The sequence below is a fragment of the Oryx dammah genome, unplaced genomic scaffold, assembly GCF_014754425.2.
Source record: "Oryx dammah isolate SB20612 unplaced genomic scaffold, SCBI_Odam_1.1 HiC_scaffold_8, whole genome shotgun sequence".
Classification (NCBI taxonomy): Eukaryota; Metazoa; Chordata; class Mammalia; order Artiodactyla; family Bovidae; genus Oryx; species Oryx dammah.
Window position 1 is genome coordinate 20,529,090 of NW_024070192.1, and position 64,115 is coordinate 20,593,204.

A 64,115-nucleotide genomic window follows, 5' to 3' on the forward strand; every position below is an offset into this window, starting at 1 on the left:
TTGGCCCAACTTGATTCGTGTCTCCAGGCCCGTTCCCTCTCTGGGCCTCAGTGGACTCCTTGGTCAAGGAGGCCATTGGGTTCCATTGTCCTTCAAGCCCCTGGAACTGTCTCACATCCATGCTGTGTTTGAACTGCCCAGAATGTTATTTTGCTATAATAGTTTCTACATTTAAAAGATGGGGAGGCCTTTCAGTCAGATCCTGAGTTCCAGCTTCCTAAGTGGGCAGATGTCTGGCTTCTTTGGGATTCTTTGTGCCAGCAGCAAAGCAGAGCAGCTGCTGCTGAGGGGCCTCCACTCCCTGGGGACCCAGCCCCCTGCACCGACCACACCCTGGATCCTAGCCCTGGGGCATCTGAATGAGGCTCCCCCTCCAGCCTAGGGGGTATCCCTGCCCAGGACCCTCTGCCTCCAGCTAGGTCAGCCCTGCGTGTATGTCCCCCCTCTCCCAGCAGCCCAGTGCCCAGCAGCTGGCACACTTGCACGAACAAGCCTCTTTTCTCTGTTTTGCAAACTTCAGGCTTTGGAGGGCAGGTCTGGATTAGAAGGGCATTAGCTCATGTGTTTATCCAAAGCAAAGGCCTAGGTTTTGGGATTTCCAGGGCAGGGGAGTGTCCAGAGCCTGGGTCAGGGCCCCCAGAAGGTGTCTGCTTGAGGGGACATGGGTCCCTCCCTCCTGAGGTCAGGTCCTTTCCCTCCCTCTGCGATGCCCCCCACTCTCAGTATCTCAGCCTGGGCACAAGCCCTTGGAAACCAGCTCCTCACCTGCCTGCTGGTCTCTTGGGCTCACTTTCACACCCTCACCTCCAAACTCATCGTGTTCTTTTTGGCACGGCTGTCTATCCACATCCTTAGGCCCCTTCCCCTCCCTCTCTGTCCTCAGCTTCTCCTCCCGCTTCCCCTGAAACTGGCCCCATGGGCTGTCCACGATGCCCATAGCCTCCTGTGCCAGGCTGTGGGGCCTCGGTCCAGCCTCCCAACCTCCAGCACAGAGCCAGGCACACAGTCATGCGCATCTGAGCATGTGTTTCAGGATTTCCAAAACTGTGTGTCGTTCCGCTGCCCCGGAAATCTGACGAGCACATAGTCAGTGCTCGCGTTCTAATGGTCGAAGCTGCCCTTTGTCTGCGGGGCAGGGGCTGGGGAGGAGTCACTGAAGGTCAGGGCAGGATTCTTTGGGCGGTTGCTTGGCCATTGCTGGGAGAGGGAGAAAGGGTAGCCCCGGCCCTTGGATTAGAGGCCAGGGAGGCCCCCTCCCCTCTGACACCACTCCTGAGCACAGCCCTGGGCTGCTGTCCTCAGCCACCCGCTGGCACTTGGGGGTGCCAGCCCTGGGCCAGGCAGTGGCCTAAGCAGTTGTACAGGGAACCCTTGGAAATAGGGCCTCCCAGCCAGCTGTGAGTCCCTTGCCCACAGCCCTGCTCCTGCACCCCTGGTTCAAGCTGGCTCAGCTCCTGGTGGGCAAACAGAACGAGGGAGCCTTCTCAGGGACCACCTAGGCCAGTTTCTGACAGATGAGGAAACTGAGGTCCAAGAGAGGTGGTGACTTGACCCAGAGTCCTGGGCCCTCTCCCAGGGCTGGCCTGAGTGCTGGATGGTTCAGAGTCAGTCCTGGGCATCAGGACATGCCAGTGTCTGCGCTGCTGGGGCCCCTGCCCCCAGCTGGCTCCACCTGGCTGGCGTGTCCCAGAGCCAGCAGAAAGCTAGGGCAGAGGCAAGTCTGAATTGGCCCAGGTGGCTGCAAGTCCCAGCGGGCCCTCCCTGCCCGCAGGCGCTGGGAGCAGGGCCTGAGCTCCGCACCCCAAATCCTCTGCCTTCCCTCCCCACCCACGCGTTCAGCCTGGGGCCCAAACAAGGCACGGAGCCAGCCCCAGCCTCCCTCCTTGGTAACCGAGGCACAACACCTGACAATAGAGACTCTTTGTCCTGCCAAGGCCGCACCCCACCCTGGGCCTGCATGCCTGGCTGGGGAGAAGCCTGTGGCGGGGAAGGTGGGAAGACAGGCAGGAGGAGGGGGCAGCAGGGCCCCTGAGCTTAGAGACCCTTCCCTCCCTCCTCAAGCTCAGGGGAGCCAGGGCTGTCGCCCAGCAGCCTTGGATAGTGTGGCCCCAGCCCCTTAGACTTGGTAGCAAGCAGAAGGTAGAGATGGGTCAGGTGGATCACAGGGAAGAGTGTTATTGTTCAGTCGCTAAGTCGTGTCTGACTCTTCGTGACCCCATGGACTGCAGCACTCCAGGCTTCCCATGTCCTTCACCGTCTCCCAGAGCTTGCTCAAATTCATGTCCATCGAGTCAGTGATGCCATCCAACTTTCTCATCCTCTGTTGTCCCCTTCTCCTCCCACCTTCAATCTTTCCCAGCATTAGGGTCTTTTCCAATGAATCAGTTCTTCCCATCAGGTGGCCAAAGTATTGGAGATTTCAGCTTCAACATTAGTCCTTCCAATGAATATTCAGGACTGAGTTCTTTTGGATTGACTGGTTTGATCTCCTTGCTGTCCAAGGGACTCTTAAGAGTGTGGGTCTGAGCAAGAAAGCCCTCCTGGGCCAGCTGGGCTGTGGGAAGGTTTCAGGGGGGTGGTTATGAGAAGACCCTTCTGTCCTGGTAGGGAGGAGGGCAGCAGGGCGTCTTTCTTGGCAGGGGATGAATGGGAAGTTCACCAGCCCCCAAGGCTGGGGCAGGGGGCCCTGGGAGGCTGTTCTAGCATCATGTTTGGGGGCGGCTTGGTGAGCAGAGGGGATCAGGACCTAGGAAGTTGGGTGGTACTGAAGAGGGAAGGACAGCTTTTCTGGACTTCACTGGCTTTAGGTTTCCATGGCCCAGGGCTTGGGACTGTGGGGTCATAGAGGCAGACAGGGTCTCCATCCCTGGGGAGCCCCCAGTCAGGGGAGAAACAAGGCCCCAGCCCTGGAGGGCGCCTGGTCTGAGACGGGGGGCCCAGCTTCTGTTCTGGGGAGTTTGGGAACATCCATATTGGGTGACAGAGAATGGATTGAGTCTCTCAACTTGAAGCATGGACCTCACAAGGCCTCCTTAGTGAATGCCTCTGACACTCAGGGAGCGATGGAATCTGGGGGTCTTCCTGCTTCTCCTCCCTGGGTTGGGGCACCTTCCCAGAGCTGGTGAGCCCTTCCCCTGGTTACCAGGCCTGGTCAAAGTTGTGCTTAATTGAAACTGCTTGTCCAATGCCTGCAGGTTGAGCAGAAGCTTCTCCCCCTACCTCTGCCCGGCCCTGTGGGAGAGGAACCAGCCCTGGCCCCCTTCTATGGATGAGGAGACTGAGGCTCAGTGACACGAGGGTGCCATGCTTGGGGCTTGGGTCCTACGGGCCAGACCGTTGTTTTTCTGGGGGGAATCTGGTGTGGGCAGACCATGGGGAGAGCCGGGAGGGGGAAGTCCCACGGTGTCCCTGCTGTCCCCCTAGTCCCGAGGCCTGGTGGGTGCTGTCCTGGCTCTCCGCCTCTCTCTCAGGCCCTGTCCCTTGCTTCAGTCCCTGGTGGGCCGGGGGAGGGAAGGGTGGGGCTGGAGAGCCTGGTTCCTGCTGAGACTGTATCTTCCCGGCCCACGGCCCACCCAGGCTGAGTCAGGGCCGGGCGGGAGCCAGGGGGGTGGCAGGTTTCCCAGGGCCAGCCCGGGCGGCGTCCACATTCCTCACAAGCAGGGTGTGTTGGGGTTTGGCCAAGCCAGGTGTTTTGGGCCCCGCCCCGGCCCCCGCCCGCCAGCTCAGCACTGCGGCCTTGGCCTTGTATGGACCCTGCCTGGCAGCCGCCTAGAATGGGGCGTGGGAACTGCTTGCCTTGCACATCCCTGCTGGGAGGGGTGCAGGCTGGCTCTGGGGGAGCCTGCTGGAGCCCCAGCCCCCACCATGGCCTGGGCAGCTGGGGGGCCCATTGCTCGCTCCTCTTCACGCCCTCCTTGGCCTCTGCGCTTGGAGAGCTGGAGGCTGAGGCTTACATCAGTGTGTGGTTTGGGCCTTGGCCTCTCTCGTGGCTCAGCAAGCACTGGAGGGAAGAGCAAAGGGTGTTCTGACAGCTGGGGAGGTGGTGAGGGCCTGCAAGGCCAGGAGGCAGTGGGTGGGGGGCACTTCCTGTTTGTAGCCCCCCAGTCTCTGGAGGAGGCCTTTGTCCTCACCAGCTTGGAGACCTAGGTGCCAAGTGGGGCCTGGGGCAGAGGCTCATAGTGGGGTCCTGTGCCCATGGGGGCTGCAGCTCTGGGGCCTGCCAACAGCTTGCCACCTTCCCTGTTTCCTCCACAGCCCAGCCGGGCTCTCTGCATGGCAGGGGGGCTGAGAGGGATTCATGCGGGGTGGGTCAAGGTCAGTCCCCACCACTCCCCTGCGAGACGCTCCCACAATCCATCTCCTCTCTCTGGCTTCTCCTGTCACAGGAAGACAGAGCCCCCTATTCTATCGAGGCCCCTGGGCTCTTGGGCGAAATGTGACCTTGAGACTGAGACCCAAGATAGGCTGTCCCGGGACCCTATCCCTTCCACGTGGAGGACCCTCCCCCCAGCTCTGCAGCTTCCCTATCAGCCTCTGTGGGTCAGGCCTGGCTCCTGGCTGGGGCTGGCGGAGATAACCTTAAGTCTGGGATCTGGGGACCCTGATCGTAGTTGCCCTGTCTCCTCTGAGGGCGGCTGGTAGAGCTAGAGTTTCATTTCACTCCGGCGAATGGCGGCCGGGCACCCCTTGCCTGCCCGTCACCCAGTTCTGCAGCCTCAGCAGTTCTGAGCCCAGCCCGTGGGGCCTGGGCTGGCGCCCTCCGTCATGTCCCTGCAGCAAGCAGGCCTGGGCTGTTTCCCGGGCAGGCCTGGCGTAGCTTGGGCTGCAGAAACCACTTCCCAGGCCTTGGTGGGAACCAACGGCCCTGGCCCTGGGCCCAAGGTGGGTGTGGGAATTTTGTCCTGCATGAAAGGTTGGGGAGGGTGACACCAGGGCTGCGGGAGGAGAGGCAGGGGACAAGCTGAGATGTCAACCGTGCCCCCAAAGAGGCAGCAGGCTGAGTGCCAGGCAACCAGGGGGCTGGGCCATGGGAGGGGTAGCAGGTGGGCGCATGCAGCCCGCTCCCTAGCTAGCCCATCGCCGAGCACCAATCAGGCCTCCCCTTTCCAGCTGCCTTCAGCTGAGCCCTAGGGCTGGCTTTCTGGGTGCCCTCGTTCCTGGGGACCCTCTAGGGACTTCAGCTGCTTTTCTTCCTCCTCTGCCCAGGGCCTTGTGGCTGGAGGGCAGCACTTTGCCCCAGGGTAAGAGTGGGGTGCTGTTTGCAGTGGAAGGAAGTACCTCAGCTCCTGGAAGCCACTCTGAGTCCTGGTGTCTTTGAGCTAAGGATGGCTCAGTGTATGAGTGTGTGCACACGTGTGTGTACACGTGTGTGTGCATATGTTTGTATCAGGGGGAGGCAGTTGTCCCAGTGGAGGTGGACTTGTGCCCATTCTGACCAGGGTCCCTCTAGTTGGATTCTGATCCCTGAAGGATTCTGGGAGTTGGCATTGAGAAGTGGGCCCCAGTGCAGCCTGGGAAATCATGGGAACAGGTGAGAACAGGCTGGGAGGGTGCGGCAGCAGCTGGAATGTGCGGCCTGGAGTAGCTCCACCCTCCCTCATGCAGGAATGGGCATGAGCTGGGGAGCCAGGACCCATGCCCTCCCCGTGCTGTCCCCAGCTCTGCTCTGCTGGCCCTCCAGCCTCTGTTCCCCCTGTGGGGTGCTCCCACACCCCCCCACTCCTTGCTGGTCTACAGCCTGTGGCCCTGCTGTGCCAGGCTGCTTAGGAGAAGCTGGCAACTGCTCCTGAAGGTTCCTGGGTTTTTGGTTGGCGGGTTTGTTTCTGACCCTCTGCACGGACAGACTCTGTCACTCACAGGGGACGTGTTCTGTTGACTTAGAAAAGCACAGTCTACCTGTGGAGGCTTCCCTGAGCCAGTGGATCGAGTTACTTTTTCAAAAACTGTTTTGGCTGGGCCATAAGGCATGTGGGATCTTGGTTCCCTGACCAGGGATTACACCCTCGCCCCCTGCATTGGAAGCTTGGAGTCTTAGCCACTGGGCCACCAGGGAAGTCCCTGGATGGGGTTTTCACGTCGGCTCTGCTCCTGGGATGGGGGCTGAGGGCACCAGCCCCTCCGGGAGCTTCTGGACACACTGTCAGCCTCTGCAGAGCGGCTTTGTCCTCGCCTGTCCTGCACAGTTGATCAGGATACCCCGTGGCCATGCTCCCCAGCAGGGCACATCGGCCCGTCCCCTGTGGGCCCTTGCCAGCATCTCCAAGCTCAGCTCCCATATCTGCCTCCCCAGCTGACTCCCTCCATCTAGGACATCTCACTTCCCTGAGGGTATGAGGCCCCGGTGTGTCCTGGCCTTTGCATGTGGCAGTCACCTCCTGGGAAGGCCAGTGTCTACCTATGACCCTCATGTAGACAAGTCCCTGCTCAGACCCGTCCCCCGGCTGTCCTGCCTCTTGGGCTGATGGGAGGCGCCTCTAAGGTGCTTCCACAGCCCCAGCTGCTCAGCCAGCTTGTGATGTCCCGTGTCTCCCTCGGAGACAGAATTCCCCGATTCCAGGGCCCACTGTCACGGGTGTCTCCTGGCATGTCCTCTCTCACAGAGGTGAGGGGGTGAGAGAGTGAATAGTGAAGGGTGCAGGCAGCTTGGGGAAGTCCTCTGAGGCCCGAGGACTTGCAAAGGGCTGTCACCAAGCCCTGCTTCTGCTCCCTCCAGTCTGAGGGGAAACATCCCTCAGTCTCCCGACTGGGAGGATTCCAGAAATCTCTCTTGAGATCAAGGCGCAAGCTCCTGACCCCACCCAGGGCGGGGACTCAAGGTTAATGGGCCAGTGTGCCCGCCAATGACTGCTTTATTTGAGTGAGTGAATACAGTACAAGCAGAGAGAGGCTGTGTGAGTGTGCACAAGTGTGAAAGTGTGCATGAGTGTGTCCACAAGTGGGTAAAAATGTGAGCATGAGTAGTGAATGTGAATCAGTGTGTGAGGCTGGGAGAATGTATGCATGTGTGAGAGTGTGGATGTGAGTGAGTGTGCATGGGTGTGTTGGCATGAGGGTGTGTAAGTCTGTGAGTGTGAATGCATGTGAGTCTGTGAATGTGCATGTGAGCTGATTATGAGTGTGGGGTCTGTGAATGTGTATATATTGGGTATGGATCTATGAGTGTGTGAGTTCGTGTGCATCTGTGGATTATGAATGTGTGGGTCTAGAAGTGTGAGTGTGACTATGTGAAAGCTGTGGGTAATGTGTAAAGGTGGGAGCCTGGGTGTGTGTCTGTGGATGTGCCTGAGTGTGTAAGAGTTTACGAACATGTGTGAGTGTGTGACTCTGTGGTGTGAAGTTGTGTGAGTGGGAGAGTGAATATGTGGGAGAGTGTAAATGTGTGAGTGCATGAGCTTGTGACTATGTTGGTCTATCTGTGTCAGTCTGAGCATGTGATATGGGTGTGTGAATGTGTGTGTGAACCGTGTGTGAGCGTGCGGTTTATCTCGGAGGATGGTGTCAGGGGACCTAGAGTGGTAGGTAAGAGAAGCTTGGCTCCTCTTCCCCAGGGTGGAGGTCAACCCCAGGGAACCCTCCCAAGAGTCTGGGGAGACCCGGAGAGCTGCCTGGCTCAAGTTTGCCCCAGAAGTTGACTCAGAGGGGCAGGGTGTCTTCCCCTCTTCTAGAAAGAGCTCAGAGACCAATCTTTACTAAAAAGAAAAAAACATACTACCAAATATATTCAAAATACTCTTGCCTGGAAAATCCCATGGACGGAGGAGCCTGGTGGGCTGCAGTCCATGGGGTCGCTAAGAGTCAGACACGACTGAGCAACTTCACTTTCACTTTTCATTTTCATGCACTGGAGAAGGAAATGGCAACCCACTCCAGTGTTCTTGCCTGGAGAATCCCAGGGAAGGGGGAATGTGGTGGGCTGCCGTCTATGGGGTCACGCGGAGTCGGACACGACTGAAGTGACTTAGCAGCAGCAGCAGATTCAAAATATGATCTACAAGACATAGGTAGGATTTAAAAATCAAGGCAAAAAAAAGAAAAAAGAATTAAGGCAATAAACACCTGTGAACCCACCACCTGAGTTTAGAAACAGTGACAGTAGTCTCTTCCGGCCCACCCCGACCCGCACCGTGGATTTTGGGTTGTTATTCCTTCGCTGGAGACAGGCCTCTGGCGGGGCCAGAGCGGCTCAGTGCTGCCCCCTGGCGGCGAGGGACATCGGCCTCCTCCAGCTCGGCGCCCAGTTTGGAGTCCCAGCCAGGCCACCCTGCAGACCCCACGGAGGTGCACACACTCGCTGTGTACGCACGCGCAGGACCTGTCCGGGCACAGATGCACACACCAGGCACTCAAAGCTTTGCACGAGGTCAACCTATTGTGAACGGAGCAGGTGCCATACTCTGTGTGGGGCACTTCAGCAGGAGCCAGCCCACAGCAGCTGCTGTCCCCAGGGAGCTGGAGGCACGACAGGGGTAGTCCCCACGGAGGGGACAGTGCCCTACCTCAGGGACCCTCTCAGTCTCGGCTGGGGGAGTCTGGGCAGGAAGTAACTTTGGGTGAGCCATTTAATAGAACGACCTAAGGTGGAGGGAAGAGAGGAGAGCTTTGTGCCTGAGGCAGAGAAGGGATTTTTGGAGATGGAGAACTCAGGGACAGGCAGAGTGAAATGGACAGTTCAGCTTCAGCGAGGAATTTCGTGTCCACTGGCCTGGAAGGGACACAATGACCCAGCCTGGGACCCCGGTGCTATGGGGTTCGTGGGACTAGAGGAGGAGGAGCTGAAGATGGTAAGGAGGGGCCAGGTCCCTGGAGAAGGCGCCGGGTGTGAAGCGCAGGTAGAGGATGTCGAGTTTCATGGTCTTTTCTGCAATCTCAGGCAGCAAGCACCTTTCGGGACTGCACGGCAGAGACGCGCGACCCAGGGTAGCCAGCAGAGGGCGCTCCTGCTATAGATTTGAGGCTCCAGGGGCCGGGCTATTGAGCCTCGGGTTTAACCAAGATCAGATCATTCTGGGAAAGCCCCGGGGTCTGCAGTCCTAACCGAAGCATTCTGGCTTCCCTCTTAGGGGTACGGAGCAGAGGGGTGAGAAGAGACAACCACGTGAGGTGGGAGCCCCACAAGTCCCCCGCTCCCTGGCCAGGTGCTGTCTCGTCAGTGTTTACATCTCTTGTCTCCAGGTGGCGACCTTGGAATCAATCCAGAAAGGCAACTTGGTCTCCCAACCTGCCCTGGAAGTCTTCCTTCAGGCCCGCCAGCTTTTCTAGAAGGTTCTCCAGGGAGCTAGTCCCAGGGCTCCGCCTCTGGAGTGTCCGCGCTTCCCTGGCTTGCCTCTAGATGCAAGACTTCTGTGCCTGGTGCCCAACAGGCTCCCCCAGCGGCCACATCCAGCAAACCTGTGGATGCTAAAATTCTCAGAACCAAATGCAGCCCTTATCTTCTGCCACAAAGTGTGGCAGGCTTCTGTGTGGCTGGTGAGTGGACACAGCCAGGTCCGGCTGGCTCAGACGAGGGGGCAACCCATCAGTCCCTTGGTGGTGGTGGCGCCTCCTTTCACCCCCTGGCATGTCCACTCAGGCAGAGGCACCTCGAGCTCAGGTCATTCACATATTCATTCATTTCTGCAGTTATCAAGCATCATTTGCTACGTTCGTTTTTGGGGACAGAGAGGAGGAGACAAGGGCCCTGCCTGAGTCTAGAGGAGGAGACAGGAAATAGGTGTGACCATCCAGGGTGGTATGTACTTCGAGGAGAATTGTTTTCTTCTTCTGAACTCTACTTTTCTGTCTGGCTTCTCTGATAGAGTCAGTGGCATCATTACCACCCATCTGCTCAACCCGAAAATGCAGTGTCAAATCCATGCCTCCCTGACTCAGCCCTATCTCCCTTTCAGCCACTGTGTCCCATCCCGCCCTCATCATCTCTCTCCCAGGCCATCCTTTCAGCCTGGGGGCCGGCCTTTGGCCCCCTTCCAGCTTTCATATCGCCACCAAAGTGAGCCCTTCTTCAAAATCCCTGATGCCCAGACTCATACGAGAAAAATTTTAGCGAATGTGACCTAAGGGAAATCATTTGTTTGGGGAAAAAACACTGTAAACAAGGTTGGAAGAACAATGGTCAACTGAGAAAAGACATTTGTAACTCATGTAGGAAAGGCCTTCTTCCACGTTGAACAAAGCTCACACCAGTCAGCAAGGACAAGATCCCACAGGGGGGAAAAAGGTAAAGAGCAGGAACATCTGGCTCATAAAAAACAGGAAGGGAGCTCTCTTTGGCAGTGCATATACTAAAACTGGAATAATATGGAGAAGATCCGCAGGGCTCCTGTGTGAGGATGCATGCAAATTCGTGAAGTGTTACATATTTTTTAAAAAAATTATACAAATGAACTTATTTAGAAAACAGACTCACAAACTTGGTAAACAAACTTACAGTTGCCAAAGGGAAAATATGGTGATAGGGGGAATAAAATAGGAATGTGGAATGAACGTATACGTACTACTATATATATGATAGATCATCAACAAGGACCTACTGTATAGGACTGGAAACTCTACTCAGTGTTCTGTAACAACCTATATGGGAAAAGAATCTGAAAAAGAATGAATATGTGTATATGGATAAATGGATCACTCTGCTGTACGCCTGAAACTAACACAACATTGTAAATCAACTATAGTCCAGTATGAAATAAAAATTAAATTAAAAAAACAAGAAAGAATAAAAAAATTTAGGGAAGGATGTTCAGTCTCACTCAAGATTAAAGAAATAGAAATTGAAGCAACAGAGAGGACTTTTTCAACCATTGAAAGGACAAAACTTGAAAAATAGCAACAGACAAACTTCAAAGTTCGATGAGCCCTGGTGCCAACGGGTATGTTGAGGGAAATATTTGCATTCATGGTTGGTGGGAGTGAAAATGTGTAGGACTTTTTAGGAAGACTTGGAGGTGAAGATCCATGATGTACAGGGTCCTGGGCCTGCCTGGAGCCTTTTTTTTTTTTTAATTGCAAATTCAAATTTCAATTTCAAATATACATGAAAGTAGAGAGGATGGCAGAACAAACTCCCATATACCCATCAGTTCTGTTCAGTTGCTCAGTCATGTCTGACTCTTTGCGGCCCCATGGACTACAGCACGTGAGGCTTCCCTGTCCATCACCAACTCCCTGAGCTTGTTCAAACTCATATGAGTCCATCGAGTCGGTGATGCCATCCAACCATCTCATCCTCTGTCGTCCCCTTTTCCTCCCATCTTCAATCTTTCCCAGCATCAGGGTCTTTTCCAGTGAGTCAGTTCTTCCCATCAGGTGGCCAAAGCATTCGAGCTTTCAGCTTAAGCATCAGTCCTTCCAGTGAATTTTAAGGAGTGAATATTCATATTCATAATATGCCCATCACTCAGCTTCAGTAATCGTCAACTTGCTGCCATTCCTTTTCTCTTTTTTCAATATTTAAAAATTGAAATATTATTGATTTCTAATGTTGTGTTCATTTTTGCAGTACAGCAAAGGATTCAGTTATACATGTATATACATTCTTTTTAAAATACTCTTTTCCATTATGGTTTATCATAGGATTTTTGTTTTTTTTTTGGCTGAGCTGGGTCTTCCTTGCGGTTCATGGGTTTCTGTAGCTGCAGCACCCAGGCTTAGTTGCCCTGTGACATGTAGAATGTAGGTTCCCGGATCAGGGATTGAACCCATGATCCCTACGTTGGAAGGAGGATTCTTAACCACTGGCCTGCCAGGGAAGTCCCTATCATAGAGTATTGAATATAGTTCTCTCTGTTATATAGTAGGACTTTGTTTATCCAGTCTGTATATAAAAGCTTACATCTGTGAACCCCAACCTCCTTCTTCATCCCTTCCCTAACCCACTCCTGCTTGGCAACCACCAGTCTATTTTCTGTGTCCACGAACATGCTGCCATTCTCGTTCCTTCTCTCTCCTCCACCACCTTTTATTGGGGAGATTGGGGTACTTTAAAGCAAAGATATAATTTCATTCCCCTTGAATGAAAATTTCGCAATAGCCATCAAAAGAAAAACATGGATTTATCCTTTCATCCAGTAATCCCACTGTTAAAATTCCCTTAAGGATATACTGGTAAAAGTTCACCAGGCTAGATGTTCAGGCAGGTTTATTATATCATTGTTCGTGAGAAGGAAAAAAATTCCTGGATGCCTGAGCGGAGGTTGGGAGGGACAGGCGTGAATGAATTATAGCTCACGATGGATTAAAGAGAGTGAGATGGCTCTCCAGGAGATATTATTAACTGAAAGATTGTGGTATTATTAACTGGGAAATGGAGGCATTGAAGAGATTGATCATATCCCTTTGTATGATTAAAATCTCTATAAATAGACAAAAACAAAACGAAACATGCTTGGATGACTCTGTTGCTACAGAATCAAGTCCAAACTCTTCAGCACACCTTTCATGGTGGTCTCTCTTTCCAACCTTCGTTCTAGCCATTTCTCCCTCTAATAAGCCCTATGAGTTGGTCCACAGATTCCCATAATGGGTTCCAAGGAGCCCTACCTTCACCTGCTCCTCCTGGAAGGGGCTTCATGGGTGATTAAGTTTGGGAAATGCTATCTTCTCCTTGGAGAGTCACAGCGCACATTAGCTTGTTGAAGGCTCTGGGAAGTTCACAGTCAAACAAACGAAAACTGCTTGACCAGGATGTACATGCCTTGCTCTGGTCCCCCCAGACTCTGGAGCACGGTTCTCAGCCCTGGCTTTCATCAGCGCTTCCCTGGCGGCTCAGCTGGTAAAAGAATCTGCCTGCAATGCGGGAGACCTGGGTTTGATCCCTGGATTAGGAAGATCCCCTGGAGAAGGGAATGGCTACCCAGTCCAGTATTCTGGCCTGGAGATTTCCGTGGACAGAGGAGCCTGGAGGGCTACAGTCCTTGGGGTTGCAAAGAGTCAGACATGACTGAGCGATTTCACTTCACTTTACTTCGCCAGCTCTGTGAGTAAAGGAGGAGAACCACTACCCTGTCGGGGCTCCTGCCCTTTTCTGAGCTTACATAGTCTCACCTCTCCTCTGCTAACCACCCCCACCCCCCAGCCATGCTAGCTCTTCTAGTTCCATAGGAAAGGAGCATCTTAGTTCAGCCCCAGGGCCTGTCCACTAGCTGTTACGTTGGCCTGGAACGCCTTTCCCTGCGTGTGCTGGCTCCTTCCTTAATTCAGTTTCCCCTTAAATGTCACCTGGGAGAGGCCTTCCTGCCCTGGCCCCCGGAAGCACTGTTTCCCTTTGCATGCTTCCACGGAGAACATCTCATTCTCTGGTTTGATTATCTTCCATCTTTCCCACTAGAGTGTCTGCTCCATGAAAGCAAAGACGTCTTTTGTGTTCATCATCATATCCCCAGAGCCTAGGGATAGCTCAGCACACAGTAGATGCTCAACTAACAGTAGCCAATCAAATGTGTTTCCTCCGAGGTCTGCTTTCCTTGGCATTCCTTTTGCTTCCAGTGAATAGTGATCCAGCTGCGAGTCTCCTGGTCCCCACCCACCTCTGCTGGGATGTGTTCTCACCTCATCTCCTCTGCTTGGCAAAGCCCTGCCCTGGCTTCGAAACCCGGCTTTGTGGTCCCTCCCCGTGAAACCATCAGCAGCAGCCTGGTCTGAATGAGTCGCTCCCTCCTGCTCCTCCCAGGTGCCTGAACATACACACCTTCATCACCGCACAATAACTTGGCCCCGGGATGGACCGCGTGTCCATTTCTTGCTCACTTGCCTGTGCTCATTAAGGGCAGGGCTCAGCTGACTCAGTGCTGAGTTCTTGGCACCCTGCTTAGTGATGACCCACCATGGATGCGATGAATGGTTGCTAAGGAAAAGCCCAGCATCGGGCAGTTACTGTCTGCATCCAGCAAGCCAGCATCGATTGGGCACTTCCTGTGCCTAAAGTGCCAAGTTAGACCCTAGAGTGGGTTCAGGGATGAACAGAAAGCTGTCTTTTGGCTGTGCGTGCACGCTCAGTCGCTTCAGCTGTGTCTGACTCTTTGCGACCCTATGGACGGTAGCCTGCCAGGCTCCTCTGTCCATGGGATTCTCCAAGCGGGAATACTGGAGTGGGTTACCATGTTCTTCTCAGGGGATCTTCTCCACTCAGGGATCGAACCCGAGTCTTCTGCGTCTTCTGCATTGCAGGCAGATTCTTTCACTGCCGAGCCACCGGGAAGCCCTCATTTGGCTGTAAAGGATTGTAATTCTAGAAGGGGAGCAGATCCACCTCCAAATAATAATTCTAACATGAGTGACAGCGACTAGCACTCTGGCGCTAGAATAGGTGAGGGAGAGTGTATTAGTTTCCTATTGCTATTGGAAAAAAATGACAGCTTCATTTTTTAAATGATTATTTATTTATTTTATTTTCATCTGCACTGGTCTTGGCTGCCACGCCCGGGTTTTCTCTAGCTGTGGCAAGGAGGGGCTACTCTTCATTGAGGTGCCTGGGCTTCTCCTTGTGGTACCTTCTCTTGTGAAACACGGGCTCTAGGGTGCTTGGGCTTCAGTGGTCATGGCGCATGCACTTAGTTGCCCTGCGACATGTAGAATCCTCCTGGATCAGGGATCGAACCTGTGTCCCCTGCATTGGCAGGCAGATTCTCAATTGCTGGACCACCAGGGAAATCCCAAATGACAGCATTAGGGGCTTAAAGCAACACTCACGTTATCTGACAATTCTGGAAGTCTGAGGTCTGAAGTGCATCTTGCAAGGTTAAATCAAGCTGTCAGCAGGGCTGAGCCCCTTCTGGAAGCACTCGGGGAGAACTGTTCTTGCCTCTTCTGCTCCTAGAGTCTGCTTCCATTCCTTCGCTCATGGTTTCTTCACTCTGACCTCTGCTTCTGTTGTCACACCTCCTTCTCTGATTCTGAGCTTTCTCCCCGCCCCCACCCCTATTTAAGGACTCTTCCCAGGAGGTGCTAGTGGTAAAGAACCCACCTGCCAGTGCAGGAGATGTAAGACATGTGGGTTCGATCCCTGGGTCAGCGAAGACACCCTGAGGTAGGAAATGGTAACCCACTCTGGTATTCTTGCCTGGGAAATCCCATGGACAGAAGAGCCTGGTGGGCTATGGTCCATGGGATCACAAAGAGCTGGACATGACTGAAGTAACTTAGCACTCAGGCATGTGGTTATATTGGGCTCAACCAGGAAATCCAGAAAATTCCAGTTAAGGAATGCAAATTCCTTAACTTAATCACACTGGCAAAGTCTCTTTTGCTATATAAGGTACACAGTTCTGGAGGTTAGGACGGGGACATCTGCCTAGCAGAGGGAAGCGTTACCTCTTACCCTGGGAGCCTTCACCCAGCCAGCTTGGGAGTCGCTGATCCTTCCAAATCCCTAGTGTGCACAAGGCCTGAGGCCAGCCGCTGCCTCATGTCAGCCTCACGAAGAGTTTGTCATGGAAACCAAGTAGCCTCATTTTGCAGGTGAGGCTGAGAGAAGGGTTGTGACTTGTCCACAGCAGAGTCTGCATCGATCCAGGCTCCTGGAGTTGGCTTCCCTAGTGAGCTCTTTCCATAAGGGGTGGAATAGTGATCATTCCACTATTGAGAAGATTAGGGGCTGTGATTCCTCTCCAGCAAAACCTTACTGGAGAAAATGAATCACACCTGAAATGTTGAACAATAAGCCCAGGGCCTGGGTTTTGAGGCAGAGGCAGGACCAGGGGGCTGTGAAGCTGCCAGCTTGGGGCAGGTTTTAATGGGGAAGAGCAGCTGGGGGCCTCGTGTGGAACAGAGTAGTCCATGGGGCCCAGGCCTCTGCACAGCTGTGCTCCTCCCCTTTCTTGTTGGTAAGTCACGTGCATCGTCTTGTGGTGGCCTGGGTGATCAGAGGAGGCCCAGTGGTAAAGAATCTGCCAAGGAACTAGAGGCAGGAGACCCGAGTTCGATCCCTGGGTTGGGAAGATCCCCTGGAGGTGGGGAGGAGGAAATGGCAACTTACTTCAGTATTCTTGCTTGGAGAATCCCATGAACAGAGGAGCCTGGTGGGCTGTAGTTCATGGGGTTGCAAAGAATTGGATATGGCTGAGCGACTGAGGGTGCATGCGGTGTAGGTGATTGAAGAACCAAGAGACCCTCCTCCCGCCAGTGGTGTTAGCTGGGAGGAAGGAGACACCAAGCTCAGAGCATCACGCGGGGGAGACCCAGTACCCACCCTGAGCGAGTGCCCAGTCTGAGTCGGGAGACAGAACGTTTACCCTAGGAAGCATCCACTCTGATGGGGGAGATGAAGCCTCTTTCTCAGGGAGCCTGGACCACACATCCCCTGGAGGAAATCACTTAAGAGTGTTGAAGAGCAGGGACCAGTGAGGGTGGATTAATCCAGGAGGAACCAGTCTTGCAGGGCATGGAGAGTCGAGTGGGCAGGTGGGGCAGGGCCTGGGGGCCTGGGAGGCTGCGGTCTTGAGGATGGGCAGTCTGGAGTTCCTTTGGGATTTCTGAGTTGGTTCCCGCAGGTCCTCAGGTCCCCTTCAGCCTTCAGGGCAAAGGGGAGTAGGGACGAGCCCTGGGCCTGAAAGGGGACCTCCCTGACCTGTTGCCTTCTCATCCTCCCCCGTAGCTACCTCAGGCCAAAGAAGGGGAGGGGTGGATAGGGGAAAGAAAGGGAGGGCAGAGGGGAGAAGCTGGTCCTCCCAAGTTGGACTCTTCCAGCCCTGGAAGCAGCAAGGGTTCCCACCTGTGCCCCCCTCTGGCTCCCCTTACCGGACCTCCCCCCCATCCATTCCTGTTGGTTTGGGGCCTCCCTTGCCCTCTCCTCCTGTTCTGGGCACTGAGGCCTGTGGCCCTCGCTGGGACAGGGCTCTGGACAGCTGATGTGGCTTTGCCTGGAAAGACGCGGAGTCCCAGGTGGCTGAGTCCCAACTTGGGTCTACCCTGGGGGCATGTTCCCTGGAAACCAGTTATGGGGGAAGGGAGCACCTGGGGACCTCTGGTATGTGTGGGGGCACTGGAGGAACCCCCTGCCTCTGACTCTCCTAATTGGATGCCTCCTGAGGGCCCAGATTGTTCGCGTCTCTCGTGGCCGCCGGGGAGGCGGAGGGTGGGGCCTTCTTTGGAGCCAGACACAAATCATTAGCGGGTGGATCTGGGCAGGGCGGCCCTGGGGCCTCAGGAGAGAGGCTGAGGAAACAGAATAGAAGAGGATTCCACCTGAGGGCAAGCACAGCGGGCGAGGGTGCACTTCCTGGCCAGGGGTGGGGGTGCTGGGGGGGAGAGGTAAGGGGTAGGGCCTCCTTGGTTACCCTGGGTAGCCCATCCTGGGTGAGGTCCCCGCAGCTGAGAGGGGCTCACGGTCTGTGAGGAAGCAAGCTGACAGGCCCTGGTGGCCGGGCTCTGGGTGTAGGGTCTTTGAGAACCCTCAAGGATTTGGGGTGTTCTCTTCATCAGTCAAGCCAAGGTCCCAGCTGGGAGCCCACCCCCACATCCTGGGCCTCTCACTTCCCCAACCTCACCCGATATGGACTCTTTCCTTGGAGGGAGGGTAGGTGGCCATGTAGTCCCTTCCTGGGTCCCTGTCTTCCACCCTCGCCATGGTCTAGGGTCCTCACTCCTAACAACTCAGCGAACACTTACAGAGCACCTGCTGCATACATGCTGTGTTCTGGGTTCTGGGTGGGGTGGGCACTGTCCTAGGAGGGTGACAGTTAATGCTTGGGGGGCCTGTAGGAGCCAAGGTCAGGTGGGCTGATGTGGCAAGATGCTTGTCACCATCAATATGCATAGATTTTTTGAATAAAAATATATGTATTTTTAACATTTATTCTTGGCTGTGCTGGGTCTTCATTGCTGTGCTCAGGCTTTCTCTAGTTGTGGCGAGTGCGGGCTACTCTCTAGTTGCGATGCGTGGGTTTTTCATTGCGGTGGCTTCTCTTGTCACAGAGCGCAGGCTCTAGAGCTCGAGCTCAGTAGCTGTGTCGTGCTGGCTTAGTTGCCCCGTGGCATGGAGTTGGACACAACTTAGCAACTGAACAGCAACATCAGTGTGGGATCTTAGTTCCCAGACCAGGGATCGAACCTGCGTCCCCTGCATTGGCAGTGAAGTCCTGATATGCATCTATTAAACATCAACTGCATACGGGGCCCCCAGATCACCTTGCACCTTCCACCAACACCATAGGGTGGGTGTAGGCCCAGGGACCCTCCCCGCATACCCTAGTCCTGCTCGAGTCTGAGACAGGTCTGTGCTACTCATGCTGAGATCGCATGGGCTCTTCAGCAACCTCTGGAGAGGAGACCCAGGGCCTGTAGGTTTGGTCAAGCCCGGGGCTGGCGTGGGGACCCTGGGGGATTCAGCCATCTCCCCGGGGTCTCTTCCTGCTGTCCCCTCTCTGCTGTTCTGGACTCCCAGCGGCCTCTGGGGCTGGATTGCCTCCTCCCTTTCCTCTCCTCTTCCTCCTCTGGGCCAAGCTGCTGACACCTGCAGGGGGTGTGGGCCTGGCGCTGCCCCTCCGGCTGCCAGGGGCCTCTCCCTGCTGGGGGTGGAGGACAGGCCCGGGCAGGAGGAGTCACGGCCGAGAGGACCTCGGCTCCTGCCAGGCCTTCCTTCCTTCCCTGGCACGGGGAGTGGGCACTGCTCGGGCCTTGGCTTCAGGCCTTGCCTACTGCCTGCCGGCTGCTCAGAAACTCTGGGCCTCGGCTTCCTCACGGCGTCGTTGGGGAGATCCAGCAAGGGCTGTCCGGAGCCTTGGAGGAAGCATGTCTGGGTCTTCTTAGGTCTTCCAAGGATGGCCACACTCTCCAGAGAGCCAGGAAGACCTTCCTGGGGTCTGTCTCTGCCCCTCCACCTGGGGAGAAGGGCTGAGCTGGGCCTGTCCTTCTGCAAGTGAGGCCTTTCTGGGCTGAGGTGGGCACAGAAGTGGAGGGGGGTTCCAATAGTGGCAGAGTCTCCAAAGGCCAGAGGCACAGGGCCTGGGAGTCACTGATGTGGGGAAACGTAAGTCCTGCCCTTGGCGCACAGCCTGATGTCAGCAGGGGAAAGGGTAGAGTGACGGGGTGATTGTGGGGCCTTGGTGATTTTCGAGAAAAGAAGGTTAGGAAACTCTCTGTCCCTTCAAACTGGGCTTCAAGACTAACGTCTGAGTACTTTGGAGGTGGGATGCAGGCTCTGGAGAGGCAGAGGGTGGGTGGCGGGTGCCCTGTGGCCTGGCCCCCTCTCCAGGCTGCTAGCTCTGCTTCATATTCACTTCTCTGAACTTAGGGAGGCCTGTCTGGACAGAGGAGGGCAGTCAGCTGCTGGGGGAGAGGGGTTCCTGGGAGGGTGGCTCCAGCAGGGAGGGGAAGGTCTTTCTCTGTGGGGGTGAGTGGCTGGTGCAAGGCTGGCCTCTGAGCCACTTAGGTGACCCCAGGTTCTGTTTGTTTTCTTCCCCAGCCTGTCTTGGAGTAGCAGAAAGTCCTCCCAGATATCGTGGAAGAGACCTGGTATTCTGACCTTGCCCCCTATTGACCTTGAGACCCTGCTCCCTACTCCCAGGAATGCTGGGAACCCCCAGACTTTACAGTCAGGGTGAGAGCAGAATAAACTCTGGTTGTCTCCTCTCGGCAGCCTGTGCAGTCCCCACTCTCCAACAAGGAGATACCCTTGCGTGCGAGGCCACCCACTTTCTAGCCAGGAAGTCCTTCCAGCAGTCTGACCTCAGCACACCATCTCTGATCTAAATGGAACCCGGACTCCCTCCCTGTCCCCGTGTGTGTGGGCCCAGAGCCCAGGCCACCCACGTGCCTCCCTCCACCCCTGGAAGCTTCTCATTCAGACAGGCCCCTTGCAGACACAGACGCCAGGGTCCTGGCAGCGCCTAAATCATTAGCACCGCCGAGATTAGGCCACTAATCTCCTGGCTGGGAACGGGCGGGTGCCAGCCGCCAGGATATGGGCTTGTGCTTTTTCCTTGCAGGGGCCGCCCTTCCCCAGGGTGCGGCCGCCCGGCAGGTCCTGCCTCTCCTGCGCTCAGCACCTCCTCTGGGGGCCCTTTGGGGGCATCTTTCCCCAGGTACTGGTAGGGTGAGCAGGGGCGGTCACCCTAACCAGCTCTCTGATTCCCTCTCTCCCTCGGCCTCCACTTGACTCATTCCCACAAAGACCCTGGGAGGCAGGAGTTACCCTATTTTGCAAATGAGGCAACCGTGGCAGTGAACTGACTTCCTGAAAGGCTTGGATCCAGGGTTCCCTCAGGTCAGCAGCTGTGACTGTTCCTCTCAGACAGGACAGCCCCCTGGTGAGGGACTGAGTCTCCTGCACAGGCTGGAAGTAATCCCAGGAGAGCTGGGGGCTCCCCTAGGTCAGAGGCTGACTTGCTCCCACTGTAAGGGGTGGGGGAGGGTGTCCCCCTGGATCTCTCCCTTTCCCTGGGATCCAAGAATGCTGGGTGGGGGGCCAGAGCAGCCCCAGGCTCCGGGCCTGTGGAGCCTTGTCCCAGGCCCTTTCTGGCTCCCAGGGTTGGGTTCTCCGGACTCCCCGAAGAATGAGCTCAGCTGCCTAATTGCGGTTGAGGATGGAAGATCACCCTACCCCCGGGGCTGCGGCTCCAACACTACCTTTGTTTCTAACAGACAATGGCGGCTAAGAGGCCATCGTGCCCAGGCCAGGCTTGGGCAGGGGAGGGGGCCGGGGGAGGCACTCGGGTGTCCAGCCTGAGCCCCAGGCCCTGGGCGGCTTGTACAGAAGGAAATTACACGGCTGGGGTTTTGGCTCCGACTTCAAGGGCCAGGGGCCCAGCCCCACTTTAGCCCGGCTATAAAGGGCTGCCCGGGGTCTCTGTCCAGACCAGACCCTGCGCTCAACTTGTGGACGTCATGGCTGCCACCACCACCAGCATCCGCCAGATTTCCACCTCCGGCTCTGTCAAGGGCCTGTGTATGCCCAGTGGGGGCTTCTCTCGGATGTCTTCCATCCGTGTTGGGGGTGCTTGCCGGGCCCCCAGCCTCCTGGGAGTCGGCAGCTCTGGCAATATGTCCATGTCCTCGTCCCGCTTCTCCATGGGCTTGGGGGGCGGCTATGGCGGGGGCTACACCTGCAACCTGGGTGGGGGCTTCGGCTCCAGCTTTGGCATGGCCGACAACTTGCTGGGAGGCAGTGAGAAGGAGACCATGCAGAACCTCAACGACCGCCTGGCCTCCTACCTGGAGAAGGTGCGTGCCCTGGAGGAGGCCAACGCAGACCTGGAGGTGAAGATCCATGACTGGTACAAGAAGCAGGGACCCGGGCCCGCCCGAGACTACAGCCACTACTTCAAGACCATCGAGGAGCTTCGGAGCAAGGTGGGCACTCCCTGCCCTCTGTCCTCAGTATCTACTTCCGACTCATGCATCCCAACTTTGCACCTTTGCCAACATCTCTCCTCCAGCCTAGGTTTCCATCATTCATTCATTCATTCATTCACTCACTCTCTCACTCACTCACTCACCCACTCCCTGGAACCCAGCTCTGGTCCCCAGGCCTGGAGGGCATTCCGTGAAGGGAGGCTGTGTGGAGTTCCTTCTTCCTGGGGGAGGGTATTTGGTGTGGGTGATGTAGGCATGGTCAGGGAAGTCTTCAGAACCTTGAGGGCAGCAGAAGACGTTCCAGGTATAGAGATCAGTGTGGACAAAAGCACAGAAGTGGGAACGAGTTTGGTGTGGCTGCTGGGAGTTGAGGCTGGAAGTCTCCTTCTCCCTAGTCCATTCTCCTCTGAGTTTGCTCCCCTGCTACCTGCCTCATCTCCTCCAAGCAGTCTTCCTGGATGGATGGCACTTGACTTTTGTTTTCAGACCTTGGGGTCCTTTCTATACGTTGAGGTTCAGTCTATACTGTGTTCATTGTGCTGATTTCACTGAGTTTGACATATTCTCACAGCTGTTTTTGCTCTGGGTCTTCCTCACTCCTTCCAGGATGGTCACTCTGGGGTTTCCTAAGGGCAGATGCTGTCTCTCCTTGCAGAGTTTGCGGAGGAGGGTGGGGTGGTCCCTGAAAAAAGGAGCTGTGTCTTCCCACTCAGACTGGAAGTTCCCAAGGGAAGAAATTTCTCTAACTTAGTCTGATGGAAGAGGCCACACACACACACACACACACACTATGATCTCTATGAACTCATGACCTTGGCATTCTGTGAATGTCGCACCTGGATCTTTTGCACAAACCTTCTGGCTGGAAGGACCTAAAGGGCTGCAGTTTCCAGAGGCAGTAGAGAGGTCAAAGAGGTTCAAGAGCCAGGCTTGGGGAGAGCTAGGCTGGGGGCTGGTTGGCCTGGGCTCAGCCCGCTCAATTTCCTGGTGGAGAACCAGGCCTGTGGCCCTGTGAGGGGCTTTGCCTGCTCCTGCCAAGGACCCAGGCCAGAAAGGGAACTCCTGCAGTTGCCCCCTGGAAGCTGCACCGATGGGAGTGCCAGATCAGATACCGGCCTTGGTCTGGGCAGCAGGGAACCCAGGGGAGCCCTGGTGAGTCAGTGTTCCCGAGCTCCGGGGTCAGCCAGCTCCTCACCCCAGACCCCAGCGCGCTGCGCACCAGGCCGCTGAGTCACTGCCCCTCGGCGGTTTGCACCACCACCCCTTCCCTGGGCCCCATCAGCCTCCTGAGCGGGAGGTGGGAGGTGGGGCAGGTCTGCAGGCTGCAGACCGGCCCACTGAGGCCCTGGGGTGAGTTCAAACCGGCTCTTGGGTTCAGTCTGGAAACCGAGCCTGACCCAGGGAGCCTTTTCAGAACTTAGGGCCTCGAGTGGGCTCTGAGGTCCAGCCTGAGTTTCCTGGGGCTGCCCCCTCTTACAGCTTGTACACTTCAACCCTCAGTCTTAAAAATCTCCAAAGTCTACCCAGCTCATCTGCCAAGACTTCCTCTCTGCTTCCTCTGGGCAACGTGCAGGGGCCTCGCCCTCCCCCTCCCCCATGGCCCTTGACGGGAGCCTCTCTCCTGTGTTTCTCACAACAATAATGACAGCTCTGCTCCTTCCAGAGCCTCCCCCTTTCCCTGTGGTCATTTGAACCTCCCAGATAACCCTGTGGGAAAAGAAAACCTTGTCCTAAGGTTTGATGTGGGACCCATCATAGCTTTATTAACTATTTCATTAATTGTTTAATTAAATTAATGTTTCCTGGGGGCTGATTCTGGGCCGGGCACTGTACCCAGGGCTGGGGATTCCAAACAGAATGAGACAGGCGTGAGACAAGGCGATGTTCCTCTGGAGCACAGAGACCAGTGGGAGAGAAGAAAAATACACATAAAAAAGTTATGGAAAAAAATTGCACTTGTGAGAAGTACTGCGTAAGAGAGATGGGCCGAGGGGAGGAATAATGGGGAGGAAGGACTCAGGGAATGGAAGAGGGCTTCCTGGAGGAGGTGGCAACGGAGCCCAGAGGTGAGTTTAGTTGGGGAAGATGGAGTGAGGTCCAGGCAGCTTGGGCAGTGACTCCCATGGTTGGAGAGGATCGCATATGGGTCTTTCTAATGGCATCATGGTATCCATGCCTGGGTATCATGCTTTCTCTCCTTTTGAGGAGACCATAGGGGCCCTCACCTCCCTCATTCCAGCCCACTATCCAGAGGGTTGTCAGAGGGGTGTTGCAAGGCCTTCCCAGGGCTGCCGAACATGCTTGCTCACCAGCCCCACCATGTCCCCCAGATCCTGGCGGCCACCATTGACAACGCCAACTTGGTGCTGCAGATCGATAATGCCCGCCTGGCAGCCGATGACTTCCGCACCAAGTGAGTCGGGGCCTCCTGGGAGGCTCAGGGGGCTGGTGTGGTCCGGCTCTGCACCCCACAGAGCTTTCTGTGCATATGAGTGTCCTCGCGGCACTCCATGGCTCATGCTTCCCCTCGCTCCAGGTATGAGACAGAACTGAACCTGCGCATGAGCGTGGAGGCCGACATCAACGGCCTGCGCAGGGTGCTGGACGAGCTGACCCTGGCCAGAGCCGACCTGGAGATGCAGATCGAGAACCTCAAGGAGGAGCTGGCCTACCTCCGGAAGAACCACGAGGAGGTGAGGCTGGCTCGGGGATGCAGGAAAGACTTGCCTGGGAACAGGCAAGGCTGGGCTCCCCACATCTTCCTGGGCCAAGGCCACGTTCTCTGTCCAATTTCTGTCTCTGATGTGTTCCTGGCTCTGACCCTGGGAGACCCTCAGAGGGCCCTGGTTGAGGCCTGGAGGGCCCTCTCCCCGGAAAGATACTTCCCTATCCCTCGAGGCACAGCCTGCTATGTGGTGGCAGTTAACCATCTAATAGGCCAATGGGTCTAAGAACATGCCGGCTAATTATTATGATTAATTGTAATAGTGATAGTCATAACAGCAAGGAACATCTGCCCAGCGCGTTCCAAATGATTCACAGCAATTATCTCAGCTGATACCGACAGCGTTGCTGCGAGAAAGGAACGAGTTCCTCCCTTTACCAGCGAGGAGACTGAGGCTCAGAGAGGTTAAGGAATTTATCCAAGGCTGCACAGGGGCGGGTCTTCCCTCAGGTCTGCCTGAGCCATTTCTGCACCAGCTCTGATGCCACCACCCTGCCACTTCTCCCACCTCCTAGGGACCCCAAAGCTTACCCCAAGGGTAGGGATCTAAGACCCTGCAGGAGGACTGATGAGCCCTGCGGCTTCCTTCTCACCAGAGCTCTGGGGTGGCCTGAGTTGAGAGAGCTGAATGCCCGAACAGCAGGAGTTCAAGTGGTTCTGCTTGATTTTGAGGCTGGCTTTGGGGATGCATCCCTGAGCAGATTCACATTTCTTAATGAGGTCTAAGTCCCCTAGGACCAGCAAGGGGCTGCTTTCCCTGTGCTTGTGCTGTGTGGTTGGTGGTAGGGGCCCGAAGTGAAGGGTCAGGGCAGGGAGTGAGGTTGTCCTTGCTCATCCCCCAGCATAACCAGGAGTTGCCTTCTCTCCTGCCCCAGCACGCACTGGGGCTGGGCGAAGTCCACCGTCCAAGTGTGTGTTGGGGGAGATTGTTGACATCCACAGCCATGTGAGTTTGAGACACGACAACATCTATCTCCACCTTCAGGGTGAGGAGCTGTTGGCTTGTCTGTGTCTGTCCTCTGCAATCATCTCTCCCAGAATGAGAAGGCAGCCCCAGGGACTCTCCCCAGGATGGCCCTGAGTGAGCTCCTGTACTCCTCTCTGCCCAGGAGATGAATGCCCTGCGAGGCCAGGTGGGAGGGGACGTCAACGTGGAGATGGACGCCGCCCCCGGCGTGGACCTGAGCCGCATCCTGAACGAGATGCGCGACCAGTACGAGAAGATGGCAGAGAAGAACCGCAAGGATGCCGAGGACTGGTTCTTCAGCAAGGTGGGTGGCCCCCGCGTGAGCAGGTGTGCACACGTGTATATGCTTGTGCTTTGTGCTCAGCACTGACTGGAAAATTTGCAGATGTGGATTCCCAGCTGGAAGGACCTTTGGAAACCAGCTGGGACCAAACCATCACGTTCAGGGGGAGACTATGAGGCTCAGAGAGGCCTCAAGCTCACATAGCCCTTCACGGGGGCAGGGGGAGCAGAGCCAGATCTCCTGACTCCACCAGACACTCCCCCAACCCCGGGAATTCGTAGGCAGGTGTGTATTTGGATGCAGACTCCTATGCCCCCAGTAAGAACAACATACTGAGCAGTGGCAGCACCCAGACTGTGATGGGCACACAGAGAGCAAAGGCCAGGGCCTGCCCTTACGTGTGCCTGCAACCCAGTAAGGAAGAAGCAAAGGACCGCAGGACAAGATGAATCCTGCAAGCGCCAGTGTGTACCAGTGGGCCTGAGGCCCTCTAGGGCGGGGGAAGGGCCAGTCTGGGAGGTCAGGGCTCGGGTGTGGCCCCTGCCCTCTGCCTCACCTCTGCCAGCCTCCTCAAGGCCCAGGGGCCCCATCCTGCCTTCCAGACGGAGGAGCTGAACCGTGAGGTGGCCACCAACACTGAGGCCCTGCAGAGCAGCCGGACGGAGATCACGGAGCTGCGCCGCACGGTCCAGAACCTGGAGATTGAGCTGCAGTCCCAGCTCAGCATGGTAGGGCCGCTGTCCCCTCCCTGCCCTGTGCCCACCGCTCCAGGGTGGGCCCCGCCTCCTGGACCCCCGCTGGGAGAACCAGAGGCTCCCTGCCCTGCCCTGCCTCTTCACACTCTGCCCCACCTCCCACCCTGCCATGCTGGCAGCACCCACAGGCCGGCACCACCTGGGGACCCACTTCTGGGGGCTCCATTGTGGGGAAGGGCCCCAGCTCGGTTTCCCTAGTTACCTACACCTTGACCCCCCAGAAAGCGTCGCTGGAGGGCAGCCTGGCGGAGACCGAGGCACGCTATGGAGCCCAGCTGGCCCAGCTGCAGGGGCTCATCAGCAGCATTGAGGCCCAGCTGAGCGAGCTCCGCTGTGACATGGAGCGGCAGAACCACGAATACCAAGTGCTGCTGGACGTGAAGACCCGGCTGGAGCAGGAGATCGCCACCTACCGCCGCCTGCTGGAGGGCGAGGACGCCCAGTGAGTGGAGGGCAGCCAGCGTGTGCTTGCTGGGCCGGGGTGGCTTCACCCAGGGAGGGATAGCACCAGCTGAGGCAGGAGGAGGTGTGGAGGCTTGCAGGAGATGAAGCAGAGAACACTGGCTGGGGTCCCACTAGATGGTATAGGCTCTGGGGAGCCAACAGGGCGCTTTTGTGTAGAGAGAAGTATGGTTGTCAAGACACCTTAGAACAGTCACTTGGGCTACAGAGAGAGAAATGTGTCTGAGGGGACAGGGTGAGGTGAGGGAGACCTGTCAGGAGGCTGAAGCAGGGAGTAAGGCCAGGGAAAGTGTTAGTCGCTCAGTCATGTCCAGACTCTTTGTGACTCCATGGACTATAGCCCTCCAGGCTCCTCTGGCCATGGCATTCTCCAGGCAAAAATCCTGGAGTGGTGGCCATGCCCTCCTCAAGGGGATCCTCCTGACCCAGGGATTGAACCCAGGTTTCCTGCATTGCAGGCAGATTCTTTACCGTCTGAGTCACCGGGAAGGAAGACCTGCTGTAAGGCAGGTGGAGGACGGGGGAGGGGAGATCGTGCACCCATAGGATGTGTTAGCTAAAAACAGCAGGGCTGGATGCCTGAAAGCGGGGCTGAGCGTGCCTTGTAGGTGGAACTCAATAAATGTTTGAGTAAGTGCATGAAGGAATGGGTAACAATGGCACTGGGTTTCTGGTTCCAGTGACTGGTTGGTGATCCCACTGTCCAGGATGGGTGGCGCTCTGGTTTGGAGTTGGGAGGGTGCTCAGGCCCTGGTGTAAAGGGGCCATGGATATCCTGGAGGCTCCATGCTTAGTCACTCATTCCAGCATTTTGCTCTGTGATGAGGGCCAGGTCCATCTGTAGTCTAACCGCAGTCTCTCCTGTTTTAATGAAGTTTATTTGTTGGGCCCTTCAGGATATGAAAAAAAAAAAAAACCACTTGCTCAGCTTCTCCTTGTGAATCCCTGGTTGGCAGCAAAGTGCCTCTGGGCCTCCTGTTGGGGTATCCCCTTTCCTTATTCCTGCCCACTGGGCATGTCCCTCTGACCCTGTGTTTGCCATTCTCTGCCGTGTACCCCCGCTGTGATTTCTCTCCAATTTCCTGGGACTTCGCTCCCCTCGGCCTAGCCAGCTGCTCCTCCTCCCAGGGGGCTGGACTCCCCACTGGCACCCCTGGGCTGACAGCTCCCCTCTTCCTGCAGCCTGTCCACCCAGTACTCCTCGACCCTGGCCTCGCAGCCCACCCGGGAAGGTAAGAGCCTGCCCCATCCTGCCCAGGGCGGGTGGGGAGAGGCTGAGGCCCCTTCTGTGCGGAGGGCTCAGGGAGGGCCTCCAGCCTGAGGTTCTGTGTGTATCCCTCCCCCTCTGCCCGCAGGCACGGTGACCACCCGCCAGGTGCGGACCATCATGGAGGAAGTCCAGGACGGCAAGGTGGTCTCCTCCCGCGAGCAGGTCCATCGCTCCACCCACTGAGGCCCCTTTCCACCTGCAACAGCCCAGCCTCCAGGGCCCAGGGGCAGCCATCGCCTCCAGCTCCCAGCACGCTATTGCCGCGCCCCGAGAGCCCGTCTGGGCCACCACCCAAGAGCTGTTGTGTTTCTGTCTGCTTCCTGCCTCCCCTCGCTGAGGGGAGCCTCCTGACTTTGCCCCAGTGACTGCAATTAAAGCTTTGCTTGAAGTTCAGTGTCTCCTGTGATTCGGTCTGGTCATTGGTTTGGGCAGTGTGGGCTAGCGATGGAGGGGTGATGAGAGTTTGTTAAATGTTTGGGGCTGCTTGTCACCTGCCAATCTGTTCTCCCACCCCATCTGGGCCTGGGGCCCAAAGGAGGGAGGCAGGATGCTTGAGGATGGAGGGATGGGACAGTCCACCAGGTTGGGGAAGTTTTTGAGAATCAGTCCCCGGGTCCCGCATTATTGGTGGCTGGCCCCCGGGAGGGCCCCATAGACTTTCCAGGAGCCACACCTGTTATAGAGAGAGCCCTGACTCAGCCTGGGGCGGGTACAAGGTCAAGATCAGAGGGAGAGGGGCCAGGCAGGGGGTTTCCTGGAGAAGTGGTCCAGGGCACTGAAGGGTGTGAGTGTGGCAAGGGTATGGCCAGACCAGGGAACCAGACAGGCTCTGTTGGGCTTGGGGGTGTATGGGGCGGGGTGGCCGCTCTGCGTGTGAGCGTGGGGGGGCGTCCTGTTTGCTTTGGTGGCTTGGCAGCTGCTGGGCTATTGGGGAATCTCTCTCAGCTGCTGGTGGGGGCTGTCTGGGCCTGTCTGGGAAGTGGAAGCCATCAGCAGTCTGAGACACGACCACATTCCGCCCAGCAGGCCTGCCGGGACCCTGGGACTGAGGGTGGTGGGCAGGGCAGGGTGGGGCTGTGGGGCGGGCACCCGGCCCATCCTGAGGGGCTAGTTCAGAGGATGGGGTGGGCCCTCTGGGGGTGGCTGCAGGGGACCTCTCCCAACTGGCGGGGGTTGAGGGTTCCCAGGAAGACCGTCTTCTTGGGCAGTGTCCTTTAGATTTCCAGCCAGCTGGGATCTGAAGCCACATACCCCCCATGCAAGGGGTTCTTGGGGCACAGGAGGGGTAGGGAGGCTGGAAGGGGCAGTTCTTCCTGTTCCCCTTATCTTGATGCCCCCTCCCAAACTGCTGCTTCCCCAGCCTGCAGCTAAGCTCCTCTTTGTCCGCTCCAGCCCAGAACTCCCCACCTGAGAAAGAGAAAATGGGGAAAGGTCAAGAAAGGATGCTAGGGTCCCAGGGGGTTCCAGGGTGAGAGATAGGAGCAGAAAACTAGCCAGATGGAATCATAGCCTCTACATGCTCCCCTGGCATCAGGGCTCTGCAGAAGGGGGGGCCAATGTGTCAGGGGCCCCCGGGGAGGCAGAAGGGTGCTGTGGCTGAGTGCAGTGAAGGATGAAGGATGAAAGCCTGCCAGCCAGGTTCTGAGTCAGGTCGGGCAGAGGGACACCCTCCCCGTATAAGCCCCAGTTTCCTTTTCTGTAAATGGGGTGGTAATCAACCTTGACCCAGCTGCTGCCTGCTGAGCCCAGTGGGTTTGGGTCCAAGGCAAGACGGGGTCTCAGCGCTCGCTGCCCCGCCCCTGCCGCCCAGAGGGAGCACCAGCTGTGGCATGGTGTATGGCTGGGAGCAGCCTGGGTTCCAAGCCCATTTGCCCACCAGACACAGGGTCCAAGCAGGTGTGGCTGGGGTGGCAGCTGCCTGGGAGGGCCCGTGACAGTGACGTCCTTCTTCCTCGTCTCCGTATTAGGTCATGGGAAAGCGTAGCTGGAGGGCCCGCCTGAATCACAGGTGACGGGCCTGAGACCAGAGACACACACGCAGACGCCCAGCGTGAGGGTTCAGAGAAATGATGCAAAGACCTGACGGTGGGAGGGGAGGGGGCCCACAGCCACCTGGGAGCTGGCGGGCAGCCAGCAGTGATGAAAGCCCAGGGGAATGGAAACAGAGGAGTGAGCCTGTTGTAATCGCTACGCCCACTTGTCAGGGCCTATAAAGGAGGCTGGTGAGCCCTGGCAGTAACAGCATCTTGGGCTTCTCTCCTCTCCAGCCTTCTCGCTCCGTGTCTGCCCGCCACCTGCTGCCACCACCATGACCACCACCATCCGCCACTTCTCCTCTGGCTCCATCAAGGGCTCCTCCGGCCTGGGGGGCAGCTCGTCCCGCTCCTGCCGCGTGTCTGGCAGCCTGGGTGGTGGCTCCTGCAGGCTGGGGTCTGCCGGTGGCCTGGGCAGTGGCCTTGGAGGCAGCAGCTACTCTAGCTGCTACAGCTTTGGCTCTGGTGGTGGCTATGGCAGTGGTGGGTTTGTCAGCGGTGGCTTTGGAGGTGGCTTTGGAGGTGTCGACGGGCTGCTGGTGGGAGGCGAGAAAGCCACCATGCAGAACCTCAATGACCGCCTGGCCTCCTACCTGGACAAGGTGCGTGCCCTGGAGGAGGCCAACACGGAGCTGGAGCTGAAGATTCGTGATTGGTACCAGAAGCAGGCCCCGGGGCCGGCTCCTGACTACAGCTCCTACTTCAAGACCATCGAGGACCTGCGGAACAAGGTAGGAGCTGTGATGGGAGGGGTCCTGAATGGGGCACAGCTTTTCCTCCCCTACCATCTGCCCTTGATCAAGGCCTGGAGCCCAGCCTGGGGGCTGCCACAGGGTCTCGGGGAGCTGAGGACAGCTTGGCTCCAGCTTGGCCCCTGGGAGCCCACCTTGGGGCCACTATGTGGCTTACGAGTTCTTTTTCAGGACAGTAGCCTGGGCTAGGGACAAGTAGGTCTTGTGGGGCTCCCTGGAGCCTGTTTCCCATCATGGAACTTTTTACCACCTTGTGTGGTTGTAGGATAAGAAGGATGGAGGCAGGAGGAGGGCTGGGCTCCTGGGGCTGCCGGATACTCAGACACGGCTTTCCTTGGAACAAGATGGGGATTTAGGGCTAAGGTGGTGTCAGGGGTCTGGTAATCTCCTGCTGGCACCTGCTGGGAGGAGGAGGCAGGAGAGAGTGGGTGGGACCTCAGGAGGCCACTTCTATGCCTTATTTGGGGATTTTTCTGGCTTCTCCATCTCTCCTGCTGTGCCCTCAAGATGGGCTCAGCAAACTTGGAGCAGGGCTGCCTCCTGGAGCCTGGGGTCAGGGCTTAGCAGGGGTCATGACTTCTGATTTGGAAGTACATTTCGGTGAGGGCTCCTTTAGTTTTCCTTTTGCGGGAAGCCTCTCAGGGGCACTGTGTCCCGAACTGTAATAGGAGGGAGTTTCTCACATCCATCCTCTTTCCAGGATTAGGGAAGAGCTTCTGCCTGGGGCATCCTCCTATTCTTTTCTGGCCCTCCTGCATTCCGAGCCTGGCACTCCCAGCTGGCTGTCTGCTTTGGTTTAAGGCAGAGTCTGGCAAGGGGGTTCTGTGTGGGGAGGAGGGGAGTATCAGCCATCAGACTCCTGCTGGCCCCGCCTCTGTCACCAACTGTAGAGCAGTAAAGCGGGGAGACAGGGTGGGACGGGAGCCTTCCTGGAGAAGGTAGCCACATCCTGGCCCCCAGACGGAGAGTCTCATCTCAGAATCTTGGTCTGGGTTGAGTTACTCCAACCCAGGGACCTGATCACTCTCCCATCTTCCCAGATCCTCACGGCCACCGTGGACAATGCCAACATCCTGCTTCAGATCGACAATGCCCGCCTGGCTGCTGATGACTTCCGCACCAAGTGAGCCCTAGCCAGGGTCTAGGGAGAAACTGGGGGCAGCCCTCCCTACTGAGGAGCCCAGGCCTCCTCAGTTGCTGATGGCAAGGTCCAGAATCTGGGGGTTAAGGAGTTCACCTCTTAGCCCAGGATGCTGCAAAAGCAGCAAATTCTGAAGATCACTGGGCTTAGTCAGATGATGGAAGAGAGAGGGGAGGCAGGAGGCAGAGAGGAGAGGAGTCAGGAAGCCAGGTGGGGTGGGGCCTTGCCCTGCATTCCCAGGGCCCCAGGGCTGGGAATGGCTTCCACTCCACCCTGTCATTGGAAGAGACTCTGATGCTGGGAAAGATTTGAGGGCTGGAGAAGAAGGGGGCGACTGAGGATGAGATGGTTGGAAGGTGTCACTGACTCAATGGACATGAGTTTGAGGAAACTCTGGGAGATGGTGAAGGACATGGAAGCCTGGCATGCTGCAGTCCATGGGGTGGCAAAGAGTTGGACATGACTTAGCAACTGAACAAACACCCCCTCATCATTCAAGGGAAGGGTGCTGGCCAGAACCTGCACCGGCCAGTCCAAGCATCTTGACAGAACTCTCTGGTTCCCTTTGCAGGTTTGAGACAGAGCAGGCCCTGCGTGTGAGCGTGGAGGCCGACACCAACGGCTTGCGCAGGGTGCTGGATGAGCTGACCCTGGCCAGAGCGGATCTGGAGATGCAGATCGAGAACCTCAAGGAGGAGCTGGCCTACCTCCGCAAGAATCACGAGGAGGTGAGGCAGCCGGGGCAGTAGGTCAAAGAGATGTGAGGGGGTGGCAGGGCTCCATTGCTGTGCCAAGGCTGTGCCATTGCTGTGACTGGGACGAGCACTCCTACTGTGCAGCAGATTCTGAAGGTCCCTGGGCTTAGTTAGGGGAGGCAGGAGGCAGAGAGGAGAGGAGTCAGGAAGATGGGCAGGGGTGGGGCCTTGCCCTTCGTGTCTCAGGGCCCCAGGACTGGGCTTGGCTTTCACTCCACCCCGCTCATCATCTGAAGGCAGGGTGCTGCCTAGGTGTCCAGGCTGCTTGGCTTAGAGTGTTGCCCTGTCTGCAGAGCCCAGTTCCCCATGCAGGGCAGGCTTCTCCATGTACCACCTACTTCCCTGCATCTGGGGAGTCTCCCAGGGGCCCACAGAAGCCTCTTATGCCCATCCTGGCCTCCCTCACCAGACAGGAGATAATTGAGGAGGATTCCCAGCTCAAACCCTCCAATATGGACCCTAGGTAGAAGTTTGGAAGTTAGATGGGAGGTTTTGGGGGCTCACGCCTAAGAATTAAGATTTTATTTTCAGAGAGTCTTCAGTCTAGTGAGGGAGCACAGAATCTATCCTGGGGAACCCCTAGTCTGATACTGGAGGCAAAGCCCACATAGACCAGGTGAACAAAAGTCGTTTGGAGGGTCAGAGGGTAGAGGGTGAGCAGAACAAAGGGGACATTGTGGGAGGGGTCTGGAGAGCTCGTCTGGGAAGGTTGGGAGTGAGAGGTTAGAGCGGGGGATACCCACACCCACCACCCCCTCCTCCACAGGAGATGAAAGCCCTTCGAGGACAGGTGGGTGGCGAGATCAACGTGGAGATGGATGCCGCCCCCGGCGTGGACCTGAGCCGCATCCTGAACGAGATGCGTGACCAGTATGAGAAGATGGCAGAGAAGAACCGCAAGGATGCTGAGGACTGGTTCTTTAGCAAGGTGAGGGCTGCTGCAGACCAGAGGCCTCTCCCAGGGCGTGGGGTGCAGGGCCTGAGTTCCCACCGTAAGCCCAGAACCTGGCACCTTGGGTGCCTTAACCCCGGTGAGCTGCACGGACCCTTGGCGTCAGGGTTGCCTGTTGCACTCACAGGCCTTCAGCTTGCCTGAAACTGGGATCTGAAGGGGTCAGGGGGAGTCCCTCTCAGGAATAAAGCCAGAGAATCAAGACCCCAGGAGCTTCCATCTGTCCCTCAAGAAGTTAGGAACCAGTACCATGGGTCTGGCTACTGTCCTGGCTGGTTCTCAAATTTCTTACTCTTGTACCTTCTTCTTGAAGGCATTAGAGGTAAAATTTAACAGCCTCTCAAAGTCTTCTGGGTTTGGGGAGGTGGGAGGCTAATGAGAAGGCATTGCTCCCGCAGTCAGGTTTGGAAGGAGGCCTGAGAGGCCTAGGCAGGTCAGGAAGGCAGCCATGGTGAGGGGAGTTGGGGGGAGTGTGTGCTCTAGCTGTCTGTCTGGGTCCAGAGTGGGCCCTGGGCTGAGCATATGGAGACCATGGGGGTTGCCTTGGAAAAGGGAAGCCAGGCTCATGCTGCCCTGTCCTGTGTCCTGTCTGCAGACAGAGGAACTGAACCGCGAGGTGGCCACCAACAGCGAGCTGGTACAGAGTGGCAAGAGCGAGATCTCGGAGCTCCGGCGCACCTTGCAGGCCCTGGAGATTGAGCTGCAGTCCCAGCTCAGCATGGTAGGGGTGCTGCCGGGACTGGTGGGGAGGTGCCCAGGGCTCTGGAGGGGCCCCCCGCATACCCTCGCCGATCTGGCCTCTCCTGCTCCCCGCAGAAAGCGTCCCTGGAGGGTAGCCTGGCCGAGACAGAGAACCGCTACTGCGTGCAGCTGGCCCAGATCCAGGGGCTGATTGGCAGCGTGGAGGAGCAGCTGGCCCAGCTGCGCTGTGAGATGGAGCAGCAGAACCAGGAGTACAAGATCCTGCTGGACGTGAAGACACGGCTGGAGCAGGAGATCGCCACCTACCGCCGCCTGCTGGAGGGCGAGGACGCCCAGTGAGTGGGGGAGCCAGGCCAGGGCTGGGGGCCTGGGGCAGAGCTGAGTCTCAGACCCACATCTAATCTTTGTTGTTTTTTTTTGTTTGCAGCCTGACCCAGTACAAGACCAAAGAACGTAAGCATTTTGGTAACTGAGGGTAGGGCTTCACAGGGCAGGCGACCCACCTGCACTTTACTGGGGGAGTGTCCCCAGGAGCTCCAGGAAATGATGGCTGATCCTCAGCAGGGGTGGGGGAAGAGACCTGGTAGGGCTCGGGGTCCTAATTAGATGAGGGAGACACTGTCTGGTCCCATGGGGGTGGGGCAGGAAAAGGCCCTTACCTTGGAGATCCTAGGCTGAGAAAAGAGATGTGGTCCCAGCTCTGAGACTCTCATTGATAGGCACATGGTCTCACTCTCTTTGCTCTTGGGACCTTACGGATGAGTAAAAGCAGTCTCATGTCTGGAGTCTTTTGTCTGGTGGCAGAAAGGGACTTGATCCTTGTTCTCCAGATCCCAGTCTGATGAGGAAGATAAGGTCCCAGCCCTGGGGTCTCTAGTCTAAGAGAGGTGATGGGGACCAGGGTCTTGTCTTGGAGATCCTTGTCTGAAGGGGGCAAAATCCATGTCCTGGAGACTGCAGAGAAATGGAATCAGACTCCATTTCAGACTAGCATCTGATCTGCGCAGTCTTCCTCTTACAGAGGGTCAGAATCAAACCATTTATTTGGGAGGCAGGACCCACCCAGGGGGCACCAGCAAGGAACAGGGTGGGAAGGAGGGAGGGATAGGGTCAGAGGGGGCACGTGTGGGGGTGTGATGTTGAGGGGCTAACAGAGGCGTGGACACAGGTGGCCATGGTGGGAAGAGCTGGCTCTGCTCAGGGGGCTGGGGCTGGGCCCCCACTCACCCCGGGTGTCTGTCTCCTGCAGCCGTGACCACCCGCCAGGTGCGCACCATTGTGGAGGAGGTGCAGGACGGCAGGGTCATCTCCAGCCGCGAGCAGGTTCACCAGACCACCCACTGAGGACTCTCCCCCACCAGCCCCCGGGGCTCCCCATTGGCTGTGCAGCCTCCAGCCTCCCCAGCCTCAGCCCCCCAGCTTCAGTCCCTTTCCTGTCCTCACTCCCTGACCAATAAAGCTTGTTGACTGAAACACAGGATGCTTCCTATTTGTGACCCTGGTGAGGAAGGGGTGAAGGGTATGGGGGCAATGGGGGCTGGGGTAGCTGTCCGTGGATACCCACTGTTGTCGACTTGGAGGACAAGGGTCATCTTAGAACAGGGGTGAAGACTAGGTCTGGGCAGAGCTTGGGGGGGGGTGGTGTTGCTTTGTGCCTCCTAAGTGCTGATGATCCCAGGGAGGGTGGTCCAGGCAGCGCCAGACCCAGAGTGAGGTCAGCGTGTCAGGAGGATGTCTTAGGTGTCCTCTTCTTGCCCCATAAGGGGGTCCATGACCTTGGGCAGTGCCTTCCCCTCATGGAGCCTCATTTTCTCCTCCCTAAATGGACAAGAAGATCTCAGGAGCCAGAGGCCCAAGGGGTAACATGTCCAGCCAGTTGCTCCTCATGGTCCTGTGGGCTGTGTCCTCCTCTTAGAGGGTACGAGGTGGCGGGGAAGGTTGGGGAAGAGAGGCAGGCCAGGACAGGAATCAGGATCCTCCTGAGAGAGGCACCAGGACTGAAGGTGGGTGGGTGGAACCGGATGCTTTCGTTGCCTCAACTCCAGGAATCTGAGACCTGCACTTCCAGAAAAGGCAGGTGTAGGAGAGAGGGCGGGGCCTCTTCCAGGAATGTCTCCTCAAACGGTCAGCTGAGGATGGGGCGTTCAGGGGAGGTGGTACCCTAGGAGCAGCACCGCCCTCCCTAGCCCTTTGTCCCCTCCTGGTTCCAGCAGCTTGGAGGTCAGGGGAAGCTGCCTCCTGGGGAAAGGGGAGGGGCCGTCCTGCCCATCCGCTCTAACACCCTCCAGCCCAGCCCTTCTCGCTCAGCCAGCAGGGGAGGAGCCCCGGAAGTCTTCCTTTGAGTAAATCTGAAAACCACTGGGCCGGGTGGGTCTGATTTCCCGGTATTCTTAAGAAGTCGGTATTCTTAAGAAGTCGGGGTGGGTGGAAGGATTAATGAGAGGAAGTATACCCCCATCCTAGTTCACAGACAGGCCTGGACTCTCTGCTGCTGCAGAGTCACACAGACCCCTCCAAACACCTGCTCTCCCGGATGCCTGGAGACTGAGGCAGGGAGGGGGCAGGAGCAGCCAGAGCCCCCAATGGTGGGGGTTTGGGACCAGAGGGAGAGGGGGCGGGAGGAGCAGGCGGGGCAGTGGCACGGGAGCCATCTATGAAGTGGGCAGCGGGGTGTGAGGACTTGGAGCAGATCCCAGGCACTCTCTGGATCTCAGAAGTAGCAGTGAAGAAGGGGCTAGATGAGCCCCCGGCCCGCGGCCCTTCCCGTCCTGACCCCACGGACACGGAGGACAGTGAGTTCCCTTCCACGGGCTGGTGTCCAGGGCACGCGTCTGCAGAGGCAACCGCAGGACTCCAGTAGGCTCGGAGTGTGGGCTGGCGTCTGTCCGTTGCCTGGGCAGCAGTCCGGGTAGGGACGGAGGGCGGGAGGGAGGAGGCGCTGAACCCACCTGGCCCCCAACCATACATCCGGCCGCAACCAGAAGAACCAGCCCTGGGCCGCGGATGGCTCATCGCCAGGCGATCTCATTTACCTGAACAACAGTCTCAGGAAGCGCGAAGAGGCGCCCCATTGAGTGGATGGGGACACTGAGGTTCTGAGGAGCAGTGACTCAGCCCTGTCCGGAGCCTGGTGTGTCAGGGGCGGAGCGGGGCGCAGGAGAGGCGGGGCTGTGCTGGGAAGGGCGGCCAGAGCCCCACCCCCTGCCCATCCCCAGGCTCTTGGGCGGGGCCCCTGTCTCCCCGCAGACTCTGGAGGTCCACTCTTACTGATGGGCGGAGTGAGGAGGAGTCAGAGTGTGAGGCGGGTCAGAGTGTGGGGCTGGCCAGAGGCAGGCCCCGACTTCACCCTTCTGCGGGGGAAGAAGCCCTGCCCACACAGGGAGTGGGTGGGTGGGTGGTCGGGAGGCCACAGTGGGGGAACGGCCAAATGTTCCCGGCTGCCCCAGGAAGGCAGTGGCTGCAGTGCTGGGGTTGAGGGTCCTTGGGACAGAGTGCTGGGCTCAGAGAGGAAATGCCCGGCCCTTTCCAGGAATCCTCAGCCCAGGCCTGGGCAGGAGGGGGCAGCAGGGAGGAGTGCCTGGGGGTGAGGGCCCATGGTCCTGGGGACACTGTATGGCTTTGTCCAGGCACGCCAAGCTAAGCTGCTGGGGCGTGTGCAGGCAGCGGGATCGGGGGACTCACAGTCTGTCCACACCCACACTCCTGCCCACTGCTGCACGGAATGTTTCAGGGAGCCGGGCTGTACCTACCCTTGGTGCCGCCTCACCCACTTTTCTATGATGGCCACATGCACGGGATTCCCAGGATGGGGCAGGGCCGGGGGTAGCCAGTCCCTGTGACTCTGCCTTCACACACCCACGCCTGGAAGGGTGCCCTGGCAGCGCTTCTGCTGAGAAATGACGTGGCAGTCACACGGTCCGCAGCACTGTGTCGCTCTGTGCCCGGGTCTGCGCTGGGCACAGGAGAAGGGAGAGACCCGGGCCGGCCTGGGAGGACCCTGAGCGGCCTGGAGGGAGCCCAGTCTATGGGTGGTGAGCCCGGCACAGCGGCCAGCCTGACACTTCCCTCAACCCTTGGGAACTGCTGTCTTCTGCACCGCCCAGGCTGTCGGGGGCTGAGGGGAACAGAGGGACAGAGCCAGGACAGTTCTGCCTCTTGACAGAGCGCAGGCGGTCACCCAGCCTGATCCAGCCACAGGCTCCCCTGAGGGCCTCTTGGTTGTGCAGCCATCCTGAGGGGCTGTGAGAACTCCCCCCGGGGAAGGGGGCCATGAAACATGGGGGGAGGACCACAAAAGGCAAATCAGTTGCTCACAGACTCACCCAGATCCTGGGACCAGTCATGAGGCCAGAACCTGCATCCAGGCTATTTGTTCCCTCCCAGAGAGCCTGCCCCCTCCCTGCAGGCCCCCTGCACCCCATCATGGCCCGAACACTCGGTGTTAGCGTCGCCTCTAGCTTCTCCAGATGTCCTGCTTTGAGGGCCTCTCTGTCTTGTTCTTGGCATCTGAGTGTCCACACAGTGTGTGGCACGTAGTATGTGTTTTATAAATACCTGTGGGTAAATGCAGTGATAGCCACCACTCTGTGCAAGCTTCTTTATTTATTTCACCCCTATTTGCCTGGGAAGTAGTACTGCTATTCCCATTTCTCAGAGAAGGAAACTGAGGCTCAGAGCGGAGGAGTGACTTGCCCAGTATCTGGCCCCTGCTTGCCCAGCTCCAGCCTGCTCTGTCCTGGCTTGCTTGGGCTCCTCTCTTTCTTCATTCTGACCTGAAGCCTGTGGCTCTGGCTGCCAGCAGGGGCTGGGAGCTTTCTTCCTCTACCCCGCTTCCCCTTGCCCGGAATCTCATCCCCCACCTCCCCCAGCTGCCTTTTGCTCCCCAGCCTGGCTGGTCACTGGAATCCCCCTGGGATCTTGTAAAAAACATCCTCACCATCAGGTTTATCCAGCCAAGTGCCGATGAAGTGGGTCAGAGCAGGGCCCGGGAATCTGTATGGGGACTCTCGTGACCAGTCAGGTTTGGGAATCACTGCAAGCTGAGTCGTGGCATTGTGTGCTAAGTTGCTTCAATCCGTTTCTGACTCTTTGCGACACATTGGACTATAGCTCACCTGGTTCCTCTGTCCATGGGATTCTCCAGGCACGGATATTGTCATGCCCTCCTCCTGGGGAATCTTCCCGACCCAGGGACTGAACCTGTGTCTCTTACGTCTCCTGCACTGGCACATGCGAAGCATGGCATTAGCCAATGATATTCCCTGGCCAAGTCAGGTGTGTGTTGCTACCTGGGATGGGGCTGGACCGAGGAGAGAGGAAAGAGACCCAGGTGGAGGAAGGGATGGCAGTCTGTGCTCTGCGCCGACCAGGCCTGGCGATTCTGGCTCTTGCCAACCTTGGGGCAGGTATGCCTCACTGGCACCGAGGAAATGCCAGCTGCATGCTACAGGCCCAGCGTCCCACGTTTCCTGCTGTACTGGACTGTATTCCCGACCTTAATTTTTCTTTCCAGGGTCAAATGATAAGTTCCCAGTTCAGAGACCATGACGATGTCACTCTCCTCCCATCCGCACCCCAAATGCGTGGTGGGTACTCGGTCTGAGGTGTTGACTGAAGTGGTCTGATGGGTTGGTTGGCAGCTTCCTGAAGCTTCTCAGCCCACGTAGGTCCCCGATCTCCAGGGCAGGACCTGGTGTGTAATCCCATCCCCCCCATTCATCCACGACAGGGATGGGGAGGTAAGGGGTGCGGGGGTGGAGGGGAGGGGCAGTGATCTGGTGAGAAGGGAGGTGGAGGGCATGAGGGGCAGGTGGGGGTTGCAGAGAAGAAGAGATCCCTGGGAGAGTCAGTGTGGGCCTGGGTCAGGGTGCCAAACCTCGGTCTAGTCTCTGCTTCTCTGCTCTTTCTGGTTGGCACTTGGTGGTCTTTGGTGACCTCGAATGCTGTTTCCAGTTCTGAAGGTGATGAGTCTGATTGGACCTGAACTCCAGGCCCATGCTGATGCCTGCGATGGCAAGATATCTGTCCAAGATTCCAAAGTCCCTTTTGCCCATTGTGGGGGTTGGGGGAAAGGAACAGTAAGTTCCCTCTCCCAGGCCTGGCCCTGAAGGCGTGTGCTGGGTACCAGCTCTGCTCATCTCTCTGGGCCCTGTGCCTACAGGTGAGGGGAGTGATGTGGCAGAAGCAAAGCCCTGGTTACGCTGAGACAGACTTTCCTGCCCCAAGGTTCAAGGTTGTTATCGCCCAGCAGGGCTCAGACTGAGACAAGCCCTCTCTGCCTCTTCTCACCTCCACAGAGGCACTTCAGAGCAAGGACAGTGACCACCCACCAGGGCACCCCAGGGGGGCCTCTGTGTTGGATTCCAGAGCCCCCAGTCTTGCCTTTAGCCCCCAGGCCAAGGTCATGCCTACCGGGCAGAGCTCATTCCAGGCACCTTGGGGAGGCAGATGGTAATGGACACACCTGGTCCCCACTTGCAGGGCATTTGTGGGAATGTGGAGACATTCCAAGCACCAGGGTCTCATCCTGGCTGTGCAGCTCAGTGACTTTGGGCAAATCACCATTTCTCTGGCTCTCGCCCTCTCCCCCTCACTTCACAGAGTTGACTCAAGACAACAGTGTTTATTGGAGGGGCATAGAGAGTGGTTTAGGATGGTGGAAAGGGTTTGGGCTGGGCGAGCAGACAGACAGGGTTTTGAGCCTTAGGTCTTGAGAAGTCCACTTCGCCTTCCAGGTCCATCATCTGTGAACTGGTGGCAGGAATAGGGCTCCTCACAGTACCATGTGGCAAACGATACATGCGATACCACCATACGATGCCCGAATCCTGGTCAGTGTGGCAGGCGACCAGAGATCCGCCTTCCCTGTCTCCTTTGACTGAGCGAATGGAGTTGCCAAGTTAAACCTAGAATCTATGGGTGGTCCAGAGAAAACTGTTCGAATCTGAGCCGCGAATGTAATGTCGGGGCTTGGAAGCCTGTGGTGGGGGTCGGGGTCATAGGTGGTACCAGCAGCAGAGTGGGGACTCCTTCCCAGTGGAGTTTTTGGTGGGTACCCCTGAATAGGTGAAGCAAGGCATTGGTGGAGGGGTGCTGCTCAAAGGGTGGGAGTGTGAGGGGACAGAGGCGAGGGCCAGGGGGAGGGAGGGAGGTAGCAGAGGATGGAGGTAGGTGAGAAAGGGCAGGTGAGGGGTAGCTGGGCTGGAAAGGAAGGAAAGGGAGACTGGAGGGGAGCCGGGGTGGCCACTGGGGAGGGGCCAGCAGGGTCTTTTGTGCATGTTCCTTTGTGGCTAGTGGTAGGTATGTCCTCCCCTTTCCCAGAAGAGAAAACTGAGGCCCAGAGGCTCATAGACCAAAGGATTGCCTATGCCATGTAGCTTGTCAGGGCAGGGATTCAAGCTGCCATGTACTGGTTTCATGGTATACACCACTTCCAGGAGGTCCTGGGGACTCAAAAGCAACCCCTGAAACTGAAATTGAATCCAGTAAGGGAAAGAGTCATAGAATTTTTAGAACTAGAAAGAACTCTGAGATTGCCCAGTCCAGGCTTGTCACTTTACTGAGGGCAAACAACAGCTCATAGAAGGAATTTGGTCACACAGTGAGCACAGCAGAGCAGGGCCACAGCCACAGCCAGGATCCCACAGCTGACTCCTGAGACAGCCCCTGGACAGCATCACTGAGGCCGTTCATCCAATGCTGTCACCATGGGCAGGGAGTCCTTCCATGGCCTGACTCACTACCCGGGGACGCAGTCACCACAGAGTCGCCTGTGCCAGGGCACTGCTGGCCCCTCAGGCTCTAGGAACGGGAGCCAGATTCTTGTCGCCTAGCCTGAGTCACCACCGACTCGAGTTGGTGTGTTTTTTCTTGGCGCCACCCCCCCCCCAAAAAAAAGCTGGGTGGGAACTCAGCGAAGAACAGAGTGAAGTGCATCGACCCTGGGCTGAATAATCCGGAGAGGGGTGTTGGATGGGACCCAGAGTGATGAGATCTGGAGGGGAGCCCCGCCTTCCTCACGTGCATATAAATGTTCCTGTTGTTCGAGGCCTCAGCATCCTCTCGGCCTCCCTGAGCACCTCGCTCTGTTCGCTTCTCACCATGACCACCTGCAGCCGCCAGTTCACCTCCTCCAGCTCCGTGAAGGGCTCCAGCCGCATCGGTGGTGGCTGCAGCTGCGTGTCCTCTGTCCTGTCTGGAAGCTCCTGCCGGGCCTCCAGCGCCTATGGGGGCCTGTCTGTATCCTGCTCCCCTCGCTACTCCTCCGGGGGTGTCTGCGGGCTGGGGGGAGGCTATGGCGGTGGCTTCGGCAGCAGCAGCAGCAGCCTTGGAGGGGCTCTGTGTGGCAGCTTGGTTGGAGGATATGGGGGTGGCCTTGGTGCAAGCTACAGTGGTGGTGATGGTAGCCTCCTCCCTGGCAATGAGAAGATCACCATGCAGAACCTGAATGACCATCTGGCCTCCTACCTGGACAAAGTGCATGCCCTGGAGGAGGCCAACAGGGGGCTGGAGACGAAGATCCATGAGTGGTACCAGAGTCAGGGGCCCAGGCCCGCCCGCGACTATAGCCCCTATTTCAAGACCATTGAGGATCTGAGGAACAAGGTGGGTTGGCCAGGTGGGTGGCTCTGGTGGTGGAGTGTTGATAGAGATCATGGCTGCAGTGGCCCTTAGAAGAACGCTTGCTAGTGTCTCCATTTTACAAAGAGGGAGACTGAAGCCTGTTTTTGAGGTGAGGCCACTTAGAATTGGTGGCAGAGGGTCCTTTTTCAGCATCAGGGTGTCTGAGCTGGGCTGGTACCCTGAGTCTCTTACTCTATGCAAGCATTTCATTGGATTCAGCTTCTCTCAGGCTTGGGCCCAGGATGCCGGTGAAGGATATGTGGTTGTATCACCCCCACACACTGAGCTCCGTGGAGAAGTCACCTGAGGCTGACTGGGGGTGTAAAGCCTGACCTACCAGCTAGACAACTCTCAAGACTGGGGAGGCTGCTGTTCACTTCTGAACAGCAGGGCCTTGGCTAACTAGACCTGTCCTTCACCCCCCTGCAGATTATTGAGGCCACCATAGCGAATGCACAGCCCCTTCTGCAGATTGACAATGCCAGGCTGGCGGTTGATGACTTCAGGAGCAAGTGAGCAGAGGGCGAGCAGTGGGGTTGTCCAGACAGGAAGATCAGCAGGTCTTGAGCCTCAGAAGCCTCATGATGGACCTTGAGGCCTTGACCTTTGTCTTGCCAGGTATGAGCATGAGCTGACCCTGCGCCAGAGTGTGGAGGCCGACATCAATGGCCTGAGCAGGGTGCTGGATGAGCTGACTCTGGCCAGGACTGACCTGGAGATTCAGATCGAAGGCCTGAAGGAGGAGCTGGCCTACCTGAAGAAGAACCACGAGGAGGTAAGGTTGCTGCTGGTGGAGGGAGGCAGGTCCAGTGGGGTTGCAAATGCACCTGGGGCCAGGGAAGGGGTAAGCTGAGCACCTCCTCACATCCCTTCCTAGGAGATGCTTGCCTTGTGGAATCAGACTGGTGGGGACGTCAGCGTGGAGATGGACGCCACCCCCAGTGTGGACCTGAGCCGCATCCTGAACAAGATGCGTGACCAGTATGAGCAGATAGCAGACAGGAACCGCAGGGAAGCCGAGGCCTGGGTCCTGAGCAAGGTGGGATGTGGGTCCTCAGCCCTCCTGCTGGACTTCCCAGCCAGGGGGCCTCTGGAGCACTCTACACCTTCTGTTCTTTCCTGTCTCAGTCTGAGGAGCTGAACAAAGAAGTGGCCTTTAACAGCGAACTGATGCAGAAGAGCCACAGTGAGCTGGATGAGCTCCGGCAGGTGCTCCAGGGCCTGGAAGTTGAGCTGCAGTCCCAGCTCTGCATGGTGAGAAGGACCAGGAGGGCACAGCCCCAGCCTCCTAATCGCCAGCAATGGCGCCACCCCCTGTAATGGAACCTTACCACCGCACGGTTCCTCTTCTTTTCCCAGGAGTGGGTTGGAGGGATCACTGCACCCATTATATAGACAGAGAAATTAAAGCCCAGAACCAAGCCTGGAATAACTTTTTTCCACATTGTCTGGCTCATCAGCAGCCCAGCTGAAGTCAAAATCCATGCACCTCTCAGGACACGTGCCCAGAGACCTAGGGGGTCAGCAATGATCACCTCTGTTGACTCTCTCTCTCCCTCTTGTTCACAGAAAGCATCCCTGGAGAAAAGCCTGGAGGAGACCGAAAACCGCTACTGCCTGCAGCTGGCCCAGATCCAGGAGCAGATCTGCAGCTTGGAGGAGCAGCTGGCCCAGATGCGCTGCGAGATGGAGCAGCAGAACCAGGAGTACAAGATCCTGCTGGACGTGAAGACGCGGCTGGAGCAGGAGATCGCCACCTACCGCCGCCTGCTGGAGGGCGAGGACGCCCAGTGAGTGCCTGGAACCCCTGTCCTGCCCCCAGACCCTTCAGCCCCACCCCTGCTGCTCCCAGCACACCTGACTGCTCTGCCTTTTCTCGCGCACAGCCTCTCCTCCCAGAAACCATCCGGCCAAAACTATGCTTCCCGAGAATCTCCCACAATCTCCTGAGGGTCCCGGCCACCCTTGAGCCCCTGGCCCTCCCAGCGCCCTTCTCACTTCCTCTCCTCTCTCCCACAGTCTTCACCTCCTCCTTTCCGTCCTCCTCTGGTCGGCTGACCCAGTCCATCCTCAAGGAGGAGGGCTCGTCCGGCTTCTGCCCGGGCCGGAGCTCCAAGCCCTGAGCGGCTTCTCCAGGAGCCTCCTGCCTGCCCTCCCACCTGCCCACCAACCAGCTTCACTGCCCAAAGGCTGGGGTCTGGCCCCTGCTCCCCGCCGTGCGGCTCCCAGCTGTCTTCCCTCCCTCTCTGCTGGTGGTGGGCTAATAAAGCTGAATTTCTGGTTGATGCAACAATTCTGTGTGGTCTCCATTCTTGAAGTGAGAGGGGGTTGGAGGTGCCTCCAGGGAATCTTCTGGGGCCTGACAGCCTGAGGGAGGAAGGAAAGAGCCAAGTGAAAGAGCTTGCATGTTGTTCCTAGACGCCCTCTGGGCTGTTGTGGGGTGGGAGTGGGAGTTGGGACACAGGCTGCGGGCTGGCTAGCTCATGTTGCTGGGTGCTGAGTGAGGGTTTTACAGCAGCCCTTTCCTCCCACTGTCTCCCAGCAACTCGGTGAGCTGGCTGTGGTCAGGCTCATCTTGGAGAGTAAAGTGACACAGACACTTAGTGGCATGACTGGCTCAGGTCTGTTCAGCTGCAAAGACCATCTTTCCTTTATATGGCTCTATCTTTTTAGGTATTTTAACCCAAAGACTCCCACATTTGAGCTCCTAACTCTACCTCTTGGCTCCTCACCTTTGCGTCCCAGGATCTTGGTGTTGGATGGTAGAGGGTGAGACGTCTGTCTTGGGGGTGGTGTCCACGGTTAAGACTGAATTTTTCTTCTTCCAATCTGCTTCCCCTCATCACTCCTATTAACTCTCTTCTCTTCCTCATTCCCCTCAGCTAGTGAACTGAGTGCCAATGAGTCCCCTAGAAGTATCTGTCACCCATGCCCTCCCATTCATCCCCACAACCACCACCACCTTCCTTTCTCCTTGGAACTAGGCCTCTTGCTGCTCATCTCTCCCACTCTCATTTCTACCTAATGACCTTTCGTTCTTTTTTTATTTTTTTTAAGTGTTTATTTATTTGGGCTTCCCTAGTGGGTCAGATAGTAAAGATCTGCTTGCAATGCAGGGGACCTGAGTTCAATCCCTGGGTTGGGAAGATCCCCTGGAGAAGGGAATGGCTACCCACTCCAGTATTCCTGCCTGGAGAATTCCATGGACTGAGGAGTCTGTTGGGTTACAGTCTGCGGGGTTGCACGAGTGGGACACGACTGATCGACGCACACTTTCACTTTCATTTATTTGGCTTTGTTGGGTCTTAGTTGTGCACAGGCTCACTTGCTCCTCGTCTTGTGAGATCTTAGTTCCCTGTCCAGGGATTAAAGTCACATACCCCACACTGTAAGGCAGATTTCCAACCACTGGACCACCAGGGAAGTCCCCCCAGTGACCATTCTAATGAGAATGTGGGCAAGATGAAAAATGAGGATGTGATCAGGACCCCTCTGTTCAACCATTCTTGATGTTCCCTCTTCCCTGGGATGCTTGGCCCTCCTGTCTCAACCCACCAAGGTGTCTCCCTCACCCCCTACACTTTACCCCTTGAATCCACCCTACCTGGCTGTTGAGGTGTACCATCCTCTTACTTGCCATGATGCCTCTCATATTTTAAAATTTTAATGAAAAAAATCAAACATGGGAATTCCCTGGCGGTCCAGTGGTTAACACTCAGTACTTTCACTGCTGGGGCCTGGGCCTTCAATCCCTGGCTGGGGAACTAAGATCCCACAGGCCATGAGATGTGGCCAAAAATAACCCCAAAACGAACCAAAAAATCAAAGTTATGTCTGCATATCATCATTAGATTTTTATGAAAAGAGCGGTCCCCAGGCTGACATCCCCAGGTGTCACACACCTCTTTTCCCACCTCCCACTTTCAAGTTTTAGCTCTTAATTATTTGCCTCTTTATTTCTAAATAACAGGTGATACCACATCCTTGATCTCTTTGATCATCCTTGATCTCCTTGATCTCTTTCAGTTTTAGATTTCTTTTTTAAAAATTGAAGTATAGTTGATTTACAATGTTGTGTTAGTTTCTGGTGTACAATAAAGAGATTCATATCTATATATCCATATATGTATTGATATATTCTTTTCATACTCCTTTCCATTATGGCTTAGTACAGGCTATTGAATACAGTTCCCTGAGCTGTAAGAACGACCTTGTTTATCTAGTTTACAGGTAGTGGTTTGTATTTACTAATTTCATACTCCTCTGCCCTGTTCCCCTGTGGTAGCCATAAGTTTGTTTCCTATGTCTGTGTGTCTGTTTCTGTTTTGTAAATAAGTTCACTTGTGTTGTCTTTTAGAGTCCATGTTATAAGTGATATCATATGGTACTTGCCTTTATTTATCTGACTTACTTCACTTAGTATGCTAATCTCTATGTCCATCCATCTTTCTGCAAATAGCATTATTTCATTCTTTTTTATGGCTGAGTAGCATTCCATCATATATATGCCCCAAATATTCTTCCATTCATCTGCTGATGAACATTTAGGTTGCTTCCCTGTCTTGGCTATTGTGAATAGTGCTGCTATGAACATAGAGGTGCCTGTGTCTTTTTGAATTACAGTTTTCTCTGGATATATGCCCAGGAATGGGATTGCTGATCATAGGACAATTCTATTTTTTTGTTTTTTAAGAAACATCCATACTATTTTCCATAGTGGCTGCACCAGTTTGCACTCCCACCAACATTGTGGGGGGGTTCCTCTTTCTCCACACTTTCTCCAGCACTTATTATTTGTAGACTTTTAAATGATAGCCATTCTGACTGGTGTGAGGTGATACCTCAACGTAGTTTTGATCTGAGTTTCTCTAAGAATTAGTAATGTTGAGCATCTACTTCTATGTCTGTTGGCCATCTGTATGTCTTCTTTAGAAAATTATATATGTAGGTCTTCTGCCCATATTTTGATTGGTTTGTTTGTTTTTTTGATATTGAATTGTATGAGTTGTTTGTATATTTTAGAAATTAAGCCCTTGTTAGTCACATCATTTGCAAATGTTTTCTCCCATTCCATAGGTTGTTTTTTCATTTTGTTTGTGGTTTCCTTTGCTGTGCAAAGCTTACAAGTTTGATCAGGTCCCATTTGTTTATTTTTGTTTTTATTTCTATTGCCTAAGAAAACATTGCTATCATATATGTCAGAGAACGTTTTTGTTTATGTTCTGTCCTAGGGATTTTATAATGTTTTGTGTTATATTTAAGTCTTCAAGCCTTTTGAGTTTATTTTTGTGTGTGATATGAGGGAGTTTTCTAACTTCATTGATTTACACATGATTGTCCAGCTTTCCTAACACCACTTGCTGAAGAGGCTGTCTTTTCTCCATTGTATATTGTTTCCTCTTTTGTCGAAGATTAATTGATGGCAGGTGTGTGGGTTTATTACTGGGCTCTCTATTCTGTTCCACAGATCCATATGTCTGTTTTTGTGCCAATACCACACTATTTTTTTTTAAATAAATTTATTTATTTATTTTAATTGAAGGCTAATTACTTTATATTATTGTAGTGTTTTTTGTCATACATTAACATGAATCAGCTATGGGTGTACATGTGTCCCCCATCCTGAACCCCCTCGCACCTCTGTCCCCATCCCATCCCTCAGGGTTGTCCCGGTGCAATTACCATAAGCTTTGTAACATTGAGGTTTGGGAGGGCTATGCCTCCAGTTTTATTCTTTTTCCTCGGGATTGCTTTGGAAATTCTGGATCTTTCTTGTTCAGTCACTCAGTCATGTTTGACTCTTTCCAGGTCTTTGTTACTTCCATATAAATTTTAGGATTATTTGTTCTTTTTGTGTGTGTGTGTTCCATTAAAACTTTATTTATTGACACTGAAATCTGATTATTTGTTCTAATTCTGTGGCAAATGTCACAGGTAATTTGATAGGGATCCTATTAAATCTGTGGATTGCTTTGAGTAGTATGGCCGTTTCTCAAATTTAGTTTTTTTTTTTTTAATGTTTGTTTGGGTGTGCCAGGTCTTCGTTGCAGCGTGCAGGGTCTTCAGTCATTGTTGCATCATTCAGGATCCTTAATTGCAGCACGCAGACACATATTTGCAGCATGTAGGATCTAGTTCCTTAACCAGGATCCAGTTCCCAAACCCAGGCCCCCTCCATTGGGAGTATGGAGTCTTAACCACTGGACCAGGAAAGTCCCTCAAGTTTAGTTTTTAACTGCTGCTGACTTAGCAGTAGCAGTAGCTGCTATAAAGGAAGGGGATTCAGCTTTCTATACAGCATTTTTCCTCTCCACACTTTTCTACCCTCTCAATAAATTGTAACTAGATAAATGTTTAATGCTTATATTATTCATAGTCAAATCATGTTTTACACCATATTAAATTTCCTCAGAATAAATATCTGTTTTTCAGTTTGCTTAAGTTTTCATTGTACCTGTGACTAATTCATTGCCAAAACTATGAAAGTGAAAAAAATTAGAAGTGTTAGTCACTCAGTCGTGTCTGGCTCTTTGTGACCCCCATACCTCTGGGAGGTATATATACACACAAACATAGCTACGATCATACCAAATACATTTTAATGCTGTCTCCATTTTTTTTTTTTTTGAGTTGTTTACTCTTCAAAATTTTCTTTTAGAGTTAATTTAATTTTGGCTGTGCTGGGCCTTCTCTAGTTGTGGTGAGTGGAGGCGTCTCACCGCAGTGGCTGTTTTGTTGCAGAGCACAGACTAGGCTTCTGGACTTCAGCAGCTGAGGCTCACCAGTTCTGGAGCTCAGGCTCAGCAGTTGTGGCACACGGGCTTAGTTGCCCTGCAGCTTGTGTTTCCACTTTTCCTTCTGGTTGCCATTTAATATAACACAGCAATGAATGTCTTTCTGCATAAATCTTTGCTTTCCTATATATTTTTTGCAGTATTTCTTTAGGCTAGATTCCCAGAAGTATAATTACTAGGTGAGAAGGTAGTGAATATTTTAAGGGTCTGTCACTTTTAATGCTGTTGTTATGGAAGGACTCTGACACAGAGATGTAGTCCTGGCCTGGGTTGTTAAAAACGGAGCTGGAGCACACGGTCACGAGTTGTTCAGTAATGAGATGTCAGAACAGAGTGTGCAGAACACCCTCTACCTGGGTGTGGGGAGCGGTTTTAACAAAGCTGTTTGTGCTGGTGTCTTCACAATGAATACCACCCATCTGTGGATCCTTGGGAGGCTCCCTGAGAAAGTCCTCCATTTGACAGATGGGAAAACTGAGATGTCAACTAACCAAGGGGGGTGGGGGTGGGAAACTTGCTTAGGGTCTCCTGCTGCTGCTGCTGCTGCTGCTGCTGCTGCTAAGTCGCTTCAGTCGTGTCCAATTCTATGCGACCCCTACCAGGCTCCCCGTCCCTGGGATTCTCCAGGCAAGAACACTGGAGTGGGTTGCCATTTCCTTCTCCAATGCATGAAAGTGAAAAGTGAAAGTGAAGTTGCTCAGTCGTGTCCGACTCTTCAGGACCCCATGGACTGCAGCCTACCAGGCTCCTCCGCCCATGGGATTTTCCAGGCAAGAGTACTGGAGTGGGGTGCCATCGCCTTCTCCTAGCTAGTTAGTAAAACGGCCTAAGAGCAGGAGCGATGTGTCTCCTGTTCATTTTTGTGTCCAGTGTAAACAAAACGTGAGCCCCTGTTTTAATTTATATTTTTAATTTATTGAGGTATAATGGATTTTCAACATTATATTAGTTTTAGGTGTACAACATGGTGATTAAATATCTTTATAGATACACTCCATTTAAAGTTATAAAATATTGGCTATATTCCCTGTGCTGTACAATATGTCCCTGTGGCCTATTGGTTTTATACATAGTAGTCTGTACCTCTTTAATACATTTTCATGTATTTATTTCTTTTATCTTCAGCTTGCTGCTGCCTGCAGGCTTTCTCTAGCCGCAGTGAGTGGGGGCTGCTCTCTAGCTGCAATGCATGTGCTTCTCATTGCAGTGGGTTCTCTCATTGTAGAGAATAGTACAGGCTCAGTAGTTGTGGGGCACTGGCTTAACTGCCCTGAAGGCATGTGAGATCTCCCCAGACCAGGCATTGAACTCGTGTCCCCTGCATTGGTAATCAGATTCTCTACCACTGGATCACCCCAGGGAAGCCCTAGTTTGTACCTCTTAATCCCCTACCCCTATCTTGCCCTTTCTCCCTGCCCTCTCTCCCCTGCCCCGTAACCACTATATATCTGTGACTCTATTTCTGTTTTGTTATATTCATCATGAGCCCCTTTTACAGAAAGACATTATCAAAGCAGAAATGTGAATTTCCCCTTCAATAGAGGAAGCAGCTTTTCCACTTGGAAATGCCTGGGTTTCTCAAGCTAAGAGTCAAGTCCCAAATTGGACGGCATTTTTTATTTTATAAAATTTTGTTGAAGTGTAGTTGATTTACAACGTGATAATTTCTGCTGTACAGCAAAGTGACTCAGTTACACACATATATGGGGCTTCCATGGTGGTTCAGATGGTAAAAAAATCTGCCTGCAATGTGGAAGAGAAGATCCCCTGGAGAAGGGAATGACCACCTACTTCAGTATTCTTGCCTGGAGAATTCCCTGAACAGAGGAATCTGGCCAGCTACTGTTGCAAAGAGTCAGACATGCCTGAGTGAATAACATACCGCTCCTTACGCACATATATTCTTTTTCATATTATTTTCCATTATGGTTTATCATAGGACATTGAATATAGTTCTTTGTGCTATACAGTAGGTCCTTGTTGTTTATCCATCTTATATACACTAGTTTGCATCTGCTAACCTCAAACTCCCGATCCTTCCCTCCCGCTCCACTCCTCCCGCTTTGCAACCACCAGTCTGCTCTCTATGTCAAGTGAAGTGGAATAAAGTGAGAATCGCTCAGTCGTGTCCAACTCTTTGCGATCCCATGGACTAAGCAGTCCATGGAATTCTCCAGGCCAGAATACCGGTGTGGATAGCCTTTCCCTTCTCCAGGGGATCCTCCCAACCCATGGATCGAGCCCAGGTCTCCTGCATCACAGACGTATTCTTTACCAGCTGAGCCATGAGGGAAGCCCAAGAATACTGGAGAGGGTAGTCTATCCCTTCTCCAGCGGATCTTCCTGACCCAGGAATCAACCCGGGGTCTGCTCATTGCAGGTGGATTCTTCACCAGCTGGGCTAACAGGGAAGCCCTCTCTATGTCAAATCAGACTGCATTTTGCTCTTGCCTGGTCTTCCTGCTTCCTAAGATCCTGGAACCTGAGGTGAAGAGGTTGAGCACTCTTGAATGTTCCTTGTAACCTGTCTATTTTGAACACACCCTCAGATTCCTTTTTTATCTTTTATTAAAACTTCTTATTTTATACTGGAATATAGCCTATTAACAATGTCGTGATAGTTTCAGGTGAACAACAAAGAGACTCAGCCACACACACACATGTATCCATTCTCCCCCAAACTCCCCTCCCATCCAGGCTGCCACATAACATTGAACAGAGTCCTTGGGCTGTACAGTAAGTCCTTGTTGGTTATCCATTTTAAATATAGCAGTATGCACCTGTCCATTCCGAACTCCATAGCTATCCCTTCCCCCCATCCTTCCCCTTTGGCAACTGTAAATTCCTTCTGTAAGTCTGTGAATCTGTTTCTATTTTGCAAATAAATTTACTTGTAACATTTCTTTTGAGATTTCGCAGGTAACAGATGTCATATGATATTTTTCCTCACACCCTCAGATTCTTAATGCTTGAGTTAGAGTCCAAGTTGGTGAAATATTGTTTTAGATAATTGTATAAAGTGCTAAAAAACAATGACTGGTGTGAGAATTAATGATAGTCCATAAAGTGTATCTGCTGATGTCAATGGCTTAGTGGTAAGCTCGTAAGGGTTTGCTTTCTTTGGGCCCATTGTTTCTGAGAGCTATTAAACGCTCTGCGTCACTCCTGATATCTGAGATAAGTGATTTCTTCTGTTTGCCTTCCCATTGCTGTAGCTTGCTGTTTTAAGATCTTCTGGCAGCTTCCTGAAACATAAACACAAATGAAGCTTTTGGTTTTGCCCATGCCCTACAAACTTCGATCACACCTAGCATGTAAGGGACACTCCAGATTTGTGGAGTTGAGCTGGGGGTTTAATGTACAAGCCTCTGCCCTCTCTGGTCTCCGTGGAACCTTCTCAGAGGCAAAATTCTTGGGGACTGGCTTTTCCAGGCTTCACATGCCTTTCATCACATTGGTCCAAGGCTGTCACAGAAGACAGAGCAAGTATCTTTTTGAGTCATGGAGAGGTGGAGTTAGGTCTCTGAGAGCTGGGGCACCAAGCAAGTGCAGCTTTTTATGTCGCCTCTCTCTGACGTGCTACCCCTTCCCGTGATGTGCTGTGTGGTCTCTGCCATGGGCAGACACAACTCTGTCCCCATTTCCCCAACTGTCCAGGACTCTGGAAAGGCTTTGAGCAGATCAAGGTGTGTTAAAGAATAAAGAATGATTTAGAAGGAGAGTCCATTTCTGACTCGGTTCCCTGTTATCTTGTTGCTGGGGCCCGAAGGTCGCTTTCTTTCCTACAATTATAGGATTTTTACACATAAATCAGATATGTTCATTTCCTGCCAATTGTAACTGAGCAAGACCCTAATAGGGCCTTCTTGAGAGAGAATCCCCCTTCATCTCCTCTGCTGTAGCTTTTCTCTGAAGTATCCACATAATAGTATCTCATGCATATTTCCTGAGTTTTTCTTTAAAAATGCTTTACTGAAACCCATCAGAGTTTGGGGTTTTTTTTTGGCATGAGCCACCCATTCTCCTGCAAGGAGCCTTTTTCTGCTCCCAAACTCAGTATTTCGGTGTGTTTTGTCTTCGCGTTGTGTAGGGCAAGTGACCTTGCATTCCATAACACAGTTTTCATCTGTCCTATGAACAATGTGACAAGATAAATGGAAATATAAAAAAATGAAACATTCGTCTATTGTTCTGTTCCCAGGATTTCTATTCTCCTGGCTGCCTTTCTGGCCTCCTTATGTATGTGTGTGTGTTTGTGCTTAATCACTTAGTTGTGTCCGATTCTCACGACCCCATAGACTGTAGCCTGCCAGGTTCCTCTGTCCATGTGATACTCCAGGTAAGAATACTGGTGTAGGTTGCCATTTCCTTCTCTAGGGGATCTTCCCGATCCATGAATCGAACCCAGGTCTCCTGCATTACAGGCAGACTCTTTACCAACTGAGCTACGGAGAAAGCCCTTATATGTGAATACATGGCAAAGATGATTTTCAAATATTTTAGGGTCTTCATTATTAAATGAATAAGTTAATAGAAATAAAAGTATAAAAGGACATATGTGCAAGGTATTTATTGCTGCATTGCTTACAGAAAATGGAAAACCAACTGGCAGATACTGGTAGTGTAGAGTAAAGGAGATAGTGACTGACCAAGCAGGACCTTATGGGACCTTCCTGGGACAGACCCCCTCCCCCACATCCTCTTTTTTGTTCTTGTTCAGTCGCTAAGTCATACCTGATTCTTCGTGATGCCGTGGACTGCAGCACACCAGGCTTCCCTGTCCTTCACTAATATCCTCTTTAGCTCCTCTCTGAAGTAGTAGTAGATAGATAGGAGATGTACATTTCCTGTGTTGTCTTATATGAAAACCCCCACCAAGTGGAAGAAATTAACTCCTTGATGATCAGGAGCACCTACGGGAGCCTAGTGTCAGTCGCTCAGTCTTGTCTGACTCTTTGTGACCCCCTGGACTGCAACCTGCTCCGCACCTCTGTCCATGGGATTCTTCAGGCCAGAATACTGGAGTGAGTAGCCATGCCCTTCTCCAAGGGATCGTCCCAATCCAGGGATCGAATCTGGGTGTCCTGCATTGCAGGCAGTTTCTTTATCATCTGAGCCACCAGGAAGCCCTACTGGAGCCTAAGGATTGATAATTTTAACCCCAATGATACCACTGTTACTTCACCATCAACCAGTTAGAGAACTGTGCACTAGATCACATACCCTGAGACTCCCTCCCCTCACCTGGTCTTTAAAAATGTTTCGCTGAAACCCGTCGGGGAGTTCAGGCTTTTTGAGCACTAGCTAGGCGTCCCAGACGCCTTGTACGGTGCCCTGCAATGAATGCTGTGCTTTCCTTCACCAAAGCCTGGGGTCAGTAGCTTGACTCTACTGTGCACAGGGGGTCAGAGCCAAGCCTGGTTCCGTAACAGTGCTCCACTCACATCACGGAGAGCAGCCATCACTATCGATAAGCTGGAGCTATGTCAGATGGCAGGGGTGCCTGCGTGCTTAGGCGCTTCAGTTGTGTCTGACTCTTTGTGACCCCATGGACTGTAGCCTGCCAGGCTCTTCTCTCTATGGAATTCTCCAGGCAAGAATATGGGCGTGGGTTGCCATTTTCACCTCCAGGGGATTTTCCCAACCCAGGGATCGAACTTACATCTTTTTATGTCTCCCACCTTGGCAGGTGGGTTCAGATGTCAGATGGCAAGGGAGATTCCTCAAATGTAGAAAAGCATATGTAGGATACTAATCTCACTTGTGTGAATAAACCAAAGCCAGTCCCCCATTTATTTAATACACACGTGTGTGTGTGTACAATTATATGAGCACCAAAAATATTTGAACAGGAACATATGCTGTGATTAACATGTTTATCCTGGGGGTAGGGTGGGAGGCTGATGTGGGTGGAGGACAAGAGTAGAAGGGGAAGGGGGATCTAAGAAAAACAAGAAAGGAGAAAAAGAGTGCAAATACTTATATATATACAAAAATTGTGTATGTGTGCCTATTAACAAAGAAAATAAACAAAAATTTAAAAACCAAAAAAATCAGTTAATTTGTTGAATACCACATCACATTCCTTGGGATTCTCTGGTGGCCTAGACGGTAAAGAATCTTCCTGCAATGCAGGAGACCCAGGTTTAATCCCTGTCTCGGAAAGATCCTCTGGAGAAGGGAATGGATACTCACTCCAGTATTCTTGCCTGGATAATTCCATGGTTAGAAAAGCCTGGCAGACTGCAGTCCATGGGGTCACAAACAAATGGACATGACTGAGGGACTAACGCTTTCACATCAAATTCTAATTAAAAAACAGATTGCACACACTAATATCCTGGAGTGTCAATTTTATATTGCTATATGAAAGTTTTTTTGTTATTTTATTGAAGTATAGTTGATCTACAATGTGAGGTTAATTTCTACTGTACAACAGAGTGATTCAGTTATAAATATACATATACATTTTGTTTCAAATTCTTCCCTATTATGGTTTATCACAGGATATTGAGTATAGTTCCCTGTGGTATACAGTAGGACCTTGTTGTCTATCCATTGCATCTGCTAATCCCAAACTCTCAATCTATCCCTCTCCCTTATCCCCTCCACCTTAGCAATCACAAGTCTGTTCTATACTTCTCTATTTTTTGTCATATTTTAGGTTCCACATATAAGTGATATCATATGTCATCTTTCTCTTTCTGAATTACTTCACTTAATATGATAATCTCTAAGTCCAACCATGTTGCTGCCAATGGCGTGGTTTCATTCTTTTTTAATGGCTGAGTAGTATTCCATTATATTTATACCACATCCTCTTTATCCGTTCATCTGTTGATGGACATTGAGGTTGTTTCCCTGTCTTGGCTATTGTTCATAGTTATGCTCTGAACATAAGGGTGCATATAGCTATATGATAGATTTAAAAAACCCTCTTAAATGTTTAAGTGGAGTTCAGTAATGTGAAATATACTTACATTGTTGAGCAAGAACTTCATATTGCAACACTGACACTCTGTACCTACAGAACACAAGTTCTTTCTCATCTGGCCTCCCAGGCCTTGGTAACCAGCTTTCTACTTCTGTTTTTATGATTCTGACTATTACAAGTACTTCATATGAATGGAATCACACAGTATTTGTCCTTTCTGGGTCTGGCTTATTTTACTTAGCATGATGTCCTCCAGGTTCATCCATGTTTTGGCATGTGAAATCATATAATAGATTTTAAAATTCATTTTATATTTAGATAACAATATGGCTATACAAATAAAAAGTGATAACCAAAAAGAAAAAAAAATAAAGCAAGCCTAAAGTAAGATCATAGTCCCTTGCAGAAGGTAGTGTGGAATAGTGGAAGGAAGCAAGAGGACAACATGGATTGAAAGTTGATCATGACATTGAGCTGATCTCTTCATCTCTCTGAATTTCAGTTTCCTCTTCTATAAATCTAGGATATCCACCTGAAGGGATTCATGAAAGGAATCAAGGAGATAAAAGGTAGACAAAGTACACAGTAGGTACCCAATAAATGTTTGCTTGCTCCTTCCCTCTCTCTTGAGCTTCCCTGGTGGCTCAGACAGTAAAGTGTCTGCCTGCAATGCAGGAGACCCAGGTTTGGTCCCTGGGTCGGGAAGATCCCCTGGAGAAGGAAATGGCAACCCACTCCAGTACTCTTGCCAGGGAAATTCCATGGACAGAGGAGACTGGTAGGCTACAGTCCATGGGGTTGCAAAGAGTTGGACACGACTGAGCAACTAACACATTCCCTCTCTCTTGAGCTTCCCAGGTGGCGCTAGAGGCAAAGAACCCTCCTGCCAATGCAGGAGACATGAGATGCGGGTTTGGTCCCTGGGTCAGGAAGATCCCCTGGAGAAGAGCATGGCAACCCACTCCAATATTCTCGCCTGGAGAATCCCAGGGGGAGCTTGGTGGACTAGAGTCCATAGGGTTGCAAAGAGTTGGACACAACCGAACACACACGTGTTTTACAATATATTGTGAAGTTATATAATTACATATTAGTAAAATTATATTATATATATCATACAAAATAATATATACACAAATTATACAACATTTTATACAAATAATATAAATATTTCCCCTCTCCCCTGGATATCTGGTGAGTGAACATTTAACAGCATACCGCTGGCTTGTATAGTTAAAACTCAAAAACCCAGGTGCCTCAGTTTGGGTTTTAGAAGCAGATCCTTAGACAAAAATTTCAGAGGCAAGAAGAATTTGGGGTGATGTCTCATGAAACACTGTTAGGAAGTGGGAAGTGAGACAGGGAGGGGATGGAAGCTAATAAGGAGGGTGTTACCAAGCATGTGAACACTGAAGACAACTGGAGCTTAACCCCACCAGGGAACTCCCACTGAACGCTTCCTTCTTCCCAAAGGACAAGGGAGCTCAGGTATTTAATACCCCGTTCCATTGGCTTCCCTTGTGGCTCAGCTGGTAAAGAATCTGCTCGCAATGCGGGAGACCTGGGTTCGATTTCTGATTTGGGAAGATTCCCTGGAGAAGGAAAGGCTACTCATTCCAGTATTCTGGCCTGGAGAATTCCATGGACTATATAGTCCATGGGGTCACAAAGAGTCGGACACGACTGAGCCACTTTCACTTTCCAACAGTCTCAGGTTGAGGGTGAGCTCAGGCAGGGGGAATTTAATTCCCTAGCACATTGGCCTGCTCTGTGTGCTGGCAGAATGGGCTTTTGTGCCCAGAGAAGGCCCTCAGGCAAAAGCCTCTAGGCTGACACCTTGATTTTGGACCTCCCAGCCTTCAGAAGTGAGAAATAAATTTCTGCTGTTTATAAGCTACCTAGTCTGTGGGATTTTATCATAGCAACTGAAATGGACTAAGACACATACTTATTTATTTTCTTGAGCCTTTTTGCTGGAATAGCTCAGAATTTTAAAGGTCTTTAAACCACTATGGTGGTGGTGGTGGTTTAGTCACTAAGTCGTGTCCGACTCTTGCAACCTCATGGAGTGTAGCCTGCCAGGCTTCTCTGTCCATGGGATTCTCCAGGCAAGAATACTGGAGTGGGTTGCCATTTCCTTCTCTACTAAATGGGGCTTAATGGCATCAACCTCACTGGGCCGTAAACCACATATAGGTACATACATTTGACTTTTGCAGGATGAATATAAAGAAAGATTTCTTTTGGGAATTCCCTGGTGGTCCAGTGGTGGACTCTGTGCCTCAAAAGCAGGGAGTATGGTTTGATCCCTGGTCAGGGAACTAGGATCCCACGTGCCGAGTGGTGTGGCCAAAAAATAAAAAAATAAAAAATAAAAAAAAGAGAAAGACTTCTTTTTGGGAGGTAAAATATGAAAAGATTTAACCATCAAAAATAAATCTCCAGTGTTGACAAATCTGGCCACTGAATGCCTAGGAGAAGTGGCTGGGGCTTGGTGGCAGCAGGAGGTAGGCTGTGATGCTGCCAAGGTTTGGCTTTATGGAGCGTCTTGGCACCTTTGGGACACCCACAAGTTCATCGGCAGCTGGGAGGGGCTCAGTGCCTGGGGACTGAGGCCTAGGGGCACTTCCTTGCCTTCCCTCCTCACAGTCTGTAACAAGGACACAGCAATGCCTTCCCCAAGGGGGCTGGGATTAAGCAAGAACGTTGGTGGTGGTGACTAGCACAGGGCTCAGTAGATGAAAGCTCTTCGTGCCTTCCAGATTCCATGAAGAGAGATTCTTCTTAGACCTCAGAAGTGATTTTTCTCTCTTTACAGTCAGATGTGCCTCCTGCTTAGCGAGACTTCCATATTTCATCATGCTTCCTTTTTTGTCTCGTCTGCTGGGAAACCTAGCACTAGACGTTAGGTACAGCAGCCTCTTGCCTTCAGTTACCACCACTTCCCTTTTGCAGTAGACACAAACTGGGTGGCTGCTTAGAGCGTAAAGTTGGGACCAAACCTGTGTCCCTTAATTCTTCTGATCCTAGATCTTTACTCCTTGAGGGGTGAGGCAGCGGGGCAAATAGGCCTACTGGGTTGGTCATGTAGGATTCTGGCTACTGGTCACATCAGGCCATGCAGATGGCCTTCCCTTGTTTTTTTTTTCCCCCAAATTTGAGTTGATCCTCTCCAGCCAAGAGGCTGAAGGATGAATTTAGCAGTGGTTCCAGTCTTCAGCAGTGGTTCCAGCCTTGTGTGTGTATGAGTGTGTGTGTGTGTCAGAAAGAGAGAAAATGAGGAATCAATGAATTGTCTCTTTTGAAACTAATTCAAATTAATTTTTTGTCTTTTGCAATCAAAACACATTCATCAATATACTGTATTATCTGATTCTTGGTTTACTTTTCTTTGATGAACATTTTAAGCTTTATTATACATGACTTTTTTTTTTTAAAGAGGTAAGTTCTCTGTTATAGGCTTTCTCTTTTTTAAATTAAACTATAGTTGATTTATAATATTTAGATATACAGCAGAGTAGATGCAGTTATACATGTATGTATATGTACATATATATATATTTCAGATTCATTTCTAAGTTATTCCAAGATACTGAATATAGTTCCCTGTGCTATAGTAAATCCTTATTGCTTATTTATTTTATATATAGTAGTGTGTATGTTATGTTAATCCTATACTCCTAATTTATCCTTCCACCTCCCCTTTCCCTTTCGTAGTGAAAAGAAAGCGTTAGTCACTCAGTCTAACAGAGTCTCAGAGTGACTCTTTGTGACCCCATGGACTGTAGCCTGCAGGCTCCTCTGTCCACGGAATTCTGCAAGCAAGAATACTGGAGTGGGTAGTCATTCCCTTCTCCAGGGGGTCTTCCCAACCCAGGGATCAGAGCCAGGTCTCCTGCATTGCAGGCAGATTCTTTACTGCTGGAGACACCAGGGAAGCCCTTCTTTGGTAGCTGTAAGTTTGTTTTCTGTGTCTGGAAATATGTTTCTGTTTTGTAAATAAGTTCATTTGTATCATATTTTAGATTCCACATGTAAGAGACCTATGATATTTGTCTTTCCCTGCCTGATTTATTTCACTTAATATGTGAAGTCCCAGCCATCTTGCTGCAAATAGCATTACTTCATTCTTTTTTATGACTGAGTAGTGTTCATTGCATACATATACACCGCATCTTTTTAACCCATTCCTCTGTTGATGGACTCTCAGGTTGCTTCCGTGTCTTGTCTATTATAAATGATGCTGCTGTGAACATTGGGGTGCATGTATCTTTTCAAATTACAGTTTTTATCTTTCTGGATACATGCCCAGGAGTAGGATTGCTGGATTATGTACAGCATAATTATGCATTATTGGAGAAGACTCTTGAGAGTCCCTTGGACTGCAAGGAGATCCAATCAGTCCATTCTGAAGGAGATCAGCCCTGGGATTTCTTTGGAAGGAATGATGCTAAAGCTGAAACTCCAGTACTTTGGCCACCTCATGCGAAGAGTTGACTCATTGGAAAAGACTCTGATGCTGGGAGGGATTGGGGGCAGGAGGAGAAGGGGACGACCGAGGATGAGATGGCTGGATGGCATCAGGGACTTGATGGACGTGAGTCTGAGTGAACTCTGGGAGTTGGTGATGAACAGGGAGGCCTGGTGCGCTGTGATTCATGGGGTCGCAAAGAGTCGGACACGACTGAGCGACTGAACTGAACTGAAACTATTTTTAGTTTTTTAAGGAACTTCCATACTATTTTATATAGTGGCTGCATTAATTTACATTCCCATTAATGGTGTAGGAGGGTTCCCTTTTCTCCACACCCTTTCCAGTATTTACTACTTGTAGACTTAAAAAGAATTTTATTTTTTATTGAAGGATAATTGCTTTACAGAATTTTGCTGTTTTCTATCAAATCTCAACATAAATCAACCATGGGTATACATATATTCCCTCCCCTTTGAATGTCCCTCCCATCTCCCTCCCCATCCCCCCCCTCTAGGTTGATCCAGAGCCCCTGTTTGAGTTTCCTTAGCCATACAGCAAATTCCCGTTGGCTATCTATTTTACATCTGGTAATGTAAGTTTCCATGGTACTCCTTCTATGCATCTCACCCTCTCTTCCCCTCTCCCCATGTCCCTATGTCTGTTCTCTATGTCTGTTTCTCCATTGTTGCCCTGTAAATAAATTCTTAAATACCATTTTCTAGATTCCGTATATATGTATTAGAATATGGTATTTATCTTTCTCTTTCTGACTCACCTCACTCTGTGTAATAGGTTCTAGGTTCATCCACCTCATTAGAGCTGACTCAAATGCATTCCTTTTTCATTTGTAGACTTTTTGATGATGGCCATTCTGACTGGTGTGAGTTGACACCTCAATGTAGTTTTGATTTACATTTCTCTAAAAATGAGTGACATTGAGCACCTTCCATATGCTTATTGGCCATCTGTATGTCCTTTTTGGAGAAGTTTCTATTTAGATCTTCTGCCCATGTTTTGATTTTTCTTTTCTTTTTTTAAAAATATTGAGCTGTATGACCTATCTGTGTATTTTGGAAATGAACCCCTTGTCAGTTGCATTATTGGCAAATGTTTTCTCCCAGCCCGTGGGCCATCTGCCTGTTTGGTTTATGATTTCCTTTATATTTTGCTTATGATTTCTGCCTCAGTGGACACGAATTTGAGCGAACTCCTGGAGACGGTGAAGGACAGAGACGCCTGGTGTGCTGCAGTCCTTGGGGTCACAAAGAGTTGAATATGATTTAGTGACTAAGCAACAACAACCACAAATGGTTTCCTTTGCTGTGTTATACGTGTGTCTTTTCTCATAAGTTGCCCATTCCCTCTTTTGAAAGTGAGTGACATAGAAATAGGTGTGTGTGTGTGTGTGTGTGTGTGGCCGTGCAGCCTGATATTGCCCTCATTGCACCGACAGCTGGGATTGGGAGAAGATCCAGATCCTGGTGATGCCAAGTGACTGGTGGGATTTCCTTGGTCTTGGGGCCTCACTGGAACCCCTGAGCTGTTGCTTCCCTGCTCCCCTCACTCCTGGACTGGGGTAGGGGATGTCACGGGGAGGCGGGAGATGCTGTTGAGCCTCCAATGTCAGAATGTGGGCCTTGCTTTCTCCTCTCACACCCAAGCCATCCTGCTGACTCTTCCTCAGCAGGGTGTCTGGGTCTGCCGGTTCCTAGAGACTCCGCCCTGGCCAGGCCCTCACAGACTCACCAGCTCATCACCCCTGCCCGCTGGCCTCAGCATCTCTCCTGAGGCCTCTCTCTTTCTGTCACTCTGATGCCCTAGCTCTATCTTGGATTCCTCTTTGTTCTTTGCTCTGCCTTTGCCTGAATTTTGATACCTGTTTTCCATCTGTGCTCACCTCCTGCCCACCGCTGATTAACCTCTGTGGGCTGTGTTCATTCGCTCAGTCGTGTCTGACTCTTTGCGACCCCATGGACTGTAGCCCGCCAGGCTCCTCTGTCCACGGGACTTTTCGGGCAAGAATACTGGAGCTGGTTGCCATTTCCTACTCCAGGGGAATCTTCCCGATCCAGGGATCAAACCTTAGTTTCTTGCGTCTCCTGCATTGGGAGGCGGATTCTGTGCCACTGAGCCACCTGGGAAGCCCCTGGTCAACCTCTAGGGCTTAATTTAAGGGAAGTTTTTAAGCTAAACATGTTCACTGTGCCAAATGTCATGCTGGCTACTTGCCCTGAATTGTCAACTCCTCTCAGTAAGTCTGCAAGGGAGGTTATTAAACCCATTTGATAGGAAGCAGGCGCAGAGGGCTGCAGTGACTTGATCAAGGTCCCATGGCTGGTCAGCGGGGGATCCTAGGCTGGAACCCCAGGTCTGACTAGCCTGGGAGGCCCTGCTCCCTCCCTGGCCCCTTGGTGTCTCAGCCTAGGTGTGGGTGGCATGGCATTGAATCTGGTCCCCCACTTCTGACTAATGGAAACTGCTTCTTCCTTCCACCCTCCAGGCCAGAACTGCTCAGGACCCCTTCCTTTCTTGCACTTTTCCTTACTCTTTCCCAACTAGTTGCTCAAGGCTCCTGACACAGCTATTGTGATTCCCAGGTGCTGACTTTGCTGGCGCTGGAGTTCCCACAGCCACGCCCCTGCCTGGGAATGCCGTCTCCCACTCCACCCATTCAGGGATCTTCCTTCTTTCAAACCTGAGCCAAACCTTTCCAAGAAGGTTTCCATGTGCTACCCACCCCCCCTGGTGGCTCCTCAGCTTTGGGCTCCCCTCAGCCTAGGAAGCAGAGTAAGCTCTAAGCTCCATCAGAGCTAGATCCTCCATCAGATTGGGTGTCCCTGAGGGCAATGGCTGTGTCTCCCCTGGCATACTAGAGTAATTAATAGTAAATTAACACACTGAACACTGCTATGGGAGAGAGACAACTTGTGGCCCCCTAAGGCACTGTAGGAAGCTACAAGGGAGGGTGCACAGATTATAGACACACTGGAGGGCTGAGAAAGGGGAAAGCCAGGTGATCCGAGGTGATGAGTGAGACTTCCTGGGAGAGGAGGGGTCCGCCAACCCATCTTTTATCTGGATAAGGGTGAGGGCCATCTTCCTTCCCCCTTTTTCTTTTGCTGCCCCCTCTCCCAAAGCGTATCTTGCATGGATGCCAGAGTGGCCCTTGAAAACACACCTGCCAGTCTCACTGCCTTGCTTAGGACACTTCA

General features: G+C 53.3%; 3 protein-coding genes, 1 long non-coding RNA gene and 1 other non-coding gene across 6 annotated transcripts; all 5 read left to right on the forward strand.

Annotated features, from left to right (window-relative positions):
- The first annotated feature begins 10,255 nt into the window (after window positions 1–10,255).
- Window positions 10,256–10,359, forward strand: LOC120867528. The gene has a single exon (XR_005721947.1). It is a non-coding gene; the product is annotated as a U6 spliceosomal RNA (small nuclear RNA).
- A 10,440-nt stretch (window positions 10,360–20,799) lies between these two features.
- On the forward strand, window positions 20,800–28,137 carry LOC120867100 (keratin, type I cytoskeletal 42). Its single transcript, XM_040245307.1, has 8 exons — window positions 20,800–21,279; window positions 23,613–23,695; window positions 23,819–23,975; window positions 25,117–25,278; window positions 25,860–25,985; window positions 26,234–26,454; window positions 27,657–27,706; window positions 27,830–28,137. Exons 1-8 carry the CDS (start codon window positions 20,815–20,817, stop codon window positions 27,925–27,927), a joined length of 1,362 nt encoding a protein of 453 aa, XP_040101241.1. The 5' UTR covers window positions 20,800–20,814; the 3' UTR covers window positions 27,928–28,137.
- A 703-nt stretch (window positions 28,138–28,840) lies between these two features.
- On the forward strand, window positions 28,841–35,556 carry LOC120867107 (keratin, type I cytoskeletal 17). Its single transcript, XM_040245314.1, has 8 exons — window positions 28,841–30,508; window positions 31,570–31,652; window positions 32,242–32,398; window positions 33,192–33,353; window positions 33,973–34,098; window positions 34,194–34,414; window positions 34,507–34,532; window positions 35,329–35,556. Exons 1-8 carry the CDS (start codon window positions 30,053–30,055, stop codon window positions 35,421–35,423), a joined length of 1,326 nt encoding a protein of 441 aa, XP_040101248.1. The 5' UTR covers window positions 28,841–30,052; the 3' UTR covers window positions 35,424–35,556.
- Window positions 35,557–35,647: 91 nt separating this feature from the next.
- Window positions 35,648–40,096, forward strand: LOC120867147. 2 transcript variants are annotated; one of them, XR_005721809.1, is made up of 3 exons: window positions 35,648–36,446; window positions 39,592–39,664; window positions 40,032–40,096. It is a non-coding gene; the product is annotated as an uncharacterized LOC120867147 (long non-coding RNA). The 2 variants fall into 2 exon arrangements; XR_005721810.1 differs by having other exon boundaries at window positions 39,592–39,771; window positions 40,032–40,093.
- A 14-nt stretch (window positions 40,097–40,110) lies between these two features.
- Window positions 40,111–44,994, forward strand: LOC120867090 (keratin, type I cytoskeletal 16-like). The gene is made up of 9 exons (XM_040245297.1): window positions 40,111–40,311; window positions 40,814–42,683; window positions 43,131–43,213; window positions 43,320–43,476; window positions 43,579–43,740; window positions 43,830–43,955; window positions 44,271–44,491; window positions 44,588–44,632; window positions 44,719–44,994. Exons 2-9 carry the CDS (start codon window positions 42,051–42,053, stop codon window positions 44,822–44,824), a joined length of 1,533 nt encoding a protein of 510 aa, XP_040101231.1. The 5' UTR covers window positions 40,111–40,311; window positions 40,814–42,050; the 3' UTR covers window positions 44,825–44,994.
- Window positions 44,995–64,115: the final 19,121 nt, after the last annotated feature.

Bases quoted from the DNA above. Each gene is read 5' to 3' on its own strand.
- LOC120867107 (XM_040245314.1), top strand. From the start codon at position 30,053: ATGACCACCACCATCCGCCACTTCTCCTCTGGCTCCATCAAGGGCTCC. The intron at 30,509-31,569 runs GTAGGAGCTGTG...CCATCTTCCCAG, and splicing joins TCGAGGACCTGCGGAACAAG to ATCCTCACGGCCACCGTGGA. The intron at 32,399-33,191 runs GTGAGGCAGCCG...CCTCCTCCACAG, and splicing joins TCCGCAAGAATCACGAGGAG to GAGATGAAAGCCCTTCGAGG.
- LOC120867100 (XM_040245307.1), top strand. From the start codon at position 20,815: ATGGCTGCCACCACCACCAGCATCCGCCAGATTTCCACCTCCGGCTCT. The intron at 25,279-25,859 runs GTGGGTGGCCCC...CCTGCCTTCCAG, and splicing joins AGGACTGGTTCTTCAGCAAG to ACGGAGGAGCTGAACCGTGA. The intron at 26,455-27,656 runs GTGAGTGGAGGG...CTCTTCCTGCAG, and splicing joins CTGGAGGGCGAGGACGCCCA to CCTGTCCACCCAGTACTCCT.
- LOC120867090 (XM_040245297.1), top strand. From the start codon at position 42,051: ATGGGACCCAGAGTGATGAGATCTGGAGGGGAGCCCCGCCTTCCTCAC. The intron at 43,477-43,578 runs GTAAGGTTGCTG...ATCCCTTCCTAG, and splicing joins TGAAGAAGAACCACGAGGAG to GAGATGCTTGCCTTGTGGAA. The intron at 43,741-43,829 runs GTGGGATGTGGG...TTCCTGTCTCAG, and splicing joins AGGCCTGGGTCCTGAGCAAG to TCTGAGGAGCTGAACAAAGA.